This window comes from Dendronephthya gigantea, unplaced genomic scaffold, assembly GCF_004324835.1.
Source record: "Dendronephthya gigantea isolate DGI-Jeju-01 unplaced genomic scaffold, DenGig_1.0 000024F, whole genome shotgun sequence".
Lineage (NCBI taxonomy): Eukaryota > Metazoa > Cnidaria > Anthozoa > Malacalcyonacea > Nephtheidae > Dendronephthya > Dendronephthya gigantea.
This window is the reverse complement of record NW_021163034.1, coordinates 2082302-2154390: the sequence shown is the minus strand read 5'-3', so window position 1 is coordinate 2154390 and position 72089 is coordinate 2082302. Positions and strand designations below refer to the sequence as shown.

Below are 72089 nucleotides of genomic sequence, written 5' to 3'. Positions count from 1 at the left end.
GAAACTAAGTTTCCAGACACGGTATTTTCTGGAAGTGGTTCTACTGACAATACCAAGTACAATGAAGCGAGATTTTCTAGCGATGGTTGGTGTCCAACAGAGTCTGGAGACAAATATCTTAAGATTGACCTTCTAAACGACTATCGCATAACACAAGTTATGATTATGGGGGATAAAGATCAGACAAAGTGGAGTGGATCATATTCATTGAAATACAGTCATGATGAAAGTTTGGTGGATGGCGGTGATGAAGTGCAGGTGTATAAGCTAGAATAAGAAATATATAGATTAATGTTAATATTATAATGAGTGAAGTTATCAAGATTATTTCAAATGCCTAAAAATACACAAGAAAACGAATTGTAGCGTAAAGCAGAGATACCTAGTAGCATATTCATGGCTACTCAATTTTTCCACTGACTTGGGAGGTTTTGCAGAACAATGTAAGGAGCTTTTCGTTCGTGGCTCCACTAACCACCTTTATTGCTAAATCCGACTACAACTTGGAAAGCAATCGAAGGACGTTATCGTAACTGAAGTAATTCATATTTTCCAATATCTTTCTAGATAAATGGAAATCAAAACGCTTATCAAGTATCAGCCACACACGTGGATATTTATAATGTCCGATACATGAAGTTGAAGTCAAACGGAGGAACAAACTTTTGCCTTAGAATAGAAGTGTGTGGTGAAGGTGAGTCGGTAGAATCGCCCAAAATCATCTGAAACAATAAATATCGGACTGGATGATGATTACATTATAGAAAGAAGAAAAAGAAAAGTAAAACATGTATTTATGTTAAATTAATTAGTGTAAAAAAGAAACAGTTATCACAAAAGTTCCGATTTTCACTATTTAAAATGCTTTCTTAGTTTAAATTTATATGTTGTAGAGATCAAGCATGTTCACCTGCTGTAGCATAATGCACACTTGTGACTTGCGTTTTGTTTACTTTTTTTTCATTCAAGTCCAAACGCCAGCTCCTGTACAAATGATTATCGCTGAACCATCGTTCTATTCTGTCAATCTAACGTGGATAATACCAGCGGCTGAAACGTCTTCTTATATAACTGATTTCATCATTTATTTGAATAACGGCACAAAGAGAGAAAGAATATCTCGTGCTAAGTGTGGAAATCATTACGTTCTTCGAAGTCTCAACCCGAACACTCATTATAATGTTGGCATAAAGACACAGGATAGAAATTCCATGACGTCCACAATAGTTTACAAAAGCTTTAAAACTAAAAGAGCTGGTAAGGTATACTAGAGTAGAAACCACGCTATGTTTAGTAAATCTTTTTCCCATTTTTCCCAGAGAGATTGTACGAGTTATTAGGCATGGTGTGCAATCATGATTGGTATGCTATTTAATAGGGCCATAATAAACAAAAATAGTTAGACAGCGTTCCAGTACCACACAGAGTTCAGGTAAATACCTGTCCCTGGTTTCTAAGCCTCATGTAATCCCGTATCCACCACCTCGTTGGCCGGTGAATAAAGCGTTAATTGCCTATTTTCGCGTTGTCAAGGGTTTTTTATCAGACACACTCAGTCAGGAATGTGTCTCGCAGCTGAAACTTCAACCCTTCGAGATGATAGCTATGCCTCCCGTTATTGGGCTGAAATGGTCACCAACTGCTTGAATGATACCGCGCTGTTTCGTTACCTCGATAACAATCTGTTGCACAATATCGAAACGGGAGGGAACGTTGCGTCTGAATATGGTAATACAAACTACAAAAATCGTTTGTTTCTATTTGCTGGTAAAAATCAGGCTGGGAGAGATTATGCAAGCAACACAAAACATCGTATAAAACAAACAGTTGGTGGATCTCTGTTTCTTTACGAAGTGAAAAATTGTGTTCAGCCTAGGCCTAGTGGACAGTATGTTGACGTGAAAAATACTTCATGCAGCGACACAGCAGAACAAAAGTTTACTTTTGGTAAGACGTTTACACTTCAGATTTTTACAGTGGAACTAACATAACAGGTTTTATAACAGGTTTTCTAATCCATTATTGACGTTCTAAATTTTCGTTTTGTCACGTTTTCGTGCCCTCGTTTCCGTGTGACCTAGCTCTTGTTTCTTGCACAATAATGTTAAAAATTGAATTGGAGTTCAGGGATAAAATGAGTAGAATAACTATGAAAGTTATTTTGATGCAATACTAATGTAATATAATGTATTGGTCTGTGCGATTTTAGGTTCAGTAACGCAGTACGGCGACGAAATGAAAGGTGTTCAATGTTCTCCAAAACAACGTATGGTGATCCACAAAGCTCATTACGGTGATTTCAATAAAAGCAGGACATTTGATGTGAATGCAGCCATCGATGCGCAGTGTAGTAGACTAACAAATTGTCAGGTGAAACCTCTTTGTAGTGGAAAAAGTTCCTGTGAACTGACCGTCAACAATAATTTACTGCCATCAAAATATTGCCCTGATATTGCAAAAGAACTTTATGTTGAATACACTTGTGTGGATAATTACGTAGAACCCATAACAACAGGTAATATGAACTCTAATACAGACTGCTCTGGAAAAGGTATAAATTCTGACGATATATTCTATGAAATACTTTTTCTATTTTAGTTACCAACATAAGATTATCAAAGTCACCTAACAAAGGTTTCCTTGAAATAAAGAACGATTCCACTTGGAGAAAAGTTAATGAAGAAATTCCGTTTAAGAACCGGGAAAACATCCTGTGTGAGCGTTTAGGATTCATTGCGACAAGTTGGAACAATGTCAGTACAAAGGAAATTGGAAACAGACAAGTTATTGCAACCGGTGATCTCTGTTATAACAACACAAAATCAAGCAATACCCCCTGTTGTACCCATCTTCTACTTGCTACGGTCGCTCCTGACACCAAGTTGCCATATTTCACATGTGAGTACATATGATCTATACCTCTGCATGTGTTCCAGTTAAACGAAGTTAACCGGCAATCATGGAAGAAAAAGTATAGCGGTATCTGGTTTCCCCCACAAAATTCAATAAACTTACTATACCACTTTATTTATCTCTTATTTAGGCAGTGAGGTATGCGAGAACGCATTGTTACAGAACGAAACTAAGTTTCCAGACACGGTATTTTCTGGAAATGGTTCTACTGACAATACCAAGTACAAAGAAGCGAGATTTTCTAGCGATGGTTGGTGTCCAACCGAGTCTGGAGACAAATATCTTAAGATTGACCTTCAAAACGACTATCGCATAACACAAGTTATGATTATGGGTGATAAAGATCAGACAAAGTGGAGTGGATCATATTCATTGAAATACAGTCATGATGAAAGTTTGGTGGATGGCGGTGATGAAGTGCAGGTGTATAAGCTAGAATAAGAAATATATAGATTAATGTTATTTATAATGAGTGAAGTTATCAATATTATTTCAAATGCCTAAAAATACACAAGAAAACGAATTGTAGCGTAAAGCAGAGATACCTAGTAGCAAATTCATGGCTACTCAATTTTTCCACTGACTTGGGAGGTTTTGCAGAACAATGTAAGGAGCTTTTCGTTCGTGGCTCCACTAACCACCTTTATTGCTAAATCCGACTACAACTTGGAAAGCAATTGAAGGACGTTATCGTAACTGAAGTAATTCATATTTTCCAATATCTTTCTAGTTAAATGGAAATCAAAACGCTTATCAAGTATCAGCGACAGACGTGGATATTTATAATGTCCGATACATGAAGTTGAAGTCAAACGGAGGAACAAACTTTTGCCTTAGAATAGAAGTGTGTGGTGAAGGTGAGTCGGTAGAATCGCCCGAAATCTTCTGAAACAATAAATATCGGACAGGATGATGGATGATGATCACAAAAGTTCCGATTTTCACTATTTAAAATTTTTTTTAGTTTAAATTTATAAGATGTAGAGCTCAAGCTTGTTCACCTGCTGTAGTAGGTATAATGAAACTTGCGACTTGCGTTTTGTTTACTTTTCTTTCATTCCAGTCCAAACGCCAGCTCCCGTACAAAGGATTCTCGCCGAACCATCGTTCTATTCTGCCAATCTAACGTGGACAATACCATTGGCTAAAACGTCTTCTTATATAACTCATTTCATCATTTATTTGAATAACGGCACAGAGAGAGAAAGAATATCCCGTGCTCAATATGGAAATCATTTCATTCTTCGAAGTCTCAACCCGAACACTTATTATAAAGTTGGCATAAAGACACAGGATAGAAATTCCATGACGTCCACAATAGTTTACAAAAGCTTTAAAACTAAAAGAGCTGGTAAGGTATACTAGAATAGAAAGCACGATAAGTTTAGATTGCACGAGTTATTATAATTATAGGCATGGTGTAGCAATCATGATTGGTATGCTATTTAATAGGGCTATAATAAACAAAAATAATTAAACAGCGTTTCAGTACCACACAGAGTTCAGGTAAATACCTGTCCCTGGTTTCTAAGGCTCATGTAATCCCGTATCCACCACCTCGTTGGCCGGTGAATTAAGCGTTAATTGCCTATTTTCGCGTTGTCAAGGGTTTTTTATCAGACACACTCAGTCAGGAATGTGTCTCGCCGCTGAAACTACAGCCTTTCGAGATGATAGCTATGCCTCCCGTTATTGGGCTGAAATGGTCACCAACTGCTTGAATGATACCGCGCTGTTTCGTTACCTCGATAACAATCTGTTGCACAATATCGAAACGGGAGGGAACGTCGCGTCTGAATATGGTAATACAAACTACAAAAATCGTTTGTTTCTATATGCTGGTAAAAATCAGGCTGGGAGAGATTATGCAAACAACACAAAATATCGTATAAAACAAACAGTTGGTGGATCTCTATTTCTTTACGAAGTGAAAAATTGTGTTCAGCCTAGGCCTAGTGGACAGTATGTTGACGTGAAAAATACTTCATGCAGCGACACAGCAGAACAAAAGTTTACTTTTGGTAAGACGTTTACACTTCAGATTTTTACAATGGAACTAACATAACAGGTTTTATAACAGGTTTTCTAATCCATTATAGACGTTCTAAATTTTCATTTGTCACGTTTTCATGCCCTCGTTTCCGTGTGACCTATCTCTTGTTTCTTCCACAATAATGTTAAAAATTGAATTGGAGTTCAGGGATAAAATGAGTAGAATAACTATGACAGTTATTTTGATGCAATACTAATGTAATATAATGTATTGTTCTGTGCGATTTTAGGTTCAGTAACGCAGTACGGCGACGAAATGAAAGGTGTTCAATGTTCTCCAAAACAACGTATGGTGATCCACAAAGCTCATTATGGTGATTTCAATAAAAGCAGGACATTTGATGTGAATGCAGCCCATGATGCGCAGTGTAGTAGACTAACAAATTGTCAGGTGAAACCTCTTTGTAGTGGAAAAAGTTCCTGTGAACTGACCGTCAACAATAATTTACTGCCATCAAAATATTGCCCTGATATTGCAAAAGAACTTTATGTTGAATACACTTGTGTGGATAATTACGTAGAACCCATAACAACAGGTAATATGAACTCTAATACAGACTGCTCTGGAAAAGGTATAAATTCTGACGATATATTCTATGAAATACTTTTTCTATTTTAGTTACCAACATAAGATTATCAAAGTCACCTAACAAAGGTTTCCTTGAAATAAAGAACGATTCCACTTGGAGAAAAGTTAATGAAGAAATTCCGTTTAAGAACCGGGAAAACATCCTATGTGAGCGTTTAGGATTCATTGCGACAAGTTGGAACAATGTCAGTACAAAGGAAATTGGAAACAGACAAGTTATTGCAACCGGTGATCTCTGTTATAACAACACAAAATCAAGCAATACCCCCTGTTGTACCCATCTTCTACTTGCTACGGTCGCTCCTGACACCAAGTTGCCATATTTCACATGTGAGTACATATGATCTATACCTCTGCATGTGTTTCAGTTAAAACGAAGTTAACGGGCAATCATGGAAGAAAAAGTATAGCGGTATCTGGTTTCCCCCCACAAAATTCAATAAACTTACTATACCACTTTATTTATCTCTTATTTAGGCAGTGAGGTATGCGAGAACGCATTGTTACAGAACGAAACTAAGTTTCCAGACACGGTATTTTCTGGAAATGGTTCTACTGACAATACCAAGTACAAAGAAGCGAGATTTTCTAGCGATGGTTGGTGTCCAACCGAGTCTGGAGACAAATATCTTAAGATTGACCTTCAAAACGACTATCGCATAACACAAGTTATGATTATGGGTGATAAAGATCAGACAAAGTGGAGTGGATCATATTCATTGAAATACAGTCATGATGAAAGTTTGGTGGATGGCGGTGATGAAGTGCAGGTGTATAAGCTAGAATAAGAAATATATAGATTAATGTTAATATTATAATGAGTGAAGTTATCAAGATTATTTCAAATGCCTAAAAATACACAAGAAAACGAATTGTAGCGTAAAGCAGAGATACCTAGTAGCATATTCATGGCTACTCAATTTTTCCACTGACTTGGGAGGTTTTGCAGAACAATGTAAGGAGCTTTTCGTTCGTGGCTCCACTAACCACCTTTATTGCTAAATCCTACTACAACTTGGAAAGCAATCGAAGGACGTTATCGTAACTGAAGTAATTCATATTTTTCAATATCTTTCTAGATAAATGGAAATCAAAACGCTTGTCAAGTATCAGCGACAGACGTGGATATTTATAATGTCCAATACATGAAGTTGAAGTCAAACGGAGGAACAAACTTTTGCCTTAGAATAGAAGTGTGTGGTGAAGGTGAGTCGGTAGAATCGCCCGAAATCTTCTGAAACAATAAATATCGGACAGGATGATGAATGATGATCACAAAAGTTCCGATTTTCACTATTTAAAATGTTTTTTTAGTTTAAATTTATAAGATGTAGAGCTCAAGCTTGTTCACCTGCTGTAGTAGGTATAATGAAACTTGCGACTTGCGTCTTGTTTACTTTTCTTTCATTCCAGTCCAAACGCCAGCTCCCGTACAAAGGATTCTCGCCGAACCATCGTTCTATTCTGTCAATCTAACGTGGACAATACCATTGGCTAAAACGTCTTCTTATATAACTCATTTTATCATTTATTTGAATAACGGCACAGAGAGAGAAAGAATATCCCGTGCTCAATATGGAAATCATTTCATTCTTCGAAGTCTCAACCCGAACACTTATTATAAAGTTGGCATAAAGACACAGGATGGAAATTCCATGACGTCCACAATAGTTTATAAAAGCTTTAAAACTAAAAGAGCTGGTAAGGTATACTAGAATAGAAAGCACGATAAGTTTAGATTGCACGAGTTATTATAATTATAGGCATGGTGTAGCAATCATGATTGGTATGCTATTTAATAGGGCCATAATAAACAAAAATAGTCAAACAGCGTTTCAGTACCACTCAGAGTTCAGGTAAATACCTGTCCCTGGTTTCTAAGCCGCTGGTAATCCCGTATCCACCACCTCGTTGGCCGGTGAATTAAGCGTTAATTGCCTATTTTCGCGTTGTCAAGGGTTTTTTATCAGACACACTCAGTCAGGAATGTGTCTCGCTGCTGAAACTACAGCCTTTCGAGATGATAGCTATGCCTCCCGTTATTGGGCTGAAATGGTCACCAACTGCTTGAATGATACTGCGCTGTTTCGTTACCTCGATAACAATCTGTTGCACAATATCGAGACGGGAGGGAACGTCGCGTCTGAATATGGTAATACAAACTACAAAAATCGTTTGTTTCTATATGCTGGTAAAAATCAGGCTGGGAGAGATTATGCAAACAACACAAAACATCGTATAAAACAAACAGTTGGTGGATCTCTATTTCTTTACGAAGTGAAAAATTGTGTTCAGCCTAGGCCTAGTGGACAGTATGTTGACGTGAAAAATACTTCATGCGGCGACACAGCAGAACAAAAGTTTACTTTTGGTAAGACGTTTACACTTCAGATTTTTACAGTGGAACTAACATAACAGGTTTTATAACAGGTTTTCTAATCCATTATTGACGTTCTAAATTTTCGTTTGTCACGTTTTCGTGCCCTCGTTTCCGTGTGACCTAGCTCTTGTTTCTTGCACAATAATGTTAAGAATTGAATTGGAGTTCAGGGATAAAATGAGTAGAATAACTATGACAGTTATTTTGATGCAATACTAATGTAATATAATGTTTTGGTCTGTGCGATTTTAGGTTCAGTAACGCAGTACGGCGACGAAATGAAAGGTGTTCAATGTTCTCCAAAACAACGTATGGTGATCCACAAAGCTCATTATGGTAATTTCAATAAAAGCAGGACATTTGATGTGAATGCAGCCATTGATGCGCAGTGTAGTAGACTAACAAATTGTCAGGTGAAACTTCTTTGTAGTGGAAAAAGTTCCTGTGAACTGACCGTCAACAATAATTTACTGCCATCAAAATATTGCTCTGATATTGCAAAAGAACTTTATGTTGAATACACTTGTGTGGATAATTACGTAGAACCCATAACAACAGGTAATATGAACTTTAATACAGACTGCTCTGGGAAAGGTATAAATTCTGGTGATATATTCTATGACAGGAAATATTGTTTCTATTTTAGCTTCCAACATAAGATTATCCAAGTCACCTAACAAAGGTTTCCTTGAAATAAAAAACGGTTCCACTTGGAGAAAAGTTAATGAAGAAATTCCGTTTAAGAACCGGGAAAACATCCTGTGTGAGCGTTTAGGATTCATTGGGACAAGTTGGAACAATGTCAGTACAAAGGAAATTGGAAACAGACAAGTTATTGCAACCGGTGATCTCTGTTATAACAACACAAAATCAAGCAATACCCCCTGTTGTACCCATCTTCTACTTGCTACGGTCGCTCCTGACATCAAGTTGCCATATTTCACATGTGAGTACATATGATCTATACCTCTGCATGTGTTCCAGTTAAAACGAAGTTAACGGGCAATCGTGGAAGAAAAAGTATAGCGGTATCTGGCTGCCCCCCACAAAATTCAATATACTTACTATACCACTTTAATTTATGTCTTATTTAGGCAGTGAGATATGCGAGAACCCATTGTTACAGAACGAAACTAAGTTTTCAGACACTGTATTTTCTGGAAGTGGTTCTGCTGACAATACCAAGTACAAAGAAGCGAGATTTTCTAGCAATGGTTGGTGTCCAACCGAGTCTGGAAACAAATATCTTAAGATTGACCTTCAAAACGACTATCACATAACACGCGTAATGATTATGGGTGATAAAGATCAGACAAAGTCGAGTGGATCATATTCATTGAAATACAGTCATGATGAAAGTTTGGTAGACGGTGGTAGTGGTTTACAGGTTAGTAGCTACGTGAGTGTCCTTGATGCGTGATCAATATTCTGCTGTAATGAAACTTAGTTTATATAAAGACTGCAATTATAATTTATTTGCAAAATTACTGGCTCAAACGCGGATAAAAATTTCTTGCTTTTAGGCGATATTTTTTAATCTGGCCTATGAAATAAGAAAGTGCGTTTCTTCCTAAATCCTCTTTTAGATAACAGGAAACATGTACAGCTTTCAAGCATCGACCACGGACGTTGATATTTATAATGCGAGATATATCAAGATACAATCAACTGGAAATACAGACTTTTGTCTCAGAATAGAACTCTGCGGAGAAGGTGCGGTTTGTCAGTTTTTAAATTTGTCAGTTCAATGTTTCTTCGAACTGAATTAATTCCATCTTTCTCCCAGTGCAATCTCTGGCTCCTGTTGAAAACGTTTTTGCTAAACCATCAAATTTCTCTGTTCATCTGTCATGGACAATACCATCGCCTGTGGCATCCACTTTCATCACACATTTTATCATTTACCTAAACGGTACCGAGGTAAAAAAAATATCGCGCGCATATTATGCAAATCAATACATTCTTCGAGAGCTCACACCAAACACTAATTATGTTGTTGGCATAAAGACACAGGATGGTCAACTAAAGAATACTCAGACAATAGTTTACCATAAGTTCAAGACCAAAGAAGCTGGTATGCATAATGTAGAGAGGCTTCTGATTTTTTCTTAATAATTCAAATTCAAATAATTGTTTTTATTCTTTACTATCATAGTTCCAAGTGGAGCTCCAGGCAGTGTTATGATTAAATCTCGTAGTAAAAACTCGCTCGAAATTTCTTGGAGAGCTCCTGATAAGATATTTTGGAACGGTGAATTGGTGGGATATCAGATTTGTTTTTCTAGAAAGGAAAATGATGAAAGTCCGAAATGTTCAAACATAAAGGTTTTGTCTACCTTAACATACGTTATTTCTAATCTTATTCCTTCAAAAAAATACTTTGTGACAGTCTCGGCTGGTACAAAAATTGGTTTTGGAAACACAAGCTCAGAAATAAGTGAAATAACAGATGGAGGTAAAGAAAATAAAAAGGACTTTTTAAAAAGCGTACAGCATGGCCGAACGACATAAAAAATTGTTAATTTTTTACTCCAAAGTGAAATTAACATGTGTTATTTTCCATCGTAATTATCGCTACTCTGGTTTTAGTAAATGAAAGTAATCACCACACAAAGATTAACTTTCACGACCCGGGTCGTGAAAGTTAATCTTTGTGTGGTGATTACTTTCATTTACTAAAACCAGAGTAGCGATATCGATAATTACGATGGATTATATACCTGGTTGCCGTGAACTCATAAACTTCAATGTGTTATTTTATGATGTAGAGCCTGTGAACCCTGTTGTGATGTCCCACTTTGATCTTGGTTTAACGATACCTAAGGCAGCGCCCTACATAAGGTGCGTGTACATTTTAGGCGTAACATTTTGTCAAAGCAAGTGTGTGTGAACATCAGTCATGTTTTCTCCATTCAGAGAAGTACTGATTATTGTTCAAAGAGCAACGTCAAGTAGTCAAACACCTAGTGAAGACATAAAAACAAGTAAACTGAGACCGTACCAATCAGACACTCAAGATCTTTATATCACTGCTTATTTGAGAGCAGACGTTCTCCCTTTGTCGTTCGTGATCGGTGATGGCAAAAAATACAGCTATGAAAACGTAACATACGTTAATCAACCTCTTCAACCAAACACAAGTTACAACGTGTTCCTGAGATTCTTTGAAAGCCAGGTAAATGAATGAATGTGATATAGCATGTATAAATAATAAATTTGTTTTCATTGGATCCTAAAGTTAACTACATGTCTTTCGTCTAGAATTCCTACTACTCCACAGGGTGGAGCAAAAGTATAAAGACGAAGGTGACCCCAGGTGAAAAATTATGAATATACAAGTTTGTTGAAATATTTCATTGCCGCTGTGAGTTTACGTGTATAATTCTAGATGCTTTAAGGGGTCTTAATTTCGAGTAGAATTATACATAGCAAAAAATCATTTTCTTATTGAGAAAATATATCTTATTTTAAGAATTTTTTTCTTATGTAAAGAAAATTTTTCTTAGACTGATAATTTTTTCTAATTCCAGGATATAAAATCTCGTTTAGAAAAGTAATTTCTCAAAATAAGAAAGTGGTCAGCCCACAGATTTACAGATTTTAACACAAGAAATTGTATTCTTATGAATTGGAAATTTTTTTCTTAAACTGAGAAAATAATTTCTTTACATAAGAAAGATTATCTTAACTTCTGAAATTGTGAATATGAGAAAAATAATTTTGAGCAATATCCCAAATATTTCTTAAAATAGGAAAGCTTGCCTTATCTGATCCTCGTTTCAAGAAAATAATTTTTTGGAATAAGAAGATTATTTTGAAAACAAGAGCTAAATGGGGTATAGTAAAAAAATACTATACAATAGAATTATCATTATTTACAATGAACGAATTTTCGCCTCCCTTCATAAAGCAATATCCCAAATATTTCCTAAAATAAGAAAGCTTGCCTTATCTGATCCTCGTTTCAAGAAAATAATTTCTTGGAATAAGAAGATTATTTTGAAAACAAGAGCTAAAATGTGTATAGTAAAAAATTACTATACAATAGAATTATTATTATTTACAATAAACGAATTTCCGCCTCCCTTCATGAATTATATCTAGCTAAGTCCTATGTACAACAATTTTTACAATATAGAAGCTGTTTAGAAACAAATGTCATCCAGAGAGAAATGTGTCACATTTTGCCTTTCAATAGGTGCGCTTGGTTATTGCACTAGAAAAATCACCTTAATTCACTACTCATGTACAATAATATTTGATATACTAAAAGTAAGTTTTACAATGCAAAAGTCAAATATTGATATTTTGAATTTTAATTATCATGGAAAGGAGCATTGATTGCGACCTAACTTCGTGTGCGCGACATATCGCGCGTGATCGCGCGGTTCAATGAAAAAACGCTAAAGCATTGTGGGTAAGAAGCGCGTCTTTTCAAATTTTCGTCGCTGTTGTGTAACGCGTCTTCACTGATCGCCGATATTTTATCGATTTTTTTCAATTCATACGTTTTAATATGGATCAAGAAACGACAAGTTTGCTCGAAGAAATCGCTAGAGTGGTCAAAGAATGCGAGCAGATATTGGAAGGTATTAATTTTGTTGAGTATTGATACAATTTAATAGTAAACCGAACATACTCTAAATTCGTTACGAACTAAACTCAAAATTCGGCTACTGGTAAGGGGTGGCATCCATACACAACTTGCCACGAGGAACGACGTCAATTTGACGTTGGTGGGTGTGTGGGTTTTTTACTTTGACGTTTTTCCTGTGGCAGTTTGACACTTTTTACAGAATATTTATACAGTATGTGGAACATATAACCATTTTTTTATATCGTACAAAATTATTTTATTAAAATACGCGCTTTAAAACGCAAACCTGTACAAACCTTTCACCAGACAGTAAATCAGGTCTTTAGGTTTATTTTTATTGCCCTCGATTGCTTCTCGATTCAAACAACGTATTATCCCTTGAGATATACTTTATTTTGGTTCGAAATTTATGTCAGAGCTATAGTTCTTGTAAGTAAACATAATTACAAAATTTGGACAAGTTTCATAAATTAGAATAATAAAGGCCTTTTTCAAAGTTGAATTTTTCGTGCGAACATATAAAAGGAACATGTATATCTAAATATTGCAATCCATATAAATTTTGTAAAGTGTAAATATTCGTAATGAAGATAATTTGTGGGTAAAAATAGATTACTGTTATCATGTACAGGGTGTCTAAAAAAAACGCAACCACTCAAATATGCAAGAACATTAATACAGCTCTAAAGCTCAATTCTGTAGATAAGTACCTCTCTGCCTCTGGGAATTGAAAATGGCTCTTAATCCTTCATTTAAAATGCTAAAAGTCATTTTAGCTGAACTGTGGTGCAAACCCGAACAATATTACTATTCTGGCATATTTAAGTGTTGCGTTTTTTTTAAACATCCTGTATAAGAATGCTTAATGAGTCTTAAAGAGGTTTATCATCTCATTATGTACTGTTTGAATTGCATTCGACGCGACCAAAATGCGACGTATGAACTGGGCCTTAAACATTTATACACTTTTGGGTCCCAAAAGGGTGCTTAGGCATTTAAACTCTGACAATTCAAATCTTTCTGGATAATTTAAACAGTTTTTGGGACACCCTGTATACTGCATGTACATACAGTATAATTATCATATTTTCCTTATAATGAGGCATTCAAGATGGTTATCTATGGTTTTGAATTCGGCACACATGAAGTGATGCAATACGACGCATGAAACGGTCCTTAGAGTCCAAACGAGAACAGGAAACAAATGGTTAGACAAAAGGTGAAAACAAAGGGAACAAAGAGCTACGCATGACTGTGTTTTTGTTTACCATATCAAATCCGACCACCTTGAACATGAAATAAATTACCTCAGTTTGTCGAAGCTGCGCTGCTGCAGAGAAGCACCATGTTTTATATGCAAACAATTTGGTATATGGCGGTTCAATAAAGAACCTACTTTGCTTGACAGTATTGTGTACTAAAGGCATATACTAAAGGCTTGCGGTAAATACAACATAGGAAAAGACTACCTAGTTTTGCTGGTAAGTGAAGACGGTAACTATACCGACAATATAATCTTTTATATTTGCAGTTCTTTGTATTATCGCTCACTTTGATAATATTGGCTCAATCAATACGGACTTGAACCAGCGGCCGCAGGGCAGCGACAGGGGCCTAGTATAGGACAATGCAATGTCAATGAGATTTAAAAAGGTATAAAAATGAATATCTGTAGAAGTTTTTCGGGAGTTTTACGTGAAACGGACAACGTATTTATATTCAATATGGCGGATGCCGGGTGATTTCGTTCGAATATGGTTTCCTTCTGTGTGATGGCGCTCGCATGAGACTTTGTTTCGTGGCCTTGCAATTTGGACAGAGGTATAAATACACAATTAATATACTTTTCTACTTGTGTAGTTGCATACACAAATTGTCCAATTACATGAAATGTTTAACAAATAAATAACATTGAATCGTTATCTGTTCAGTTACAGATAGATACATGCACGGATGACGTCTTTGTGATAAGAACAAATTAAAAGCGACCACTCGCACTTACATAATAAAATCGAGAAAATTCCGAAGTTAAACAGGCAAATAGTTTCCACAACACTAGGAAAATTGTCAAAGTAGAAATTTTGCAGATATCACGCGTATATGATCTGGGATTGACGATATGCTATTGGCTCGCTTAAGACACGTGCTAAAATGTGATTGGCTGACAAAATAAAACACGAGATTACTGATCAAATTCGTTAAAATTATCTGTGAGGTCATTCCGTGAGTCTGTCCTCTTATAAATGATTGCTCTCGACCAATGAAAATGTTTGAATTTTAACGTTATTATATAAAATATGATAGCGCTCGCCTTAAAAACAACCCATTAATATGTCACCGAGTGCTAAATTGCATAAGGCATCTTAACTGCTTTTTAATATCAATTTTTTTGCTGGTTTGGTTGTTTCACTCCGGCATTTTGTTTAAATTCCGTCCACCGAAGCCACAACAAAACGACTCAGGGAATCCATTTTAAAAGCACTGTTTTCATCGTTATTTATCCTAAATAACAGCAACTCCAATAATATCACAAACTAGAAGAGTAGCAAACCGAACTCAGAATAATCCCTTTCAAAAAATTAGTCCAATAAGGGGAAAATGATTTCCTGAACTTTATTTCTATTAATATTTAGTATTTTTTGTTGCATGAGAGAGGTATATATAATTTAACAAGCACAAACTATATAGAAAATTTGTCAGAGCTAATGATATATATGCATGGAAATATTCTGGTAGTCTTTTAGCGCCGCAAAATTCGCCATGTGAGTGAATTTACATAATATTCGTTTTCAGAATTTGATGCATCGCGAATAGTCGATGAAAGAGTTTCCCGCGGATATAACATCGCTAGTACGTATTTTGCACCGAATGGAATGAATGAAAATATTATAAAGTTAGATATATAGCTCGTAACTTTTTATCAAGAAAAATATTTGCAATCAATAATAAATTTGCAAGGGATCATATTTATCAGTGTATTCAATATTCGAATATAATACACATTTTCAATATTTTCAATTACGGTATTAAGATTGATGAATAAGATTGTTTATTTTTCTTCAGATAATATAATACTGGCATAAAATTAAAAAGCAAGACTCGAAACGTTAAAGAACCGGGGTGGACGATAAACGTTATAGAAGCCATATTTGCTAATACGTTCATCGTGCACCAGTTAAGAAAATATTATAACTAAAAATATCTTTTTCTTGAGGTTCACCACAGTGATGAGGCAAAACAGCTTAAAGCTAACAGCTTCCATCAAAAAATAAACTAGAGGGCACTGAGAGACTGCATACCTCCGCCCATGTTACTGAGCCATAATACACATCCTAATTATGCGCCCCATTACGCATTCAGTGTTTTTTTTTTAATTGACCGCCGGGAAAAGCAAGACAAAACTTTTGTTCATTTCTCGTTCAATTTTTAACTAAATTCAACCAAATTTTAATCACTTCTTCCTTTGCCGATGGGAAATGCAATCCTAAAATTTTGTACGAATATGTTCGGTATTTTTTGAGTTATCGTGCTCACAGACAAACACGCGCACACACATACGCACACAAACCCAGATGATTACATAACCTCCTGGCGGAGGTGATTACATAACCTCCTGGCGGAGGTAATTACGTACGGTATATTGAAATTATAATTATATTGATAATAGCACAGAATACCTAACAGAAGTAAAACTCTATACTATTTTTTCGTAAGTGTGATTCGTCATGATTCGTCACTTAGCAAGTGCATTTTTTTGAGGTAGTCACCCCCTTGCCAATACTAAAAATGGGCTCATTTTAGACATTGGCAGGGGGGTGACTACCTCAAAAAAATGCACTTGCTAAGTGACGAATCATGACGAATCACACTTACGAAAAAAGTACAGGAGTTCCACTTCTGTTAGGTATTTGTGATAATAGTGTAACATAAATTACATAATGCTATTATTAATGATTTTCTCAGGCATAATAGTCCCGGAAGTACATTTGTCTGAGCTGTTTAATTGTTTGAACTTTACTGCGCAAATGCGATATTCAATTCATTCAGAATGATGTATATATATAGAATAACGTAGCCTATTACATGCAAAAAATAGCGAGTAGAGAGACGCTAAGGTTTCCCCGGCAATCAGATTGTTAGGTTGTGTAGACAAAAGGCATAGTGTAAAGTATGGAATCGAGGTCGATATGCATGGCTTGGTTATTAAAACTGATAACATTGTCTGCACTTTGCATAAAGTAGATTTCAACATCAATTATGCTTTTAGTCTCTACTCTCTTGGATTTGTGGATATTTCAACTTTCCTTTTCACGACTACACAAGTTGAGTTGACGATATCGATCACTTGTGAGAGAAAAAAGATGAAATGTGAATCAACGAATTCGATAACTTTGTTGCTTCTATAAATACCTATGACTATAGAAATCCAAGTATTGTGATTATCCAAGTAATCCTATACCGGCTTGAATAGTGATTAGAATTAAAGTATTTTTTTTCATACAGAAAAATGCGGAAGTATACGACTTATTGAGCGATGCGTGTCAGTTAGGAAGACTGGTCAAAATGTTGTGGTTATTTTATCGATGGCTGCTTTTCTTTTATATATCAGTAATAACGATTCAAGGTAAGATATTTAGGTTTTATTGTAGAGTATAAGAGAAGCTCCAGTCCACAGTATAACGTAAATGAACTGTTAAAATGCTCGCATGACAAAAATCTTTGTGTAAAGGCCGGTGCACACTGGAGTTATGTGCTTGGCAAAAGTGATTCGTTGCCATTGGCGAAAGCCTTGCTCTCCTGTGCTGGCGTGGTCATTCGTAACAAAGGTCGCCGGAAAAGTGACCCGCACCAGGGCTGTTATAAGTTATCTTATAACCGCCATGCCCGCACACGAGAGCAACTTGCTTACACGAATGACTTTTTGCTAAGCACAAAGGCTGACATAGCTCTATTGTGCGGCGGCCTTGAATCCCATGCATGTAAATAACTGAAATAAGAAATCAACAAACCGCTTTCGCTCCTTTGGTCATGTCAATGTTTGGAATCCTGACGCCTGCAATGCTTCGACGTTGTCTATGACTATGGCGCCTAAAATCATGGACTGCTGGCATGCATCGTTTGTAAATAAACGGGGGGATTTTGAACCGTCCTTATCTAAATCGTACAACATCAATGCTCAAAACAGACAACTAGACCTAAACAATGAAATCTAACATAACCAAATATATGTATGCTTTTTTATCGTTTCATTGTAAAGGAAAGCTATTGTCAATATATGATTATTTAAAAAATAGAAGACATTTTCCGTGTTTCTATACAGTTTTAGTATACACCCGACTATTGTCTATTACAAATCCTACATTCTGATTGGCTACTCAACCATCGTCTATTCGTGATAGTGCACGTTTGGGAAAAATTCGCTCGCGCGACCGTATAAAATTGAATTAATTAAATTATTTTTCGGTGTAATTTTGCGGTGTATCGATTATTTCCTCGAAATTAATATATCTAGGTACAGGGTGTATACTAAAACAATTAGACAACTCGCCTTCGTTGCCTATGAGCGGATAGTCAACTCAGGCTTCGCCTTCGTTGACTATTCGCTCATAGACAACTCGGACTCGTTGTCTAATTGTTATATAGAAACACGCGTGGAAGTTTGGGAGAACGAGAAATAATCAGTGGGAAAACAAGCCCGTAGGGCGTGTTTTTCCACGTTATTTCGAGTTCTCCCAAACTCCCACAAGTGTTTCTATAATTGTATAGAAACACGGGAAAAATGTTTTCTATTTCTTTTATAATATAACTCAATAAAAGGATTTTGTACAAATATTATAATTCGATTGAATTACAAATTCTCATTACATCGCTTCGCTTGTCAAGTTCGGCGGGAAAATTCCCGTGTTTCTATACAGTTATAGAAACACGCTTCCCGACCAATCAGCACGCGCGTACTATAAATGTTATATTATAAATCAAAATATTATGCCAATGCATACGCCATCCGTTTAGCGGGCGGGTAAAAACCCCTGGTAAAAACTCCGTAGAGATGAGAACATTGAACACTACTCGCGTTCAACTACTGCACTATTTAATTCAGGATTATTTCATGTCTTTCAGATTCCAGGGCATGATATACAGTATTAGGTTAAGCCATTTCTAAGCATTGTTTACACTTTTGTCACCTCGAGTGTATTTCATGCACTTCAATAGTTAGCAAATTTTCATTGTATTTATTGCTTCTGAAAGAGGATGAAAATTACTCACATTCAACTACTGCACTGCCACTGTTTAATTCACGATTCATTTTTTTCTTGCAGATTCCTGGGAATTTTTTTTCAGGCAGACTGAAACCTCAGAGTGTATTGCACCTGAAGATAGTTCTTTTAGGAGTGATATTTATGCGAAACGTTATTGGGCTAAAATGGTTGACAACTGCTTGAAGAGTAGTGCACAGTTCCGTTATATCGAAAAGACTGAATTGATACACAATGTCGACAAGGGAGGTTCGCTTTTATGTATACCAGGGTCTGGCACATATGGTAATAATCTGCTCGTTTATGATGGGGTTAGCGCTGGTGGAAAAACATTTGAAAGTAAGAAAGATCATAATATTAAACAAAAAGCGTCAGGATCTCTCTTTTTTTCCGAAAGAAAGTATTGTGTTCAGTCTAATGGTCTGGGCGCTACAGTGACGGTAGTAACGGAAGCTAATTGCAAAAACGCAAGAAATTTCACATTTGGTAAGTTAAATATAAAGGAATAACTACATGCAATGCATAGTTACGTAGCTATATCTGAATTTATCAGTATCAGTATTTGGAGTGTAGACACGCATGTGGGCAAACTGCTACGTATTCAATGCATGTTTTTATGCATTTTAAACTTATTCATTATTGCCATTATTGACAGGTTCAGTGACTGAGTTTGGTAGCAAAATGAAAGATGTTCATTGTTCTTCTAAACAACGTATGGTGATCCACAAAGCTCATTATGGTGATTTCAATAATAGCGGGAGCTTTAATACCAATGCAACTGTTGATATCAAATGTAGTCAACGAGCACGTTTTCAAGTGAAATCTCTTTGTGGTGGAAACAGATCTTGTGAACTGATCGTTGACAACAATTTACTCTCCTCACAATATTGTTCTGACACAACAAGAGAACTTTATATCGAGTACACTTGTGTGGATAACTATATGAATCCCATAACAACAGGTCAGTAATGCATTGTATAGCAGGGAAGACTTTTAAATGTAAAATCGAGCGCCTATGATTGTATATATATGCCACAATGCTTTCAATTTGGAAGGTGATGGATATTTTCCAAATTTAAATGTATAAATTTTTCGTATTTTGCGCAAATCGATATAGTCTATTACTGTACAAGGCTTTTCAGAAACACACAGTATACTGCATAAAGAATTTTTTATGGTTTTAGCTCCCAACATAAGATTATCAAAGTCACCGAACGAAGGTTTCGTTGAAATAAAGGATGGTTCCACTTGGAGAAAAGTGAAAGAGGAAATTTGGAACGTCACTTGTCAAAAATCGCTGTGTCAGCACTTAGGATTTAATGGGACACTGGGGAATGTTACTAAAACAAGGGGAATTAAGAAAGGTCAGGAAATTGCAAGTGGTAACCTTTGTTATGATGCATCTCTGAACAACAGTATCCATCTTTATCCCTCTACAACAACGTCAAGCGTTGATTTGCCATATGTAACATGTGAGTAGGATTTTGGTGAGACTTTTTTAGTTGATTTGCCGATCACTTTTTAAAACACTGTTCCTTCACTTCCTTGTCTTAGGCAACATATGTATGAATCCATTATTACAAAACAAATCTAATCTCCCCGACACGATATTTTCTGGAGGTGGTTCTGCTGACAGTACCAAGTACAAAGAAGCGAGGTTTTCTAGCGATGGTTGGTGTCCAACAGAGTCTGGAGACAAATATCTTAAGATTGATCTTCAAAACGAATATCATATAACACGAGTTGTGGTTATAGGTGATAAAAATCAAACAAAGTGGAGTAGATCATATTCATTGAAATACAGTCATGATGAAAGTTTGGTACACGGTAGTAGTGGTTTACAGGTTAGTACGTCAGTATATCTCTGATACGTGATCAATATACCACCGTAAAATTGGGAAATATATAAATTAATGCCATTGTCAAGATTAATACCAACCGCTTTAAAATACATAAACAAACGAATCGTTGTAGCAACAATGTCCTCCACTTTTTGGACTGACTATAGGAACAGATGAGGGAAATATATTGCAGTATAACCTAGAATTTATAGAATATACTAACTACTGTTATTTTTACGGTATCAAAGGAACTGCAACAAGATAAGAAAACAATGGTGTAACGTAATCTTAACTAAAGTGATTCATTTTTTTCAAAACTTCTTCTATAGATAAATGGTAATCAAAACGGTTATCAAGCATCGGCGACAGACATCGACATTTATAATGCCAGATACATAAAGTTGGAGCCGAACGGAGGAACAAAATTTTGCCTTAGAATAGAAGTGTGTGGTGAAGGTGAGTTGGTAGAATCTTTAATCGCCGGAAACCTTTTAATTTACCTTTTGATGTTAGCAAGAGAAAAAAGAGATGAGGTGGAGAAGGTTTTGAAAATACGGCACAAAAAAAACCTATAGTATAAAGCGAATAAACGTTTTGGTATTCTCGTTCCAGTCCAAACGCCTGCTCCCGTACAAAGGATTGTTGCCGAACCATCGTTCTATTCTGTTAATCTAACGTGGACAATACCAGTGGCTAAAAACTCTTCTTATATTACACATTTCATAATTTACTTGAACGGCACTGAAAGAGAAAGAATATCTCGTGTACAACATGGAAATAATTTCATTCTTCGAGGTCTGAAACCTAACACTTATTATAAAGTTGGCATAATGACCCAGGATGGATATTCAAAAAAGTCCATAGCGATCTACAAAAGTTATAAAACTAAAAGAGCAGGTAAGAATAAAGACGCCAAGTCTCAACCTTGTTGGGCTTATAACTATTGAGTGAGCCACTCTACCTGTTGCTTTTACTCCTACTTCTACGCTTTAGTACGTTTGTAGTAAATTTAGATTGTTGATTTGGAAACTGACAGCATGTCTCCATTTTGCCCTATCACGTCATCTTGATTTGGTTTTGCACGCTAATAATAAGGGCTTAATATACTGTCCTTTCTACTTAACACTGCTATTTTGAAGGTTGTATTACAGCAATGACAATATTTGCACAAGTGTATAATAACACCGGAAATACGGTAGTAATTCAACATATTTGCAACTAACCGCACTTCTAAAAATTACGTTCCAATTTTCCCTGTCGACACTAAAAGTGAGTTAAAATAAAATTTTTCAATCATGATTTAAAAGGTGTTTTTGGTTTTCTTATCCACCCTCAAGAATGAACATCTTAAGTTCGTATATGATCTGTATGAAAGGGAATGTTAAAAGACTCATTTTTATTCTTCCGTTGTCAAGGGTTTTTTCTTAGACACACTCAGTCAGGAAAATGTCTGGCAGCTAAAACTCCAACCTTTCGAGATGATAGCTATGGAACCCGTTATTGGATTGAAATGGTCACCAACTGCTTAAGTGATCTTGCGCTGTTCCGTTATCTGGATAACGAAGTATTGCATAATATCGAGACAGGAGGGAACGTCATGTCTGATAATCCTCATTTCAATAAACGTTTGCTTATATATGACGGAAAAAATCAGGCTGGGAGAGATTTTGCAAACAGCACAAAACATCGTGTAAAACAAACAAATGGTGGATCTCTATATCTTTACAATGTGGGTAAATGTATTAAGCCTAGTGTGCAGTATGTTGACGTGAAAGATACTTCATGCACCGAAGAAGCAGCACAAAAAATTACTTTCGGTAAGCAAAATTACTTTGCAATTGAACTTATACATTGGGTCGTTTTTTTCCTGTTATAAGTGCTATATACATTCTGTAGTCTATAAGTTGTAATCAGAAGGGGAATCCTTTAAACCGACTGCTCACTATTATCTTGCTGTTTAGTTTATTTAAAAATCTTTTGCCGGCCTTCTAAAATAGCACCGTGTAAACTAGCGCAGGTTGCGGGGGGGGGGGAGAAGATTAAAGAGAGGGGACTAAAACCGTGCAGTGCCTTTTTAGGGATTTCTCCGTTGCGTGGGGAGGTGACAAAAGGGGCCTTTTGTCCTGATTGAGAAGGAAAGGGGAAATAAAGAGAAAACAGATTGCGGGGAGAGATATAAAGAGAGCGAACTAAGCCAGTGCCTTTTTAGGGATTTCATCATCGGAGGGGGGGGGACAAAAGGGACCTTTTGTCATGATTGAGAGGGAAAGGGGAAATAAAGAGAAAATATTTCATTCACTGGGAAGGCGGCGAAAATCCATCAAAGAAACGGAAGAGGGGCTAGGGGTTTATAACCTGGGGTCCCAGTTATAAAGTTGAGAAGGCCCTGGCCTAACTAATGGAGTATTCCTTTTAACTTGTACTGTTCGTGCTCTTCATTTTTCCCATTCTCTTGATGTTCATGTAATGATAATTACGAAACACTATGGATAGAGAAAATCTATAGATAGGGAAATACCTAGTGTTTAACTTTATGTCATCTCTGTACAGGGAATATCCTGCTGGGCTGATCATGTTGGACGGAGCCTTTTATTTTTTATCGCCAGGAATATCGCATTATGCATTGCATTACTGGCTTGTGCGACATTGATTTATTGCGAAAAATCAGAGCACGTTCTATGGGCCGAGTGTCTCTTCTGTTTGTTTCCAATATAACATGAATGTGCATTTTTTATAAACGTCTCCATTGTTAGGTTCAGCAACTCAGTACGGCGACAAAATGAACGATGTTCATTGTTCTCCAATACAACGTATGGTGATCCACAAAGCTCATTATGGAGATTTCATTGATACTGCAACATTCAATGCCAATGCAAATATTGATAAGAAATGTAGTCGACAAGCAAGTTGTGAAGTGAAATCCCTTTGTGGTGGAAACAGATCTTGTGAACTGACCATTGACAATAATTTACTCTCGTCACAATATTGTCCTGATACTACAAAAGAACTTTATATCGAGTACACTTGTGTGGATAGTTATACGAATCCCATAACAATAGGTATGATTTTATATTACTATAAAATGCCCAATGATAGAGAAAATGAAATTTTGTGATGCCATGTATAAAAATCGTTCTAGTAGAAGTCAACTTTAGGACTGTTTTTGACGTCGCTCAGGTTTCTTTGATTTGTTCGAAGTCGACTGATTCGGATCCACTTGATCCTGATCATTTAATCGAAAAATTTCGCTTCATTGTGAACAGCGTTCTGCTAAAAATATTACTCGCGCGAAATTCCTCGCAATTTCAGATGGAGGAAGTTGGGATCTCTGATACAGAAGCAAAATGTTCGGAAAATAACGCTAATTTGAAATGATGTACATTGTTCTACAGTTTTAGCTCCCAACATGAGATTATCAAAGTCACCGAACGAAGGTTTCATTGAAATAAATGATGGTTCCGCTTGGAGAAAAGTGATAGAAGAAACCTGGGACATCAGTGTTGAAAAATCGTTGTGTCAGCACTTGGGATTTAAAGGGACAGTGGGGAGCATTGTTAAGACTGAGGGAATCGAGCGAGGTCGTGAAATTGCAAGTGGTGACTTATGTTATGACGTACCTCGAAACGAGAGATGTTGTGTCCACCTTTATCCCTTTACAACAACGACAACAGTTAAGGCGCCATATGTGAAATGTGAGTACAGTATATAGGATCTAATTAACATAATTCTAATATTCATTCGGCTTAAACACAAATCACAGGATAATCACGTGTCAGATCAAAAAACCGTTCTCGTTTTAGGCAAAATATGTGAGAATGAATTATTACAGAACCACACCAAGTTTCCAGACGCGATATTTTCTGGAAGTGGTTCTGCTGACAATACCAAGTACAAAAAAGCGAGGTTTTCTAGCGATGGTTGGTGTCCAACAAAGTCTGGAGACAAATATCTTAAGATTGATCTTCAAAACGAATATCACATAACGCGAGTTATGGTTATGGGTAATAAAAATCAGACAAAGTGGAGTGGATCATATTCATTGAAATACAGTCATGATGAAAGTTTGGTGGATGGCAGTGATGAAGTACAGGTGTATAAGATTAAGAAATATATATAGATTAATGCAATATCAAAATTTGTGAAGTTATCGAGATTAATTCAACTGCATGCCTAAAAATACACAAGAAAACGAATTGTAGTGTAAAGCAGAGATACCTAGTAGCATATTCATGCCTACTCAATTTTTCTACTGACTAGGAACATACGCGGGAAATTAAACTGAAATGTTGGGAGCTTTTGGAGACCAATATAAGGAGCTCTGCGTCGTGGCTTCACTAACTATCTTTATTGCTAAATCCGACTACGACTTGGAAAGCAATCGAAGGACGTTATCGTAACAGAAGTAACTCATATTTTCCAATATCTTTCTAGATAAATGGAAATCAAAACGCTTATCAAGTATCAGCCACACACGTGGATATTTATAATGTCCGATACATGAAGTTGAAGTCAAACGGAGGAACAAACTTTTGCCTTAGAATAGAAGTGTGTGGTGAAGGTGAGTCGGTAGAATCGCCCGAAATCTTCTGAAACAATAAATATCGGACAGGATGATGATTACATTATAGAAAGAAGAAAAAGAATTGTAAAACATATATTTATGTTATATTAGTTATTGTAAAAAAGAAACAGTTATCACAAAAGTTCCGATTTTCATTATTTAAAATGTTTTCTTAGTTTAAATTTATAAGATGTAGAGATCAAGCATGTTCACCTGCTTTAGTATAATGCAAACTTGTGACTTGCGTTTTGTTTACTTGTTTTTCATTCAAGTCCAAACGCTAGCTCCCGTACAAAGGATTATCGCTGAACCATCGTTCTATTCTGTCAATCTAACGTGGACAATACCAGCGGCTGAAACGTCTTCTTATATAACTCATTTCATCATTTATTTGAATAACGGCACAGAGAGAGAAAAAATATCTCGTGCTCAGAATGGAAATCATTTCGTTCTTCGAAGTCTCAACCCGAACACTCATTATAATGTTGGCATAAAGACACAGGATGGAAATTCCATGACGTCCACAATAGTTTACAAAAGCTTTAAAACTAAAAGAGCTGGTAAAGTATACTAGAATAGAAAGCACGCTAAGTTTAGTAAATCTTTTTCCCATTTTTCCCAGAGAGATTGTACGAGTTATTAGGCATGGTGTGCAATCATGATTGGTATGCTATTTAATAGGCCCATAATAAACAAAAATAGTTAAACAGCGTTCCAGTACCACACAGAGTTCAGGTAATACCTGTCCCTTGTTTCTAAGCCTCTGGTAATCCCATATCCACCGCCTCATTGGCCAGTGAATTAAGCGTTAATTGCCTATTTTCGCGTTGTCAAGGGTTTTTTATCAGACACACTCAGTCAGGAATGTGTGTCGCAGCTGAAAGTTCAACCTTTCGAGATGATAGCTATGCTTCCCGTTATTGGGCTGAAATGGTCACCAACTGCTTGAATGATACTGCGCTGTTTCGTTACCTCGATAACAATCTGTTGCACAATATCGAAACGGGAGGGAACGTTGCGTCTGAATATGGTAATACAAACTACAAAAATCGTTTGTTTCTATTTGCTGGTAAAAATCAGGCTGGGAGAGATTATGCAAACAACACAAAACATCGTATAAAACAAACAGTTGGTGGATCTCTATTTCTTTACGAAGTGAAAAATTGTGTTCAGCCTAGGTTTAGTGGACAGTATGTTGACGTGAAAAATACTTCATGCAGCGACACAGCAGAACAAAAGTTTACTTTTGGTAAGACGTTTACACTTCAGATTTTTACAGTGGAACTAACATAACAGGTTTTATAGCAGGTTTTCTAATCCATTATAGACGTTCTAAATTTTCATTTGTCACGTTTTCATGCCCTCGTTTCCGTTTGACCTATCTCTTGTTTCTTCCACAATAATGTTAAAAATTGAATTGGAGTTCAGGGATAAAATGAGTAGAATAACTATAACAGTTATTTTGATGCAATACTGATGTAATATAATGTATTGGTCTGTGCGATTTTAGGTTCAGTAACGCAGTACGGCGACGAAATGAAAGGTGTTCAATGTTCTCCAAAACAACGTATGGTGATCCACAGAGCTCATTATGGTGATTTCAATAAAAGCAGGACATTTGATGTGAATGCAGCCATTGATGCGCAGTGTAGTAGACTAACAAACTGTCTGGTGAAACCTCTTTGTAGTGGAAAAAGTTCCTGTGAACTGACCGTCAACAATAATTTACTGCCATCAAAATATTGCCCTGACATTCTAAAAGAACTTTATGTTGAATTCACTTGTGTGGATAATTACGTAGAACCCATAACAAGAGGTAATATGAACTCTAATACAGACTGTTCAGGGAAAGGTATAAATTCTGGTGATATATTCTATGACAGGAAATACTGTTTCTATTTTAGCTTCCAAAATAAGATTATCAAAGTCACCTAACAAAGGTTTCCTTGAAATAAAGAACGATTCGACTTGGAGAAAAGTTAATGAAGAAATTCCGTTTAAGAACCGGGAAAACATCCTGTGTGAGCGTTTAGGATTCATTGGGACAAGTTGGAACAATGTCAGTACAAAGGAAATTGGAAACAGACAAGTTATTGCAACCGGTGATCTCTGTTATAACAACACAAAATCAAGCAATACCCCCTGTTGTACCTATCTTCTACTTGCTACGGTCGCTCCAAACATCAAGTTGCCATATTTCACATGTGAGTACGTATGATCTATACCTCTGCATATGTTCCAGTAAAAACGAAGTTAACGAGCAATCATGGAAGAAAAAGTATAGCGGTATCTGGCTTCCCCCCTCAAAATTCAATATACTTACTATACCACTTTAATTTATTATTATAATATAATTATTTAGGTAGTGAGATATGCGACAACCCATTGTTACAGAACGAAACTAAATTTCCAGACGCGGTATTTTCTGGAAGTGGTTCTACTGACAATACCAATTATAAAGAAGCGAGATTTTCTAGCGATGGTTGGTGTCCAACCGAGTCTGGAGACAAATATCTTAAGATTGACCTTCAAAACGAATATCACATAACACGAGTTATGATTATGGGTGATAAAGATCAGACAAGGTGGAGTGGATCATATTCATTGAAATACAGCCATGATGAAAGTTTGGTAGACGGTGGTAGTGGTTTACAGGTTAGTACGTGAATATCCTTGATGCGTGATCAATATTCTGCTGTAGGTATTCAACCTTAGTTTAAAGACTGCAATTATAATTTCTTTGCAAAAATACTGGCTCGAACCCGGATAAAAATTTCTTTCTTTTAGGCGATATTTTTTAAAATTATCCCATGAAATAAGAAAGTGTGATTCTCCCGAAATCCTCTTTTAGATAACAGGAAACCTGTACAGCTTTCAAGCATCGACTACGGACGTTGATATTTATAATGTGAGATACATCAAGATACAATCAACTGGAAACACCGACTTTTGTCTTAGAATAGAACTCTGCGGAGAAGGTGCGGCTATTTTACAAATTATATTTGTCATTTAAATTTGTCAGTTCAAAGTTTCATCGAACTGAATTAACTCCGTCTTTCTCCCAGTGCAATCTCTGGCTCCTGTTCAAAACGTTGTTGCTAAACCATCAAATTTCTCTGTTCATCTGTCATGGACAACACCATCGCCTGAGGCATCAACTTTTATCACACATTTTATCATTTACCTAAACGGTACCGAGGTCAAAAGAATATCGCGCGCATATTATAAAAATCAATACATTCTTCGAGACCTCACACCAAACACTAATTATGTTGTTGGCATAAAGACACAGGATGGTCAACTAAAGAATACTCAGACAGTAGTTTACCACAAGTTCAAGACCAAAGAAGCTGGTATGCATAATATGGGAAGGCTTCTGATTGTTTTCTAAATAATTCAAATGCAAATAATTGTTTTTATTCTTTACTATCATAGTTCCAAGTGGAGCTCCACGCAATGTTATGATTAAATCTCGTAGTAAAAACTCGCTCGAAATTTCTTGGAGAGCTCCTGATAAGATATTTTGGAACGGTGAATTGGTGGGATATCAGATTTGTTTTTCCACGAAGCAAAATGATGAAAGTCCGAAATGTTCAAACACAAAAGTTTTATCCGCCTTATCATACGTTATTTCTAATCTTATTCCTTCAACAAAATACTTTGTGACAGTCTCGGCTGGTACAAAAATTGGTTTTGGAAACACAAGCTCAGAAATAAGTGAAATAACAAATGGAGGTAAAGAAAATAAAAAGGACTTTTTAAAGAAGCGTACAGCATGGCCGAACAACATAAAAAATTGTTAATTTTTTACTCCAAAGTGAAATTAACATGTGTTATTTTATGATGTAGAGCCTGTGAACCCTGTTGTGATGTCCCACTTTGATCTTGGTTTAACGATACCTAAAGCAGCGCCCTATATAAGGTACGTGTATATTTCAGGCGTAACATTTTGTCGAAGCAAGTGTGTGTGGACATCAGTCATGTTTTCTCCATTCAGAGAAGTACTGATTATTGTTCAAAGAGCAACGTCAAGTAGTCAAACATTAAGTGAAGACATAAAAACGAGTAAACTGAGACCGTACCAATCAGACACTCAAGATCTTTATATCACTGCTTATTTGAGAGCAGACGTTCTCCCTTTGTCGTTTGTGATCGGTGACGGCAAAAAATACAACTATGAAAACGTAACATACGTTAATCAACCTCTTCAACCAAACACAAGTTACAACGTGTTCCTGAGATTCTTTGAAAGCCAGGTAAATGAATGAATGTGAATAGCATGTATAAATAATAAATTTGTTTTCATTGGATCCTAGAGTTAACTACATGTCTTTCGTCTAGAATTCCTACTACTCTACAGGGTGGAGCAAAAGTATAAAGACGAAGGTGACCCCAGGTGAAAAATTATGAATATACAAGTTTGTTGAAATATTTCATTGCCGCTGTGAGTTTACGTGTATAATTCTAGATGCTTTAAGGGGTCTTAATTTCGAGTAGAATTATACACAGCAAAAATCATTTTCTTATTGAGAAAATATATCTTATTTTAAGAATTTTTTTCTTATGTAAAGAAAATTTTTCTTAGACTGATAATTTTTTCTAATTCCAGGATATAAAATCTCGTTTAGAAAAGTAATTTCTTAAAATAAGAAAGTGGTCAGCCTACAGATTTACAGATTTTAACAAAAAAAAATGTATTCTTATGAATTGGAATTTTTTTCTTAAGCTGAGAAAATAATTTCCTCATATAAGAAAGATTATCTTAACTTCTGAAATTCTCAATATGAGAAAAATAATTTTGAGCAATATCCCAATTATTTCTTAAAATAGGAGAGCTTGCCTTATCTGATCCTCGTTTCAAGAAAATAATTTCTTGGAATAAGAAGATTATTTTGAAAACAAGAGCTAAATGGGGTATAGTAAAAAATTACTATACAATAGAATTATTATTATTTACAATGAACGAATTTCCGCCTCCTTTCATGAATTATATCTAGCTAAGTCCTATGTACAAACAATTTTTACAATATAGAAGCTCTTTAGAAACAAATGTCATCCTGAAAGAAATGTGTCACATTTTGCCTTTCAATAGGTATGCTTGGTTATTGCACTAAAAAATCATCTTAATTCACTACTCATGTACAATAATGTTTGATATACTAAAAGTAAGTTTTACAATGCAAAAGTCAAATATTGATATTTTGAATTTTGGAAAGGAGCATTGATTGCGTCTAACCTATGGTCTAACTTCGTGTGCGCGACATATCGCGCGTGATCGCGCGGTTCAATGAAAGAACGGTAAAGGCATTGTGGGTAAAAAGCGCGTCCTTTTCAAATTTTCTTCGCTGTTGTGTAACGCGTCTTACTGATCGCTGATATTTTATCGATTACTTTCAATTCATACGTTTTAATATGGATCAAGAAACGACAAGTTTGCTCGAACAAATCGCTAGTGTGGTCAAAGAATGCGAGCAGATATTGGAAAGTATTAATTTTGTTGAGTATTGATACAATTTAATAATAAACCGAACGTACTTTAAATTCGTTACGAACTAAACTAAAAATTCTGCTACTGGTAAGGGGTCGCATCCATACTCAACTTGCCACGAGAAACGTCAATTTGAATTAAATCCTCTTTTAGATAACAGGAAACCTGTACAGCTTTCAAGCATCAACTACGGACGTTGATATTTATAATGTGAGATATATCAAGTTACAATCAACTGGAAACACAGACTTTTGTTTTAGAATAGAACTCTGCGGAGAAGGTGCGGTTTGTCAGTTTTTAAATTTGTCAGTTCAATGTTTCATCGATATGGATCAAGAAACGACAAGTTTGCTCAAACAAATCGCTACTGTGGTCAAAGAATACGAGCAGATATTGGAAAGTATTAATTTTGTTGAGTATTGATACAATTTAATAGTAAACCGAACATACTCTAAATTCGTTAGGAACTAAACTCAAAATTCTGCTACTGGTAAGGGGTGGCATCCATACTCAACTTGCCACGAGAAACGTCAATTTGACGTTTGTGGGTGTGTGGGTTTTTTGCTTTGACGTTTTGCCTGTGGCAGTTTAACACTTTTTACAGAATAATTATTCAGTATGTGGAACATATAACCATTTTTTATTTTATCAAAATACGCGCTTTAAAACGCAAACCTGTACAAACCTTTCACCAGACGGTAAATCAGGTCTTTAGGTTTATTTTTATTGCCCTCGATTGCTTCTCGATTCAAACAACGTAATATTCCTTGAGATACGTGTAGCTATCTACTGTTAACGTATCTTTTAGCTGTGCTTCTACTGGTTATCATCTGCTGCATGTTAGGCAAAAAATATATACAATATCAATTTCCCTTTACCACAACACCGTTTTTAGTTCCTGCAACAATACTGAGTGTCCCTGGAATAGCAAACTAAAAATACCAGAATATTTCACATTTATTCACCAGGGGGCGGTTGTTCGAAAGGTGTTTGGCTTAAACGGTGGTTTTAATGGTCAAATGTTGGTCCTATGTAAAGTTTCAAACATGTTTGATGCTCATAATTATACAAACATCTATATAAAGTTGCAACCTGCAAGCATCGAATATGGCCGGAAAACGGTATACTCAACCATGGTCAAATGTGCCGGAAAACGGTAGACTCGACCATGGTCGAATATATTTCGAGTATTTATTACGACAGATATCGTTGGAAATTAGAATAAAAATATAATTCTTTAAGAAGTAAAAGATAGTATTCAAGATAAGATACACTGCATATACTTGACGTCAGCAAAAAATACAAATTGCTAATAATATGTTGCTTGTAAATTTGAGCGAACTAAAAAATATTCGAAATTGCCGGAAAAATTATTGGTGGGGCAGGTGGGGCTAAAGCCCAGCGAGCAATCCTGCTCCGCGGTCTCTGTTTGAGTTATCGTGCATGAAAGTAAGGGGAATGAGAATTTTTGTTTGCTAAGAAAAGAGACGAAAAAATATTCTTAAATTATAGAGAACAATACAATAGAATAATGAAACAATAGGATAAACCAATCGACCACTTTTGTTTGCTCGGATTCAAACCCTAATTAATAAAACTTTTTGTTTAATTCTCGCGTTCTTTGTATATATTTTTGGAAAGAAAATGTTACGGATCGCTTCGGGATACATTTAAGTTTGCACCCTTTCTGATGACTAGGCATGGACGTAGTTTTGTTTTGTTCATGCAATAAATGACAAAATAATTATATCCTCAATGCTATATAACGCTGTACGTGTTTACATAGCTAAGACCATGCAGTGTTTGACAGGTCCGTGTATGCATGTATATGGGCAGATAGAAATATACTTATGAAACATAGTTATGGTTGAAACTAACAGGGATTGGCGTGAAATTACGGGGGAGAGGGTTAAATAACTTAAACGACAATTTTAGCTAGGATAAGAAAAATCCTAGATGGGCTAGTATATACTTACGTCTTAGCATAATTACTTAATTGGAAATGAGAATTCCGCTGTTGCCAAATGCGAACGGGATTAATCTTGATGTAGATTTCCTCAGTGATAGCCAAAGAAACGATTTCAGATAGCGACATTTGTAGCCTAACTGTTAGACCCTAACTGTTGGATCCAAGTGTAAGCATTTAATGTGTTGTCAATAATATTGAATATTGCTATTAGCTTGCATTTAATATAGATATTATTGCGAAATTGCGGGTAATTGTTCATATAAGGAGTTATCTAGCTAAAAAAAATAATGATGCTCAAATTTGTAATCGCTTTAAAAAATAGAACTCACTTCGACTAAAGCAAATAAAGTTGTATTTAATGGTACAGTGTGGGAAACGGCAACAAATGTTCTGACTAATTGTCTTCTGTTATCATAATTATTTCTTGCGACTTTCGAAAGAAAGATGCGTATTTTAACAATTTGCTTGCTTTTATGTCCAAGGTTTCTTGAAAGAGTCCACGTCGATCGAGAGGCTTTGATTTAAGATATCGCCCATCGCGGGTTATATATAGAAATTTAATTAGTTTGTTTAGGCTTTTTGTGAGCTTACATGTCATATTCTGAATTTGATCTGTCATTTGGGTTATTTATATTAAAGAAAGCTGTCGCCAGCACGCAGCAATATGTAATATATATATGTATCGATGAAGGTTTTTGTCGAGGGTCTAAAGTCTAAATTACGACTGGACATAATATTCAAAGTTAGGTATAATCGTTTTGATAAAACAAAAACACGTCGTTTTATTTATTCTGTTAAGCAAGAAAATCTTCTTTTATCTAAGTGTATTTGCCATGCTTTCAAAAAGTATTGCATGCTTCCATATAATTCCTATATTTACACTGTATGAACTTCCCTTCGAAAAGACCTTCAACGTCGAATTGCAATGCAACAATGTTTCGAAAAAGCTTTCATATATAAGCATTCAGAATTGTTTTTCTAAAACACAATCTATGCACACAACATTGTGTTTTGCCGATCGTCTCCTTAATTAGAAGCTCACTCAAACTTAGTGGGAGGTATTAATCTTCTTATGTTTCCATGACGATATTTCCACTCGATTATTTGCTTAATTTTCAGTGTTTTACCCAAAATCTTTCCTTTGACTTTGAATATGAAAAACTTTCTAATTGTTTAGTATAGTAACAAAGTTTATTTTGTATGTCGATTGTCGACACACTCAATGGGTGTAAGTGCATGAGCTTTTGAATGTATAGGCGTTAGCCAGCAGTGCATATCTAATCTGTGCTAATTAACCACTAAGCACCATAGTATAATAATTCGACATTAGTAAGCGCTGGTTCGGCCTGAATGAACGACATACAGTTGAATACCAAAGTTTAGTTCGCTATATACTTCAACATTTATTAGCCGCAGAGAATATTCTTGACGAGTATCAAAATCCTTCAAGCAGAGGGCATTTAAATTTGCTATATGAGATCCGGCTTCAAGAAAAGCAAAGTTAAATCTGCTGTGGTATGAATGATGAATCTGCTGCTGTGGTTGATATAAAGACTAGTTTATTACGTTGTTAGCGAGTTGAAATTACGGATTTTTCATCGTTGAAATACCGCAAGGTAAATTCCAAGTGCTTTGATAAGTATATATATCTTCACTCATATACAAACACTTTAGGAATCAATATCAAACCATTTATACAACTCTACAGTCTCTACTATATATACAAAAGCGCAAATGCTAACAAACAACTGCTTATTACTGGAATATGTGGAAAACACAAGGAATTCAGACACGGCGCGAAATCGAATGCAAATAAACAAACTACGAGTATATGTTAAAAAACTCAAAACGGCATAGCATGCATACAGCAGTGACATTACGATTAGTATGTCCTCGTTTGTGGAACTCAAGAACATACACGGTGATCAGGAAATGGCATTTTTAGGTTTTATAGCGTGTGTTGCGCGGCGGATTTTATCACTGGTCACATAATATGAAGTATTAGGGTTGCATAACTTGCATTTCTGCATTTAACAATTAATAACATAATAATATTATGTGTTTTATTTATAATATAGCTACGGTATATTATTATTTTTATGAGCGAAATAAACATTGTATAAAAAATCTAACTGATAGCTCGGCTATTGATGTAATCTCAGTCAATCTTTTGCTGAATGTATACATGTTAAATTGAATTTAAAAACGTGTTTTTGTGCACAAAAAGCTGCTTTTTGCCAGTTAGACTTGTCTCAATTCTACGCTCTGCGAAGGAGAATTGAGATCCTGGGTATGAGTCTCAGGAAAAACCTCAGACGAGGAACAAATTTTGATTATCAAGGGCGGACTGGCAAGTGTGGCTTATCAGGCGATCGGCCAAATAGTAAGGTGAACATTTATTTGGCACATTTACTCTTTAATTACTTTTTTTACAGGTTCTTTTTCTTTTGTTCATGCATGGCTGGTTTTGGTTTAATTCTCAATATATTGGGTTTCATTTTGGTGTTGTGCCTCTGTCAAGGTATGAAACTACATTTGTGTTACTCGATTGACCTTTCTTATTATGACTTCAAGCGCGGGAAGCCCGTGTTTCAAGAAGTTTGATTGGCACCGCAAAACTGACGAGCCAATCACATTTCGTGTAACATAAGGCTTCCTCGTTTGACGTAATTATGAAAAAGATCTATTTCCATAAAATCGATATAAAGAAATAATTATAAACATGATAACAATATAAACCCCGACTTATCGACAAATATAGTACTGTCCAGAAATAACCTAACAAAAACCGCGGTTAACCTAGGTCGAACCTCGGTTTTATGGCCAAACTTCTAGATTAACGATTAGATTTTATTGCTTCAAAACGTTTTTAAGGAGCCCTGATCTACCATTATAGAGACCTTAAGGCATGTAGGATCTGGGAACGTAACGACGACACGGCTGAAACACTACTTCAAATAAAAGCTATGGTGACGAGTTTTGGCATAAAAAATATTTATTAATCGTCTGAATTTAATGAGATATATACAAGACGTGGAAAACATTAACATTCGTTTTACGTGAAAATCGGAGATCTGCAGTTGTAAACAAAACGCTAAAATCTTTCTATAGTAATACAAAATTGTAGAAATACCGCTACATCATGTTTGTGCCAGACTTGTTGGAACAGCCTTGTAACTAGTCTTTTGATTCAACAAGTGCCTTGATTCGTCACTTGACGGAGGGGCTTCCACAGTTGTCGTTTATATTGCAAGTAAGTATAGCTCAGGAACAAACTGTTCAAGGTACTATTTTTCAAATAAAAAACCAGACTTGTTTTGGAAGTGGAGTTCCCCTTTAAACCGATTAGTAGGAATACCAAGTATATAGGGACAGATATCTTTAATACTATAATATCTTCTACGCGATAATTCGCGTTTTCAAAAGAGATTCGTCAGGCAGAACAGAATATATGACTATTCACCTCCCCCCACCAACTAACACTTTAGCTTCGCCTCTGCTTGTATGGCATGCATGATATCCTTTATTTTTTATAGTAAAGTTAATCATGCGATGGCTGCGAGTACAATTTGGATTATAGTCGAGTGGTATTTGAAAATTCTGCCGGAGCGAGTCCACAATAGGGACCTTATGCATGTAGGACGGGAACACGACATCGGCAGCTATCAATACAATGCTTCATTGAAAAGAAATTAATTATTAAATACCTATCAGGGCGGATCTAGGGGTTGTCAAATGAGTCACGCGACTAAGTCAAAAAATACACAAGTCCAGGTCGAAATATTTAAACTTCAGTCAGCGAAAATAGTCATTCGATAAATTAACAGTCCAGTTAAAAATTATGAAGCTTCATGCAGTTGCTGGTCACTGACTTTTGAGCCCTCGGCAAATGAGTCATAATAGCGGATACCCGCTTGAATTTTGCCTCATCGACTTCTGATTCTAGGCATTTGATTGGCTTAGAATGAGTTTGACTCATCTTTGCGGGGGTCTGACTCATCTGCGCAATTTAAGCGTTTCCGATTGGCTGGTGGAGGGCTAATACTGGTGCTTTATTGGCTTGCCTTATCTTTGCGGGGGTCTGACTCATTCGCCAAATTTAAGCTTTCCCATTGGCTGGTGAAAGAAAAATATTGATTTCTTATTGGTATGCTTTATTACGAATTCGTATATTTATTTTACAAAATGGCATTTCATCGCAATGATTTAAGGTTCCTGCAAGGCCCAATACAGATCTTTGTTAGGATGTTCACGCTACAAATAGCGAATATGTCGAATAGCTTTCAGTTGTGGTCTTGTCGAGTAATATGGATAATTCCGTTACCTCGTGTGCTCATCAACATGAGAAATCTACTGAGATAAAGTAAAGATTCATGTCGATGTTCATATAAACAATACTCCTGTAAGTTCGTATAAACTATAGTTACAGAATTGGAGAAACAACTATTTCGAAAATTGTTACTGAGACAACCAATGCAATTTGGGAGGCTATGAAAGAAAAAGACTTTTTGCGTGTGCCAATGGACAGCCAAGAATGGCAGCAAATTTCAAATAGATTCGAAAAACGCTGGAATTTCCCTAATTGTTTAGGTTGTATCGACGGAAAGCATGTCATCATGCAAGCACCTGCTAAGAGTGGTTCTCTTTTTCTTAATTATAAAAAAACGTTTTCTATTGTACTTCTAGCAGTTTGCAATGCAAACTATCAATTTTTAATGGTCGATATCGGTGAAGCAGGCCGACAGAGCGACGGTGGAGTGTTTTCAAACAGCAATCTAGGACATTCTATTTTAAACAATCTTCTTCCAGTACCAAGACCAAGACGAATAGACAGCACGAACACTTTGTATCCTTATGTTTTTCTGGCAGACGATGCCTTTCCATTACGTCCGAACTTACTCAAACCCTACGCAAGTACAACTTTGGAGATTCGAAAGCTTGTAGCTAACTATCGCATATCAAGGGCAAGACGAATCATTGAGAATACTTTTGGAATACTAGCAGCAAGATTCAGAGTATTTAGACGACCAATCCATGCCAAGGTTGAGTCAGTAGTTTCAATAACCAAAGCTTGTGTGGCAATGCATAATTATCTGATGGCAAGTAAAAGTTTTGACAGCCAATACTGCCCTCATGGTTTTGTGGATTATGAAATCAATGGAGCCCCCAAGGAGGGGGAATGGAGAAATATGGTGATAGGTGGTACTGGTCTAGGTGAAATTACAAGAATTGGTTCGAATAATTACTCGGAAGAAGCTAAGGTGGTGAGAGACAATTTTTGTAAATATTTCAATTCAAGTGAAGGGGAAATCCCTTGGCAGTGGCAGGCTTATGCAGTAGAAGTAAATAGGAAATAAGATTACCAAAATTTATGTCTGTAATTTACAGTTACTTTTTCTGTGATTTTAAATTACACAAATTTAAATAACTTGTTTTCAAATTGGTTCCTTAGTGTTTGTAACAGTAACAAAGTAAAGTTGCTAACATTTAACACAAATAAAAAGTATATCTCATTGTTTTTAAGCAATCTGCAGTATCTTAATCATCCTCCATCTCTTGCAAAAGAAGTTGCTGAATTTTAATCTTCATTTCAAGGTTTTTCTTGGGTGGGAATTTTCTTAAAACATCAGTAATACTTTTGCAAAACAAATCATTAGAATCTTCACTATTTTTTTCAGCTTTTTTATCATTTATTGCATTTATTAAATACTGATCAACTGGATCAATCTCTTGTGACTTCTTTTTCTTATGAGGAACTATTGTCGCCAAGGGCTCTGAATCAATAGAGTTTTGATTCAAAAAAGCATTTTCACCGAGAGAGATCACTTCTGATGATGATGATGTTGAAGGGGATGGAGCTTGTTTGTTAACTGATGGGAGTACGACATTGCTTTCAGTAGTACGGTTACTTAAAATGTCATGAAGAAAAGACAGTTGATTATAGTATCTGCAACGAGGTGGTTTAGTGGCTCCAGAACCAGATCTATTAGTATCACATTCTCGATCCAAGCATTTCTTGTAACTGTCAGAGAGATTCTTCCATTTGTTTTTTGCATAATTTGCTGAAATAATAAGAATATCAGCCTTCATTTCCAATTCAAGGCTTGATTTTCCATGATTTAATGAGGCATATTTCCCAATTGTCTTTCGAAAACAGGTTTACAAATTGCCTAGAGCTAAAACTAAATCAAGTTTAGCGTCTATATTTTTTTTCTTGTCATCATATTATAGGAAATTTGCCCAGGTCTCTAAAGATATATGACATGCCTATGTAACCAAAAAAATTTCATAGAAATTTTCACTAAGACATGATCATGTGCTAAGCATTGTTTTTAGTAAAATAAGAATTTTGTTCTTTCTGTGTGGTATTTGGGTGAAATGATGCAAAACAAAATAATTTGAAAAACGTGAATTTTGAGAATCATTCAATGTACCATGATAGAGAATACTCACCATCACATTTAAGCTTTTTTGCTATATTTGTCCAAACTATTTTTTTCTTATCTGCTCTTTTATAATCAGGGCAATTTCTTAACCAGAGTATTGGCATGGACTGGACTTCATTTATAAGTAATTCATTGAAATCATTGTCAGAAAACGTTCTTTCTTGCGTTTCATTTTCGTTTGTTATTTCAACTTCCGTATCTCTTTCATGTAATGTTTGCTCCTGTGACGGGCTAGTTTCAATTCTTTGTTGCTGCGCTTCTAAAAATTGCTGCAGCAAAAGTGATGTGTCTTCGGACAGGAACATGTTGTTTGACGCCATGTTGGAATTGAGGTATTGCTTTGTCAGCAATTTGAACTTATGTAATTTGATTGGCTTCGCTATTTTTATTTCGCAAAGAAGTAGAAATGATTTCAACTTCCAGGCGAAACAAAGCGAAGCGAAAAATTTCGCAGAGAAACGTTCCAGGATAGTGTTGCGCATGCGTTGGTCAATTTCTCGCGAAATTTTTCGCATTTCGCACGTCGTGGAATTAGCCCTTAATGATTTCCAAACAGGATCACGAGTACAATTAAGTTAGCTGATTAATTAAACTAGGGTTTTAATAATTTCAGACAAAGCAAACGTGACATTGAATTGTTCCAGTCCCGTCATACTAAATGAAGGTGACAACTTCACCTGTCTGTGCAGTGGTGAAGGTGGAAACCCTCCTGCTAATGTTATCTGGTATAAAGATGGAGTCAAAATTAGTGATGCTGGAATAGAGAATCAAACGTTAAATATATGGAATGCTGATAGAACAGATAATGGAAATTACACGTGTGCAGCCACCAGCAGCTATCGTTATAACAATTTTAGAGATGAAGAATCTATCGAAGTAATAGTTTATTGTAAGTCGGCATGTTTTTTACTCAATAGGATGCATTGAAATACTGCAAACTTAAACAGTATACGTAATGCATATCAGAAAGTACATTGCAAACTTTAAATTTAGTTACCTTTGCGTGCCTCAAACTCCGCCAAACACGCGAAAGCATAATATGAGCTCAAATGACACAGCTTTCCTTTCATTCTATTAAGCTTTAAACTAACTCCTACACTACGCAATATTGACTCTCAGGTATAGATATGATTAGTAATTAGTGTTTTAATAAATTTCAGACAAACAAAACATAACATTGAATTGTTCCAGTCCCGTCATACTAAATGAAGGTGACAACTTCACCTGTCTGTGCAGTGGTGAAGGTGGAAACCCTCCTGCTAATGTTACCTGGTATAAAGATGGAGTCAAATTCAGTGATGCTGGAATAGAGAATCAAATGTTAAGTATCTGGAATGCTGATAGAACAGATAATGGAAATTATACGTGTGCAGCCAGCAGCTATCGTTATAAAAATTTTACAAATGAAGAATCTATCGAAGTAATAGTTTATTGTAAGTCGGCATGTTTTTTACTCAAGAGTGCATTAAAATACTGCAAACTTAAACAGTAATGCATATCACAAAGTACATAGAGCAAATTTTAAATATAGTTACCTTTGCGTGCCTCAAACTCCGCTAAACACGCGAAAGCATAATATGAGCTCAAATGACACAGCTTTCCTTTCATTCTATTAAGCTTTAAACTAACTCCTATACTAGGCAATATTGACTCTCAGGTATAGATATGGTTAGTAATTAGTGTTTTAATAAATTTCAGACAAACCAAACGTGACATTGAAATGTTCCAGTCCCGTCATACTATACGAAGGTGACAACTTCACCTGTCTATGTAGTGGTGAAGGTGGAAACCCTCCTGCTAATGTTACCTGGTACAAAGATGGAGTCAAAATTAGTGATTTTGGAATAGAGAAACAAACGTTGAATATCTGGAATGCTGACAGAACAGATAATGGAGATTACACGTGTGCAGCCAGAAGCAATCGTCACGAAAATTTTAGAGATGAAGAATCTATCGAAGTAATGGTTTATTGTAAGTCGGCATTTTTTTACTCAAGGGTGCATTGAAATACTGCAATCTAAACAGTAATGCATATCAGAAAGTATATAGCAAATTTTGAATTGAACACTAATAGTAAACCTACACAACGCAATATTGACTCTCAGGTATAGATATGATTAGTAATTAGTGTTTTAATAAATTTCAGACAAACCAAACGTGACATTGAATTGTTCCAGTCCCGTCATACTATACGAAGGTGACAACTTCACCTGTCTGTGTAAAGGTGAAGCCGTGAAGGTGGAAACCCTCCTGCTAATGTTACCTGGTATAAAGATGGAGTCAAAATTAGTGATTTCCGAATAGAAAAACAAACGTTAAATATCTGGAGTGCTGATAGAACAGACACTGCAAATTACACGTGTGCAGCCAGAAACTACTCTTACGGAAATTTTAAAGATGAAGAATCCATCAAAATAATCGTTTATTGTAAGTATAGACATGTTTGATACTCAAAGGTGAAGTTAAACACTGCATGCAAATTTAAAGAGTACAGAATATTTTGTAATTAGAATTAAAAGGCACAGCCAACCCAGTTACGCTTGTTTCTCAAACCCAAAGTGCTTCTTAGAGTTTGCTTTTTAGTTGTATCATTTCAGTAAAACCAAATGTGACAATAAATTGCTCCAGTTCTATAACCGTTAACGAAGGCGACGATGTCACGTGTGAATGTAAATGTGAAGATGGTAACCCTCCAGCAAATTGTACTTGGTTTAAAAATGGCACCCTCGCTGGTAAAGTGGGGAAGGAAGACAGCACGTTGAAGCGCCATAATGTAAAAAAGATTGACAGTGAAAATTACACGTGTGTAGGAGAGAGTCGCCCTACGGCACGCAATAAAAAGTCGATGACAATGACAGTTTATTGTAAGTTTTTAATATTTTGGATAAATATCGAAAGGAAATGCTTGACGATCGGGGTTTGGACTTGCTTTTGACTACAAGGACTTTCCTTCAGTTCCTTCGCTCAGGGGCGCCGGAATATCGATGATAACGGGGGCAGATATACATATATTCGTGTTTGCAGATCGTAAAAACAATCGATTTCAAAAGGAGTAAATAATGCAGAACACAAATATATAAATATATGCCCACGTTATTATCGATATTCCGGCGCCCCTGCCTTCGCTTTTGCTTGAGTTCCAAACTCATAGTTAAATTGTTCTGGAGGAATTGCCGGCCGTACACGATATGATACTTGTTTTTTATAAGATTAAAGCACCAACTAGTCCCTTTCCCGGTTTATATATTCTCATCAGTATGTTTTCTTTTCTTTTCGCAGATGTAACTATTGCGTTCTCTAATAATCCAGTTGTAATCGATGGATCTGTAAGCATAACGTGTACATCAAATGGTCCCCCCTTCCTGAATTGCAGCATATTACATAACGGTACTGAAGTTGCGAATAATATGACGTATACCATATCATCGGTGAACTGGACTCATTCTGGAGCATACAATTGCATTGCAATTAATAATTTGGGACAGCTTTCTGCTTCCAAATTTTTATATGTTAATAGTAAGTATAAAAATTTGGATTTTTTCGCAAACTCTAGCTATTACAGGGCAAATCATTTGCGCGCGTTAACACAAAAAGCCCTGTCTGGAATATCAAATTATGGAGCATAAAATCAGGGTCAGGTTGTTTGAAAATGTAGTTAACGTTACCCATAAGAAGTGCTTGCGTATACTGCCATACAGAAATAATACAGCCGGCCCCCAATTTAGTTTGGTGACTGTAGTTATAGGCGCTCTACAAGCAAGAGTGTTTTAATAAACAGTTTGTTTATTTAACGTTGGATATATACATGCATACATTGTATTCTGACGAACTCATCAATCATCTCGGTAAGCAAGTCATAGCCTCTGCAGGTTGAGATCAGTTAAATTAGACTACGTCTTCTAAAATTCCAGGGTCAATTGCAACAACGAACACGTTGCCAATACGGTCGTCAACAACGCGATCTGTGAAAGTGAACTCTATACTTAACACGATGGTAAACACCAATATGACGAACCCTACGTCCAGGCTGAAGACAAGTGATAGACCAGGTAACTAAATGTATGAAAAAAAATTCCTATAGATCTAGGTGCAAGGTGATAAAAGGTCAACAACCAAATAAAAGTAATTGCAATTATATAAAATCCCCTATACTAATCACACATTCCGCCGAATTTTCAGAAATTTGTTTGTTCAGAAAGCTTTTTTGGTTACTATGCAAACAAAGAGGAGGGTTTAAAACACTTTTGTTGCCATATCAAAAGGTGTAAGCCTGTTTGGAAACTGTTTTGCAATTTCGTTCAATATATGATATAATTCTATTATCATGTACGAACGTGCTGATATAAATATACTATTCGGATAACAATTCTTTGACATTATTGATTTGTATAAGAAAATTTTTCATTTAATTTTAGAGAAAACAGTCTCAAGAGAATGTAATTGCAGTGGCACCGAATGGCATGTGATTGTCATAACATTGGGTTCAGGAATGATCGTTGGAGTTCTTCTCACTGCATTTGCTTTATATTCTCATCGTAAGTGGTTTAGAAACAAAAAACCTAAACTAACTCCTGAAGCACAAGTAACTGCTGACGATCAAGCAACTTATCAAGAACTTGATCTTACAAAAATGAATCGAGAAAATAATTATCAGTCGTTGAGAGGAAATGCGGCAAGGAATTACGCTGTAAGCAACGAGGAGGCGGAGGAGGCCTGTTATGCTGAGTTGAACAAAATCAGAGATGCGGAGAACAACTATCAATCTTTAACGTAAACGGTATCAACAATCCAAATGACACGAAAACGTCGGAAAAGATTTTTCAACTAAAATTCTATTTCTCCATTCAAACAACGTAATATATCCCTTGAGATACACTTTATTTCGGTTCGAAATTTTGGTCAGAGCTGTAGTTCTCGTAAGTAAACATAATTACAAATTTTAGACAAGTTTCATAAATTAGAATAATAAAGCCCTTCTTTATAAGTTGAATTTTTCGCGCGAACATATAAAAGAACATGTAAATTTAAATATTGCAATCCATGTTAATTTTGTAAAGTGAAAATATTGGTAATGAAGATAATTTGTGGGTAAAAAGAATTACTGTCATCGTGTATAAGAATGCTTAATGAATCCTAAAGAGAGGTTTATCATCTCATTATCTACTGTTTGAATTGCATTCGACGCTACCAAAATGCGACGTATGAACTGGGCCTTAAACATTTACACACTTTTGGGTCCCAAAAGGGTGCTTAGGCATTTAAACTCTAACATTTATTCACATTCACACGTTTCCACAATAGATTACAAATATATTTACAATAGTTATAAGTTGAAATAAAACTAAGGAGAAGTTAATATATAAAGGTGTTAATCGTGCGCAGTGGCCAAAGTAGCTACATGCTTTCGAGTTGGTCACTGCCTACATTTAATTACTATTTAAAGTCTTTTTAACAATTCAAGTCTTTCGGGATAATTTAAATAGTTTTTGGGACACCCTGTATACTGCATGTACATACAGTATAATTATCATATTTTCCTTATAATGAGGCATTCAAGATGGTTATCTATGGTTTTGAATTCGGCACACATGAAGTGATGCAATACGACGCATGAAACGGTCTTTAGAGTCCAAACGAGAACAGGAAACAAATGGTCAGACAAAAGGTGAAAACAAAGGGAACAAAGAGCTACGCATGACTGTGTTTTTGTTTACCATATCAAATCCGACCACCTTGAACATGAAATAAATTAACTCAGTTTGTCGAAGCTGCGCTGCTGCAGAGAAGCACCATGTTTTATATGCAAACAATTTGGTATATGGCGGTTCAATAAAGAACCTACTTTGCTTGACAGTATTGTGTACTAAAGGCATATACTAAAGGCTTGCGGTAAATACAACATAGGAAAAGACTACCTAGTTTTGCTGGTAAGTGAAGACGGTAACTATACCGACAATATAATCTTTTATATTTGCAGTTCTTTGTATTATCACTCACTTTGATAATATTGGCTCAATCAATACGGACTTGAACCAGCGGCCGCAGGGCAGCGACAAGGGCCTAGTATAGGACAATGCATGTCAGTGAGATTTAAAAAGGTATAAAAATGAATATCTGTAGAAGTTTTTCGGGAGTTTTACGTGAAACGGACAACGTATTTATATTCAATATGGCGGATGCCGGGTGATTTCGTTCGAATATGGTTTCCTTCTGTGTGATGGCGCTCGCATGAGACATTGTTTCGTGGCCTCGCAATTTGGACTGAGGTATAAATACACAATTAATATACTTTTCTACTAGTGTAGTTGCATACACAAATTGCCCAATTACATGAAATGTTTAACAAATAGATAAAGATACACGGATGACGTCTTTGTGATAAGAACAAATTAAAAGCGACCATGCACTCGCGTGCACTTATATAATAAAATCGAGAAAATTCCGAAATTAAACAGGCAAATAGTTTCCCCAACACTTGGAAAATTCTCAAAGTAGAAATTTTGCAGATATCACGCGTACGTGATCTGGGATTGACGATATGCTATTGACTCGCTTAAGACACGTGCTAAAATGTGATTGGCTGACAAAATAAAACAAGAGATTACTGATCAAATTCGTTAAAATTTTCTGTGAGGTCATTCCGTGAGTCTGTCCTCTTATAAATGATTGCTCTCGACCAATGAAAATGTTTGAATTCTTAACGTTATTATATAAGATATGATAGCGCTCGCCTTAAAAACAACCCATAAATATGTCACCGAGTGCTAAATTGCATAAGGCATCAACTGCTTTTTAATATAATTTTTTTTGCTGGTTTGGTTGTTTCACTCTGGCATTTTGTTTAAATTCCGTCCACCGAAGCCAACAACAAAACGACTAAGGGAATCCATTTTAAAAGCGCTATTATTCATGTTATTTGTCCTATAGAAGAGTAGCAAACCGAACTCAGAATAATCCTTTCAAGAAAATGAGTCCAATAAAGAGAAAATGATTTCCTGAACTTTATTTCTGTTATTATTTAGTATTTTTTGTTGCATGAGAAAGGTATTTAAAATTTAACAAGCCTTTGGCTTTGCATAAATGAATCAAGCAGAATGTTAACGTTTGCCCAATCACCACCTTCGTTATATTAATGTTCGATTCGAAATATATCATTAATAGATAATCAGGCTTCGAAATATATTCTTAAGATAATCGAGATGAATAAATACAGCCTCTAAGCCGTAAGTCTATGTTACAAATAAGCAATAGAAGTGCGTGAAAAATTTGAACAATAGCAGCAGATTCAAATAGCCATGTTATTAACAAGTCCGCTCTTGTCCCCGTATGCTTGAGGTTGGCCGTAGCCATAAGCAGGCGGCATTCCTCCTGGGTAACCATGTTGGGAAGATGACGATTGGTTGCTGAACAAACTGTAGCGCCCGTGGGTTGCATTGGAGCGCCAGCTGTGACAACAATTGGATCCTGCAAAGGTCATATACGTACATGGCTGGTCAGATAATCCAAGAATTGTGATATTATACAGTAGCCGATATTATTATTGGGCAACATATGATCCCAAATCTAAAATCGCCCAAATGTTTACCACATCAGTAACATATATATATATAGAGAGGTCAGTATTAACCGCATGTATAGCTATCAGTTTTTTCAAAGTTTTCTAAATATAACGATGAATGGATTTCAGGTGTTGCTTGAGTGCGCATGCGCGCGTGCGTATATATGTAAAAAAGAGAAAAAAATCCGATATACTGACCACAGGAGCACAGCAGGTTCCCAGGCAACCGAAAATTGATGCGGTTAAGCTGTTGATAGTAAGAATGATGAATACAACAAGACAAACGATGATTATGGCATGAACCGTATCAAGATCATCGCATTTCATATTCCCTGTAGAAAGTAAAAAGAGCGATTTATAGTCAAATTACTAATATTTCATAAATGTCTATTTTCAAATGGTAAAAACTTTATCGGCTCTTGCCGCCTGCCAGATGCAAAATCCCTTTTCTCTTTCTATCAGACTTTAGATCTACAACTCTTCTATGATTTAAAACGTCATTTCCTTACACGATTCACTGTCTGTCTCACCAGGACTTTTATTGTATATACAAGTGCAGGTATTCCCAGCAGTTGAACAGTTATTGTAATTGAGGACTTCATTTAACAGAACAGTAAAAATGACCAGTGTTATCGAACCGCCCAGAGAAACAATCACTGCGAGGATATTGAAGAACAAGGCGAAGCCCATCTAAAATTCAAATAAGTAAAACGTTTTATCATTATAATTGATAAAAAATAAACCAGGAATCTTGGGAGTTGCTATGGCATAGCTCGAAAATTAATTATTACACGATGGTATTGTGTAAACCGCTATTCTTATACACAAATACAGGTGTATGTAAAATCACTGATATTTGCTAAGACATGGTGACGCATTTAATTCAATTTTATGACTGTAATCTGGTTGCGAAATAAGCACAATTTGGTTGTGTGGAGATGGTGTGAAAACATTTCATTGTCTCAACATGCACAAGCCTCTGAAAACATGAAAAAGATGGATCTGAAAGGCTTCTAGCTGAGTTCCTACAGTACAATTATAATAACGCTTGTTTGCTTTAAAACTAAAAACCATGCACTATCCGGTGGATAGCGCTATCCGCGGCTTTCATACAACCGGCCCCTGGTTATTATCTGCTGCATGCATTCATGTTAAGCAAAAATTATATACAATTTCCCCTCACCACAACACCGTTTTTAGTTGCTCCTGCTACAATAGTGAGTATCCCTGGAACAGCGTACTAAAAATACGAGAATATTTCACATTAATTTATACACCACAGGGAGCGGTTGTTCAAAAGACGTTTGACTTAAACGGTGGATAACCGGTGGATAACCGCCGGCAATACTATTTCACAATAATACAAATATCGAAAAAAAATTCGGGCAAAAAAATCCGAAAAACTGATCCCTTGGTCCAATTTTATCTCAGGAATCGATTTATGGGGTCAAATTTACCCTAGGGGGAGGGCGTCATGGAGTTTTGTCGCCTTCTCTAACCGCATGACAACATTCCGAGCACGCAGTAAGCACGCGCTTAGCAACAATTATCGCTGAGAACTTATAAAATGCTATTTCTCCGATTCTTTTGCACATCCTACCCTAAAAATTACTCAGAATTATAACAGAATGATAATATGTAAAATGCAAACGTCTTAAAGACAACAGAGAACAAAAAAACCGAGAAAATACGGAATTTCTAAAGTATATTTGCTATGGGTTGCTATGGGTGAGTAATTTGAGATAACAAAGCAAACTATTATTTTGTCTCATGTTTCGACTTATAATACAAGTGCAGCTTATCACTATATGCTAGTTTGAGTTTACGATTTATATAGTCTTTTCAAGCTACATTTATTATATTTTATTATTATTATATACATAAAATACTCCCAATAGGGCTTTTCAGTATGTACTAACAAGGCTAAAAATAGGTATATTTCTATCTACAATTACGTTATTGACTATGCTATGTTTATAAAATATGTTTACAATTAAGAGAAATCCTAGTTATATAGTTATACTAAGATTTTAATACTTTAACTAAGATAGGTTTCCGTTAACGTTATTTGTTAACATATTTTTCTTTAAGTGCTTCTTAAATGTTTTAAAAGGTAGTTTTTTAAAATCTTTATCTAAAATGTTCCAGATTTTTATTGCTCTATAGCAAAAACTTCTTTGACCTGATGTTGTTTTGCATGGGGGAATGTCAAGGTCGTCTTTATTCCGGGTGTTCTTGTTGTGAACTGCATTTCGTTTTAAAAACTGGTCACATAAGTACGGCGGTGCAAGTTCGTTCATGCATTTATAAGCCATTAGTGTATCTCTGTACTGTAAATGTTCCTTGACTGGGAGCCAACCGATCGCCTGTAGTACTGGTGTTATGTGGTCGTATTTCCTTGTATTTGTTATGATCCTACAAGCAAAATTTTGTACTTTTTCGAGTTTTTTTATGTTTGTTGCCGATGTATTCGACCACACCGTAGAGCAGTAATACAATCTGCTCATCACTAGGGCATTGACAATCGTGTGGAGGGTTTCGCTATCGAAGCTGTCCTTTACTCTATTTATTTGGTACAGTTTTGCCATTGAAGATGATATGACGTGTCGTATATGATGATCATAACTTAAATAACTGTCCATGAATAGCCCTAGGTCTTTGGCGTAAGAGGAAGGTGTGATCTCTTTTCCTAGGAACGAGATAACCAGTCCTTCAGTAAGGTTTCCGATTAACTGTCGAGTGCCTATTAGCATTAATTTTGTCTTTTCAGGGTTAATTAACAGCTTATTTGCGAAACACCATGTTGCAATCCTCTTAAGATCCTCTTCTATGTTACTTTTTGCATCGATTATATTCGTGATTGGAAAGGACATGAATATTTTCGAATCATCCACAAATGATTCTAACTTAGCTGTTTTTGGTGCTGTTGGAAGGTCGTTTATATAGATGCAAAATAACAGAGGTGACAATATTGCCCCTTGTGGGACGCCATGAGTGATTGAAAGAGTTTCTGATACTGAGAGCCAATGCGTACGTATTGCTTTCTGTCTGAAAGGTAGCTTCTAAACCAATTTAGAGCCTTACGAGATACTCCAATATTGCTTAGTTTTTGAAGCAATATTGTGTGGTCGATGCTATCGAAGGCTTTGGACAGATCTAACAGAATAAGGGCAGATAGCTCTTTGTTATCCATTGCGTTCAGGAAAAAATCGTTTACTAATATATTGAGGGTTTCCGTTGAATGGTACTTTCTGTTTCCACTCTGGTGTGCCGTAAGGTGGCCGGTCCGGTTTAAAAAACTCGTGAATTGATTTAAGGCCGCTTTCTCACATACCTTCGAGATTACATTGAGCATTGAGAGGGGACGGTTGTTGGAGGCTATTTCGTGATCCCCTTCTTTTAATATTGGTATGATTTCTGCTATTTTCCAGGCTTCTGGAAACGTATTAGTTGTAAATGAACTGTTGATGATATCCGTCAGGGGGCCTAAGATTACTTGGAGGCAGTCTTTAATAGTTCTCATACTGATTTTGTCGGGACCTGGTGATTTATTTGATGGCATAGATGTTAGTATGCGTTCAATTTCCGCACAGGTAACAGGTATGAAGTGGAATGACTCTTCGATCGGACATTGTAGGTTCTTGATTTCACAGGCAGACATGGAAGATATATTGATGTTATTATCTAAGGCCAGTTGCGTAGCTGTTTCGGCGGCTGTTATCCCTACTGACTGGAAAAAACTGTTAAAATCGTTGGCAACCTCTTCCTGGTTTTTGCTGTATATTGGGGTTGTTTTGTCTCTAGACGGAATGCGGCTATGAATTACTTTCCAAAGTGACCCAGGTTTGTCTTTATGTGTATTAACTTCAGTGCGGACGTAGTCTTTCTCTGCGACTTTTAAGGTGGATTTGATTGATTTTTGGACTGTTTTAAAGTTCTTCCAGTCCTCCATTTCTCGTGTCTGTTTGTATCGACGATGTAGCTGGTCTCTGTAGATCATTTGTTTTTTGATGTCAGCAGTAACAAATGGACAGGATCGACGTCGAATCTTGACCTCTTTAATTGGAGCATGGACAGCCAAAGTAGTAGAGAGGACATCATTAAGTTTTCTGAGTTTTGAATTGACATTGGAATCGAAAAAGATAGAAATGAGTTCTTGTGATCTTGTACCAAGATGGGTAATGAACTTTGAACTATCATAGCTTTTATAGCTTCGCGTCAGGATGCTCTGTACTGATGGCTTAGGAAGTTTCATGTTTAACGCGGTGTATACTGGTAGGTGGTCGCTTATGAGTGTGTCCATAACACCACTTTGATGGACAAGGTTGGGTGATGAAGTTATGATTACGTCGATTAGTGATTCACAAGTGTTTGTGATCCTGGTTGGTGAAGTGATCAATTGCTTTAAGTTCATCTCGTACATGAAGTTTTCCAATGCTGTGGTCTCAGCGGTGACCTTCATGGTGTTGCAATTGAGGTCTCCCAAAATAAATATGGGTTTGTCCTGCATGGCGGCTTGCATATAACTTGCTTTTAGGTTGTTTTCTAGGCAGGACGGCGGGCAGTCTGGTGGTCTATATGATACACAGAGCAGGATAGATCTTAACTTTTTAGTCTGAAGTTTGAGCCAAAGCTGCTGGAAGTAATCGGTGGAAACTGATGATATTTCCTTCAGTACGGTGACCTTAATATCACTCCGAATGTACGCAGCTACCCCTCCTCCTCTTTTGTGGAGGCGGTCTTGGCGATAAATTTTATAGCCCTCCAAGTTGATCTCGGCATTTGGTATGGTTGTGTTTAACCAAGTCTCTGATAATGTTATTGCCTCAATCCTTGTCTTTGAAACAAATTCGGCGAATTGGATCCAATGGGAGGTATTTCGTAGAGACCTTATATTTAAGTGTACCAGACGGAAATGGGGGGACTTTGAAATGTTATAATTTTGCGGAGTGTCCCGTTCTATACTAAGGTCTTTCAGGGTCGAGTGTTCATTCCAAGACCTGCCTTCAGTGGTAGGAATGTCGATCATATTGGGATTTCGTAAAAGCTTGTTTTGCTTGGTATTTCGTTTGTTAATTAATTTAACATTGTGATTCGTAATCCTCACAGGTATCGGATAGACTTTATCAGGATTTCGTGAGGGATCGACGTGGCATGCATCGTTATCTAGACCCATGTTCCATTCTGGTCTACAGTACGATTGATGGGTTGGTAGGCTTGGCGGAAGTATTGTTTGTAAATGGGTGATTGGGGACGTTGGCTCAGAGTTGACTGCTGTGGGTGGTGTACATGGAAAGGCGGGAATTGGTTCTGGCCCAATGACTGGTAGGTAAGTGGTTTGTTTAGGCAATGTGATTGGTACGATGGTAACTTCCTTAGGTGTTTTACCTGATATGGTGGTGGGCTGTTTACACGTGTCCGATATTTGGCCGGTGTATGGTTTGTCAATCTCCGGTGAAAAGGAGGCCTGTTTCTGCGATCAGATTTCCGGCGGTTAGCGCTGTTATTAGTGTTGGCTTTTGGTGGGAAAGTCCGCCGGTTGTCCTGTCTACTCGAGCCAAAGGAGGACTTTTGGGATTTTGGGTTTTTTGTAGAAATGTGGGGCCGATTGGTTTGAGTGTAGTTACTGGATACTTTGGTTTCTTTTGGATATGTGTTCTTATGTATATCTCTGTGTTTCGCTTTATATGAACGTAGCTGTTCGTTCAGATGGTAGTGGGTGTATTCTTTGCTTTGTTGTTGTCTATATGACCTGATTTGCATCTTTTGATCTTTAATCGCTCGAGTATTGCCTTTGTTTTTATATGAAAGAGGGGTGGGTTCTTTGTGCATATGGTCGTTATCATTAGCCTGTTTGACATTTGGATTTGTGGGGGCGGTAATTGCCGGATTTTCCTCGGCCTCGTTAGGCTTGCAAGTTGAGGGTATCGTATCTTCGAGTAATATGATGTTAGGAATTTGATCTTTATCCGGATTTAGCTGTCGTTCGCCTGTTCCTTTATTGACCATACGTTTGATTTCAATTAGGTCTCTTTCCATCTGTTTTATTTTTCCTGTTTCCTTTGAGAATTCTTGCATTTGCAATTCAAATTTGTTAATGTTGTGGCCAGGGAATGAACGACCTTCTTGTACGTTTGCTAAAGATTGTAGGGCATCGGTTTTTGATTGTAATATCTCGATATCGAGTCTAATACCGTCGAGATCAGTTGTGATTTGAGTACATGAACACTGATCAGAAAGTTTTTTGGGTGGCTCGCTACTTGCTCCGCTCTCGTCATTCAAGCGTGGTAGGCCAAGGCCAAGCGTTGCTTCGCCCATTAGGATGTTACAAAACTGCTTTTTGATTCTATTGGCTTCTCTGCCACTGAGTTGGAGCTTCTTCTGTTTTCTCCACCACATTATTGTCGTTTGGCCATTGCTGTAGGATTTTCGCTCGTCTCCCGGTGATTTCCAAGTACCGTTAAGATCAATATTCAAATCTACAAATCGTTTGAGAGATTCGAAATCTCCTGACCAGGAGAGTTTCAAGTGGGAGTTTAGTTCACCACAAATGACGTTGTTATCGTTGTTTGATTGTGTAGAATCGATATCTCCATCCGATGGTTGGGAATTACTGTTGGCATTCGAGTTAATCGAAGAGCGCAAAATCTCCTGGCACTCCGCCATGTCGTGTCAAGCTCTATCGTTTGGTGGTATTTTGGGGTCTTTGGCCCAAATACTTGCCGAGATATTTAGTTTTCCTTCTTCCCGACAATATTGTCGGGTTTAACTCGACAATATTAAATACGTACGACATTTAACTTTGCCAGAAAGAAACGCCGGCAGTCCAAATTGCCCTCGCGCCTTCTGTACTAGAAACACAAAAGGTTTAGCCAAGAAGAAATAGAAAATGTTGAGTTTGTGGTTGTAATTCGTTGTTTATTAATTTCTACAGAAATCCCGGATATGCTTTTAAGTAATCTTCCAGTTCCACAATGTGATAAACAAATTGATTTGTACGAGATTAATTTTAACGATCGAATACCACAGAAAAAGCAGTTAAAGGCATTAATTCATCAAACAGAAAAGATAAGAACTTAAATTCAAGTTTTGAAGGAAAAAGTTTTCTATATTCACTTGAAGTTCGTAGCGTAGTGAAATTAACAAAATTCCGTCGTTGAATCGGAATCACACAAGCCTTTTCAACGCGTCTTCCCTAGCCGCGTCAGTCATGAATCGTAAATTCCCTATTACTCGGGCTGTGGTTTATGAATAAGGATGGTAAATTTATACTTGGCAGCTAAAATATTTACGTAGGGACGGTTTGATTGCCAAATCTGCAAGGTCACCAATAGTGTGATGTTATACTGGTGTGTATTTATGCTCTACAACGTGTAAGTGGGTACATACGTAATACGTAAGAAACAAAAAGGGCACCTTCGATTTTAAAATAGTCTTCACAGCTACATTAGCTTCTCCAGAAAGGCATTTTTCATCGCAAAAGGGGCACTTTTGGTCCCATGAAAAATTTTTGTGGGGACGTGCCATTTGTGACCCCTACCTCCGTTCCTATAATTATATACATCCCTGTTTAAAATAATAAGAATTGAAACTATATACGCAACGCGTTGTTTGAATTTTTTCGAATCAATGGAATGTGTTTGGCTCAATCAATGTCCATATTTTAACATATCTGTCTGAACACGCCAAGAAAAGCTTAATTCGTCTTAGTTGTGTTGTTTTATTAAATACAATGACAATCTAAAAATTTCAAAGAAAAGAGTGACGTTTGAATAACTTTCGCTCGAGAAAACGCTTATTTTTTCTATACACTGGCTGATGGTTATTTAATGAAATTCCACGCTGTATTCTGTATAGGAATTAATTAATCATCGTAGCTTTAAGGTTTTCGCGTCAACACGTACTTCCAGACAGATCTTGTCATCCTGACACTATTTGGTGAACAAATTCGTTCTTGTGCGTTAACTGTATGCGGTTGTCAAATACTTACATAAACAGACCACAGACCGGCTGAGGCGGCTACAGGGCCAGACAACTTGCTCGCTAAAATTGCGCCACAGATCACAGTGATGAGAGCAAAACCCAGCAATATACAACCAGTGACTATCGAGCCAACAGCGGTACTTCTTGACATTGCCATGTTGAAAAACTTTGCGCGAAAATCCAGGCGTATATGATTAATATATTATCAGCGAGTTAACGTCCTGCTTCGCTCTTGATGCGTCCTTGTTCCGCGAAATTCACAGCTGGATATAAACGTGCTGGTGCACGAATTTACCGCATGATGGAAATATACAGTAGGAGGCAAAAGTTTGAGTCCAGTCGTTGTAGCATTCCAGTATTAAATCCTGGCAGCGTATTCGAGTAAAGACATGCGTGCTAGTGTTTCAGTACTGTAAACTATATTAATTGCACACTGTTTTGGTCCTAATGATCTAAATTATAACAAAATAAAGTTCTCATTCCTTTACACTGCCCAAGATGGGTGGGAGAAAGGGCATAGTGATGGTGCACAAAGACAAATAGTTGCATTAAGTATTGAAGGATTCTTTCCTCGTAAGATCGCAGAAAAAGTGAAATTAAAAAGGTGGTATGCAACTAACCTTGGAGAGGTTCGAAGAAACTAAATCCTACTCAAGCAAACTTTTAGCTGCTTTGGTCATGCTCGGTTTGGCAATATTGAAAGATTTAATAGGATCCTAATTAAAGAAAAGTATCATCCAATTCTTCAAGGACATGGAATTTCATCTGGCACAAAGATGATCGCACGTCTAACTACATGATAATCACCCTAAGCACAAGCAGATCTTCTATGTGCCAGAAATCTTTTAGAAGCAAACTCATTCTGGTGATCTCGTTGTCATGGCTTTCCACCTCATATTCCAGATCTAAAACCTATGGAGCACTTGTAGAACCGTTTTAACCGGAAGAGGGCGAGGCACAGACCCGCCAGCCAGGCTGACTTGAGGCAAGTGGTCAACGAATGCTGGCAAGGTATTGAACGTGTGACATTAAAAAACCTATGGAATCTATGCGAGCAAGAATAAAGGTCATTTCAAGAGCAAAAAGAGGGAACTAAGCAATGACATGTAAATGCATGTTTGCACATTAAAATACGTAAAAATGAATATCATAACATCTCATAGCTGTTGTAAAGCATGTATTTTTCTGTTTACTTATTTACTTTTTTCTAGTTCACTTATCGGTAAAGTTTTCTGTAGAATATTAATATATGCTGCTAAAACAATGAAATACAGTCACTGGACTCAAACTTTTGCCTCCTACTGTACATGGTCACATGGCCACGTTAGACTTTCTATTAAAATAAATAATCTTCATAGAATTTCATATTGCAAGTGATATACGTAAAACGTACTGATATGATGAGCCATACCATTGCCGTTCATTTTATCCGATGTCAACAAAATCCTCATACATTAAAATCAGAGCCAGCAATAATGAAAATGAAAGCGCATTCTGCTTCCTGTACATTAAGGTGGCTTTGACCAGTTCCCAGAAAACGCTTAAATGCTGACTCTTTTACGTACTCGAGGTCTCTACCATTTTCCGGACAAAACTGTTTACACAAGGTTATCTTAGCAAGTATTTACTCTATGAATACTCAGAAGGTTTCATTTGAAAGCTTAAAGTATGATCTTTCATCTGATGTATTTATTTTTGCAATTCATAACTATCCCCGTCCGGATTGAACATAATCCCAAAATTACATGCGACCGCATCGTTAAAAATTGCGAAGAACAGCCACATGTTTGGCTGAAAATCAGCTAAAATACGTCGTCTGAATGATTTTTACCGGTAAATCGATTTCCGGGGCATCTGGTTTCCTAGGATACACATATCAAAACATACAGCCGAAAGACGCCCGAAAGACGCCCGAAGGAGATTTCCGCCTGACCGAGTGTTTGTGCAAATTCCCACATTTAAGAAAAAATATGTACTTCTGGCGTATGATATTTAGTACAAAAATTGAGCAGGGGCCGGTTGTTCAAAAGCAGGTTAAATTTAACCCTGGGTTAGTGCTAAACCTGGGTTAAAATCCTTAACCCTAGGTTAGCTAAACCTGGGTTAAAACTGTGTTGTTCAAAGCAGGGTTAGCGGTAGGGTTAGTTAACCCAGGTTTAAAATATTTAACCTAAGATTAAATGTATTTTAAGGACTAAATTGGATATAAGAACGTTTTCGATTGGTCAATAAACGAGCGTCAAAACTTTACCCGACGAGGATATATTGTCAGTCGAAAGATTATATGCCGTGAGGGCAGGGTCGAAGGGACGTTGTTTTGAACAGTAATTTCCGTGCATGGAATTTTGGAAAGATTCGAAATGAAAGGCCATTTTCTATGATAAACAATGTCGATGTGAAACAAAATTAAGCAAATTATAAACAATCTATTTTAAAATTTTAGGCATTCTTTTATTATTCAAAATTCAGGAGCAAACATAGCCTTACCACTTGCTGCCAATCAAAAGCAGCATCCGAAACAAATATTTCGATTACGATGTTTCAATTTGTACGGTTGTATTCATTTATCGTGTATTGCATTGAATTGAAGCGAAGATAAATAAATCAATACATCAGCTGAAACCGAACGAAGTCAAACTTAAACAATTATTTGCTGTCGAAATTATTCGTAAAACCTTTCAAAAGTGTTTAATTCATGACGAATTATACGTGTTTACGTGTTTCAGCTCCTTATTCATCCATTTTGAATCGAAGTTAACCCAGGATTAAAAAGTTAACCACCTAGCTAGCAGGGTTAATTTTTTTTATCAATTTTAACCCAGGGTTAACGCTAACCGAGCTTTGTGCAACGTAAATCAACCAAGGTTTAAAATTTAACCCTGGGTTAGGCATTTTTAATCCTGGGTTAGCGTTAACCGGCTTTTGAACAACCGGCCCCAGGATTTTATAAACAAAATGGTGGGCGAACCGTCGCTTTTGGCTGAAAAGAAACGAAGATACAACGCTACAAAGATAAGGCATTGCATCATACTTTCCACAATGCATCTTTATGATTGAGTGAGACATTTGTTTGTTGAAATATCGCGATAACTCGCCTAAAACGCGATGAAAATTTACGAAATTAACACAAAAGTAAGATTATGATATTTACTATTCAGTCGTAGAATTTTCATGTCCCAAGCAGTCACGCTGGTCCAACTTAGCTAAGTTTCTCCCACTCGTGCGGGCTCATGTTGTCAGCGGACAACTTACACAAAATTGAGAGCAGAGCGTAAAACGAAAAGCTTTTAATTTTTTATGCGAAGACCGCTGGAAAACTGAGCCCTCTTTACCGGGAGAAAATTTGCCGAATATGACCAACGTGAGTAGCGTAGCCAGCCTGCCGATTTGTCCCGCTATGCTAATATTTTAATGTTCATTGACTGTGAAAACAATAAATTTTTGAAGAAATGAATAATTATAATAACTCGAAATTTACATAGCGGGACAAAATCGTCAGGCTGGCTACGCCACTGGTCCCAAGTATTCGTTTTGCCCAAGTTTTTAAATTTTGAATTCACCCGTCCTCGGGGACGGATATTACAGGGCGGATCACATAATGAGAAAATTATGAGAGGAAATATGAGAGGAAATTTAGCCATTTGAGTAATACTCAGGAAACCTATTAATTAATTAATAGCGTTTAATTCACTGCGTTTAATAAACGTCGAATGATACTAGCAAACCCCGGGTGAATTTTATTCAAAACGTACCTTTGTCAGAACATATTGTCTATTTTAGGCAGTTGTTATACCGCATTTGATGCTAACCGTATATTAACCCTGATTTTTTTGGGCCGGCCATAACCAAAAGCCAGCAGCTTCCTTTTCGATGATGGGTTGCTGGCAATAACAATTTCACTGCCAGCGGTGACAACAACAAGTGGTTTCTACAATGATAATATACATCATGGTTTGATTACTATGGCATATACACATGCAGCTTTTCATCTCACTCACTCACCTCAGGGAAGAAAGTGACTAGAATAGCCTTTGGTACTTACCCTAGGAATATAGCAGGTGCCCAGGCAGCCAAAGATTGATACTACCGTGAAGGTGTTGATGGTAAGGATGATGAGCGACGAATATAGCTCTGGCATAAATTTTGGTTCCAAATTTATGCCGGAGCTATAGTCTTATACCTTTTTAAACATAATCACACAATTTCGATTGGTTTTAAAAAGAATAATAAAATATATAATCGGTTAAATACTGCAGAATGGATTTTTATTTCCACAACCCCTCTGAGCGATTGGCCAAAATCCATGCATGACGAGATCACCCGAAAGAAGGCACCTCGGCGTTCGCTGTCGGTCGTTGAAGCGCTGCAGGGCCATGAAGAGAGTACATTTAAAACTTGAAAGATGACTACGGTATCAAAACATTTTTTAATGATGATTTTTAAGATAAATATTACAAAATTGGTACGCGTATATTATAAATTCAGTATTTATATAGACTGCATACGTACTGGGTACCTTTGATAGGAATAGCTTATCACATCTTCAAATGAGGAAGGTATACATAATTATATGTTATTAAGAAGTTAAAATGCTCATTCGTTTCTGGGTCAAAAAAGAAGGATTGCAAAATGATTACTTTTGTTATACGGTTACATTGTTAATAGGGTTACATTTTAACGTTTTATTGCGGGATACAAAATATATGCCTGATACAAAATATAAGCTGTCTATGTGATGAATAAACAATTACATGGGATCACGTGAAATTTAGGGCAATAGAAACATATTCAAATGACCATGCTATCAACGAGGACTTTCTTGTCTCCGGATTCTTGGGGTTGGTCGTAGCCATAAGCAGGCGGCGCGCCCCCAGGGTAACCATGTTGTACAGACGATGATTGGTTGCTGGCAACAACAACTGCACTTCCTGTAGGTTGCATTGGGGCGACAACAATAATTGGGTCCTATAAAAATAGTACACATCATGGTTAGCTGGAAGATTGGAGGATTATGATCGTTGGATAGATCCAACAGGTACTCGCGTCTTCTAGCTGTAATCGAACCTAATTCGCTTAAAAAAGCGGCGAGAATAGAGACCCCTTAAGATTGGGTTGACGGACTTAATTTGTGTTCTAATTAACTACGCTCTTTATCTTGGAGCGTGTAACAATTTCGTTGATTCATAAACGCTTTATATATGAAACGTGATATTGAGCTGTGATATGAGAAAGCAAAGGCTAGTGCTGATGTATCTAGAAAAGCAAGAAATTCAGATCGGCAATGTGTGTTTAACGTTCGCCTTATAAAATAGAAAGCCTAACGGCTTCGATACTCACAACAGGAGCACAGCAGGTACCCAGGCAACCAAGGATTGATGCAGTGAAGGTGGTGACAGTCAGAATGATGAAAAATACAAGACAGACGATGATAATATTGCGAAGAGTGTCAAGATCATCGCAATTAATGTTCCCTGTAGAAAGCAAGGAGAAACTATAAAAAATGCTAAGATAAAATAATGTTTTGATTCTGAAATCATCAACAATTGGGACAGTCCCGTCGACTTTTTTCGCCATGAAATTTGTCCTATATAGCCTTCAATATTGTTTTCTGGGAGTTTTAAAACAGGCACGATATAGATGCATTTGATTGTATGATTTTATAACACACATTTTTATTTCACACGTTCTGTACTAAACTCACCAGATTCACCACCATAACTACAAGTGCATGTATCCTCAAAATATGTGCATTCGTCCTCTACGACTTCGTTTAACAGAATTGTAAAAATGATCAATGCTATCGAACCGCCTATGGAAACTATCACTGCGATGATATTGAAGAACAAGGCGAATCCCATCTGAAATAAAAAAATAAGAAATCCATTTCTTTGTCAATATAATTTCAATCGGGAATATTCGGAATTTATAAACTATACTGCTGTCGCTTATCCTGCAGTCGCTGATATAACTTCTAATCACCACGTTAGTCTCTGATATAATAATTGGTATATAATTATATACTGAGGTTGAAAATTCTTTGAAAATTTCGGACTCTGATTAGTCAATCGACACGGATTGTTAACGATGATCACCTGAGCAAATTTTTTCAGAGAAAATAAGGCGTAGAACCAGTACATGGAGTTAAAATTAAAAATCTGCGCTAAAGAACATTGCTTATCTTTATTTTGCATTAATTATTTAGATGAGGTACACCTTCGGCGAATAACTGTTAATAATGATCAAACTGCGATTTTACTATACGTTTGGGGCACGCCATCTTTTCAGGAAACGACCAATAATATTTCATTAGGATTTCAATTTTTGAGGTCGTACTCTCTAAGTGACAAATTCTGAACTAATTAAGCTAAATATATTGGCACGTCAATGCATGAATTTTCTTTTGGCTAATAAGCTGATGCTTGTCCGCAATGTTGGCCACAATAGCGACCTTAAGCAAGTAGGACGCGAACGCGACGACGACGGCTATCAATACAATAGATCATTGAAAAGAAATGAATAATTAAAGACCATGATGGGTTTTAGAAGTCGTCTTCGTTCTGTTTACAACCGGAAAACGTGGTTTTTTACGTCTTGCCTAAACGGGTGCATTTCAGGACCCAGCGAGCCCTATACCTCGAATGAGGCTCGTTAGAATTGTCTTTAAACATAAACACAATGTTCTTAACGCTTTATACTTACTAAATCGATACAATTAATAATATACAACAACAACTTTGCCATAGCATTTATTTAAAAGAGAATTTCAGCCGCGTCGTCGTCGTGTTGCCGTCCTACATGCTTAAGGTCCCTAATTACGGTTCGTAAGAGGTGGACCTATATACTTAAAGGCGTTTAGCTACACGCATGTTACTGATCAAATGTTATCCTGTGTCTAAACCAAAAGGAATAAAGCTTCCCTCTTACCACAATGCTCTTTTTGGTGGCTCCAGCGGCAATAGTGAGTATTCCTGGCACAGCGTACTAAAACGAGAATATTTTATATCGAGTGCCACATTATTATCGTCGGTGGAAACATAGGCAGCCTAAATTTGCGTGATAATTTGAACGCAAGAAATTTTTCAGCTATTTGTCAACATGCTGGTAATGTTCCGCAAATTTAGGACGCCTTTATATGCATGGTGGAATCTGGAATGTAATCAGTTTCTAAGGAGGTTTTTTCTTATCCGGCTATAGTTGATGAGAGTTGTTCGTTGCCATTAAAGCATGGATATTCTTCAATAGTGCCGGCATGAATAATTCATCCCTAGAAAGACCGCAAACGAATGACTTTCTGTGAAGTCTTCATTCAGATGTACACTACAGGACTATCTACAGAAACTCACCATTTATGCGGTTTTCCAATAGGCGACATTTTTCTCGAGTTTTTTTCCTCATTTTTCTTCCGTAGTAGGTTATACTGTGTCTTATAGGAAACTTGAGAAGTGTTTTTGTCCGCGCCCTATTTTAGACAGTCGTTATCCTACATTTGATGCGAAGCTATCTGGGAAGTTCGCCTATTTAACGAATCGGTTTTCCAAGCAATTATACAAAGAATACATAGCTCTGATGCTTAATTATGATTATGCTTATCGAAACGTCCAGAAGAGTTTTTATCCACTTAGTCGTTGTATCACATTCAGTGATGCAATGTTATTAAAACGAGCTGTCACGCTGCCCTTTCAATATAATTTTTTTGAAACATCAGTCACTCAGCTAGTCATGAAGATGTTGAATTCTAATTACTTATAAGCAAGCAACAACGGGGTAGCAATTGTTATTGAGTAAAAGTCGCCGACCGTGTCGTGAATAAAGTTCGTGGTTTTATCAGCTCTAACTAAAATTGCTTGCACGTTTGTTACAAAGAATGTTCATGAAGTTCCTGAAACTACCGCTATAGAATAGTATATTAAGAACTCAAAATCTCGTTATATGAAGCACTATAGAAGGTGATAAATTTCTTATCTATTACACTATACAATTATGATGCTATTGTGCAGACAACACATCAAAACAATCCACAAAAATGCTGAAATAAAAAGGCTGCCTGACATGCAACTACGTTTTAAGGTCGTTTAGAACTGCTTCTGATAAAAATTCTCATTATTCTCGTGTGTGTTGTGGCGTATATTTGTCATACAAATATTTCAGCGCGACAATACTTGAAATTCAACGGAGTAATCATTTCATTATTATTGCATCAACTGTAGCTACTTGAAAATCTCTGAACCGTGGTCGGGAAAATTAGTGTGTTATAACCGCACACTTTATACGGCCAAATCATTTAGTTTATCGATTTTGATGCCCTCTCCACACGATGTATGGGAGAATATGCTCAATATGTTAAATATTTAGCTTCAACTTCGAAACCGTTTTGGCATGTAGTCTTATTTTCATGATGATGGCCTTTGGGTTTAAACGTTCACACGTCTTCTTCCGGGTTTAGATAGTTTATAGATATATCGATAATATATTATACAGCTGATTCAATTAACGTTGTGCTTCCAAAACCATACACGTTAAACTCTGAGTGCTCAAGGGATCATGGTTTTTTGTTAATTTAGGCTTGTTACACTTGGAAATTTGGCTTTAACAAGAATATCCATGACATATAGAAGCCTCACGATGGAAAACATACTGCAAAAGCAATTTTCTGATTTTAAGGGATTAAAAGGTGCGCTCAAAGTTTAAGGTTTCGAAAGGACAACCGATCACAAGCCTGATTGAATTAGCTGTATTGCCTTTCACCAGCTAAACGAAGGGTGATCGTCATATTTAAGACGATTCCGAGAGCGCAATCTGATTATTTCTCGCCCATATTTTTACCCTAGAAGGAACCTTGCGCTGATTTTGTGAACAAAATTTGCAAATTCTGCCTGTAGGCGCGACGGAATTTAAGCAAAGTCGTGATTAATACTTACATAAAGTCAAATACTTACATAAAGCGACCACAAACCAGCCGTGGCAGCTTTTTCGCCTGACAACTTGCTCGCTGAGACTGCACCACAGATCACAGTGATGAGAGCAAAACCCAGCATAATACAACCAGTGACTATCGAGCCAACAGCGGTACATCTTGACATTACCATTTTGAAAAATACTGCTGAAACTTTGTGCAAAAAACTAGGTGTGATAAATCTGATTTCTTGCTTCGAAGCGTGCTGTTCAACGAATTCAGACTAGCATTTTTTAACGCTTGACAGTATTGGTGATGATGTCATACACCACACTTGGCCAGAAATGTTAGCGGTGAGGTGTGTGGGCTCACACGGTTCAGTTTTCAGTTCATTATTCAGATCACTGTCGCTCAATTCGAGAAAGACAATATAGCGATTGTTTTTACTTTATCAACCAACTACATAATCTACAGATACAGCCTGATCAAAAACTAACAGGTTATAAAATATGAATGTAATAGTTAATAGTATAAAAAACCCACTTCTCGATGCTGGAATGACGTCAGAAGCAAGCACGCTAATCCTTTGCTAATCCGCAAGCAGAAGCGCTAGTGTGACCGCAACCTATATACTTATAAAATCTTTGGACAATCGTTGGGAGATTAATGCGCTAAACCGCTCACACTAAGGGAAAATCATTTTTACTTTTCACATGACTCATGGAAAAATATGCTCAATATGCTAAATTATAGATTCAACTTCTATTATAAACTGACATTGTTCGAGACCGTTTTGACGAAAGCGAACATGAGAACACTTGAATTGTGTACACGTAGCTATATAGTCTAATTTTAATGACGATGGCCTTCGGGTTTAAACTTTGAGAAGTTTTCTTCTGTGTTTAGACGGTTTATAGATTGATCGACTATACAGTATATTGTCCTGTCACCAGCTAAACACAGGTTCGTCAGGGTTCCATGAGCACAATATGACAATTTTCTAAGGACGTTTAGTTGTCAAATACTTACATAAAGACTAAAGTGACCACAGTCCGTCCGTGGCAGCTATTTCGCCTGACAACTTGCTGGCTGAGATTGCGCCACAGATCACAGTGATGATGGCAAAACCCACCACATAATACAACCAATGACTATCGAGCTAACAGCGGTACTTCTTGACATTACCATGTTGAAAAATACCGCTGAAACTTTGTGCAAAAAACTAGTTGTGATAAATCTGACTTCCTGCTTTGAAGCGTGCTGTTCAACGAAATCAAACTAGCATATTTTAACGCTTGACAGTATTTAACGACGATGATGATGTTATACACCACACATAGCCAGATATGTAAGCGGTGAAGTGTGTTGGATCATACGGTTCAGTTTTCAGTTCATTATTTAGATTAGTGTCGCTCAATTCGAGAAATACAATATGGAGATTGTTTTTACAACCAATGTAATAATTATATAGATAATAGTATAAAAAACCCATGAGCGTAAAACGATGAGCTTCATCGAGTTAGGTAACACATTTACATGTCTTTTCACGATTCTAAAATGCGATGACGATGTTAATAAAGCTAGAGCATTTACGGGCGAGATATGACATGCACATTTGCCGATACCCGCGCGCGCAACGAGCAGAAACGTGAACTGTAAGGTACCTAATATCATTAATGTGTATATATCAAATTTATTGAACAGTTCAAACGGAGAAAATGCAAACGGGACACGAGATCCCATGCGAGGCATTCCTCCGATAACATATTTACATATACAAAAATAGATAACACACAGAAGAAATATAAGTTATATAGCTGCACGCATCAAAGAATAAGCATATGCCACAAGCTCAAAAATGTACTAGAAATAAGTACACTTTCCCATAGGATGACCATCACAAAATATTCTTTCTCGGGAACATACTTGTGGATCTCGACTTACTTAAATTTTCAGTTGTTAAAGATCGATAAAATTGATGTTTAGAACATGGAAAAACAATATTTCTTAATTTGGGGTTAAAAAGAAAGCAAATTTTAATGATTCCCCTCTCCTTTCTTAAAGGCGACTCCATATTGGATTCCTAAATTAGCGCTAAGTCGTCTCCTCTAATAAGAAGAAAAAAAATTGACCGCCGTTTCCCATTAAACGGATAAAACTATAACAGTTTAGTACGATTATCGAACTCTATTGATTATTACTTCGTTATAAAAGAGGTAGATACATACTATAAAGAAGTTATCACAACGGCTTTTCGATCAGGAATAAAAACAGAAAGATTGCCAAATCATTATCTGAGTGTTTTATTTAGTAACGGTTACATTGTGGGATACAAAATATATGCTTGAACACGCAGAAAGAAACGAATGGAATATATAGGGCAGCTATAAACGCCTATGCATGTGATTGTGATGAACAAGCAATCGCATGAAATCGCGTGAAAATCAAGATAATAGGAACAGATTCAAATAACCATGTTATTAACAAGGCCTTTCTTGTCGCCGTACTCTTGGGGTTGGCCGTGGCCATAAGCAGGCGGCATTCCTCCAGGGTAACCATGTTGGAAAGACGACGATTGATTGCTGGCAACAACAACTGTACCCCCGGGGGGTTGAACGCCGGCGGTGACCACAACAATTGGATCCTGCGAAGGTATTATAATTATGAACATGGTTGGCTAAGAAGTAAGAAACGAAGACCAAACCGTGTCTCTTTGAGTCTTCCAGCAGGAATTGAGCCTACTCTTTTCCGTGCTCGTGGAAGAAGTATAAAATCTAGTTTTGGTGAGAGCACCGCTACTGAATATGGCAAAGCGTAGGACAAGATATTGAGATTTCAGTGATTACAGAAGAGCTTTTTCTTGGGGCCATGCACGTGTTCACAGAGTCGGTCCGTGACGTGCTTGAATAACGAGAAAATGGTTTAAAAACGCATTACGCATCAACCTTTGAGGCGACCTGGGGGCAAGTGAAACGCTACTGACAAGTACCCCTGCATGAAGACCAAGCTGCTCTCATACTCACCGCAGGAGCACAGCAGGTACCCAGGCAACCAAAGATCGACGCGGTGAAGGTGGTGATAGTCAGAATGATAAAAGCGACAAGGCAAACGATGATTAAGATATGAATTGTGTCGAAATCATCGCAGTGCATGTTCCCTGTAGAAAGTAAAGAAAAACCTATTTAGAAAAAAATTACTAAAATCAACATTACCAGAAATTTGCGACATGATAATTTGCATGTATACTAATTTGCATTTAACTTTCAGTATAATGGCCTTCAACTTTTACTATAAAATACATATAGTAAATATACAAAACCTAAAAATGCCGTTGTCCTATAGCCCTTGCCCACTGTTTGCCGACCTCTAGATCGGTAGAGCAGCTGTTTAGAAACGTTTTGGTGACAGGATTTTTTAGCTTGGGCATTTCTGCATTCGGCCAAATTTAAAAATATATTGCTCAAAGTTTTGTCCGTGTGCTGTCCACGAACTTATAAAATCGCTCACATTGATTCGAATATTTCGATTCAGGTAGTTGATGAATTGACGTATAATGTACCCAAAAAAATTGTTTAAACGGCTCGGATTTTTACTGCAATCACTTTAAAAAATATTATCAGTCTTGTCTGGAACTTGAACAATACGAAGGCTATATACACATTTGTTCACAATCATTTGGCCGAACGTAGAAATACCTAAGGAAAGTAATTCGATCATTAAAACGTTGGGAAACGGCTGTTCTATTGATCCAGAGGTCGGCAAACAGTGGGCAAGATCTAGGTCAACGGCATTTTTAGGTTTTGTATATTTACTATATGTATTTTATAGTGAAAGTTGAAGGCCATTATGCTGAAAGTTAAATGCAAATTAGTATACATGCAAATTATCATGTCGCAAATTTCTGGTAATGACAATAGACCCTTTCGATAATTACACCTAATTACGATAATTAAGTCACAGCGTACGCTATCGTTTTAGATTTAGAACCACTTTAAATTAGATAGTCTGGGAGCCTCGTTTTAGTGTTACAGCTTGTTTTCACGTTTATTGCTCAAAATAAAAAAAATCCTCTTGACTCATGAGTGGAATAAGGGTGTTTTGCACGCGGCTAGTCAAAGTGAAACTTTTAAAAGCAAATGTGGTGTCGTAAAAGGGTGAAAGGATTTCAATTGAGACACAGTAGAATCCACAATAATATGATAATTCACATATTTTTCTCTCTAGAATTTTCTCTTAATTTTTTTTCTTCTTGACATCAAAATTTATGAGACGACGAACACTAACATATGATTTTTTAACAATCGTTTTACAGCTTTCTGACCAAGATTGTATTATTTAAAACTCACACGATACGGAGTCTACTTCACCAGATCCGCTGCGATATAAACAGGTGCAGGTATCTCCGTGGTACGTGCAGAGCATATTTCCATCCTTGACTTCATTTAAGAGAATGGTTAAAATGGTCAATGCCGCTGAAGCGCCCAGAGAAACAATCACTGCGATGATATTGAAGAACAAGGCGAAGCCCATCTAAAATGCATTTAGTATTTTTGAAAATAAAAAATCATCATTATATTTATTATAGAAATTTTGACTCTGACTGAGATTGTGAAGTGTACTACAGCATATTGACCACAACTAACTATACACATGGTCATAACTATGCATAGTCTCCTGCGCTAACTCACTTAAGGGCGCTTCGCAATTTTTGTTCTCCGACTTTCCAGTTTCGACAGACGCAAACGAGTCAACAGTTATGAAATGCTCATAGTATATGATATTTAAGGGGTTCTTTTACAATATCTAAGTTACCCATTCGATCACATCTATCAAAAGAAAAAAAATTGTATCTAAAATCGCAACAAAAGTTGCCGGTAAAATTACTTATAGATATAGTCTAAAATATTAATCACTTATTACTTGCAGTCAGCTTGATAAAACTTCAGTATATATCGTATACTGACCCGGCGTACATACAGTACGCTACAATTGCCGATGATATTACAGTGGCCACAATTTTCCTCAGTTATTTTAAGCCGGTTGTATGAAAGCCGGGTAGCGCTATCCACCGGATAGTAGTTTTTTCAATCGCTATAAAATCGCCCGTTGTTTGCTGTGACTTTGATTCAATCTTAGTATTCCTAAATCGAGGATCTCTCTAATCATTGTCGGTTCTAAAGAAGAAATGTTATCGCTTTTCGAGCATTTTTAGAACGGTTGAAAAAATCACTATCCTGTGAATAGCTGGATTGCTGTACCTGGATTTCATACAACCGGCCCCAGGTTGCCACTAAGTCGCAACGAAATACTTTTCCCTTACCACAACACCTCTTTTGGTTGCGCCGGCAACAATGGTCAGTATTCCTGGCACAGCATACTAAAGGCAAAATATTTAACATTTTTAAAATATCACCAGAAAGTTTCCCAAAGGGGTGCATATTCAGTTTAAAACGGCTGGTCAACTTGTAGCCGCGACTAGGTATCCATTTAATAGAGAGTTTGGCGATCTAAAACGGCAACGGCAACGACAACAGTCACAACACTGCAGCGGTAAAAATACATTCACTTTAATATAATATGGCATTCAAGGAAAATACGAGTTAGCATTGACTTCATTTGCCTCTTTAAGTTTCCTCTCTCCCTCTTAAACCGTTATTAAATATTATGAATAAAGTTGATCAACACATCAACTGGTCATCCACCGTCACATTGGGCGGTGAAAATCACAATGCAGTTTCAGCAACTACGACAACGTGCAATTTTTAAAACCACGTAATTCACACTTTCATTTGTCCTCTTTCTTTTGTCGTCCACTGTTGGTGAGCACTTTGCGGTAATGCCTGGTTCCATTAAAGCCCTGCACACGCTGGATGCGATTCACTAACGCGACGCGAATTTTTCATTTTTAGAAACGAATAAAATCAATTCTGAATGAACATTTTCAGAGCTATCGGTACCAGACCAGTCAAAATGTACCATCAATCGGTAATGGACGATTGTCATCGCACTACGTATTTCTCATCGGTGATAATTACTCGTTCACGAAAATTACGATTTAATGGAAACCGGGCTTAATGCATGAGCTAAATCTCTGTGCATGATGACGAAATGTAATAGTTTTAATATGTGACTGGTAAGTGTTACGGCAGTGCTTTGGCGAATTCTACACGACTATATATCAATAGTATACTGCATTACTAAAGTATTTTTACCACATGCTAATTATAGCGGGGGAGGTGGGCGATAAAAACATTAACAGAATGTAAAGAATTAGTGCATGTAATGGAGATCGTGCATGATTATACGAAAATGCCCTGCTCCCCAATATTATCGTTATGCTGGTTATAATAGGGTTATAATGATTGATATATATAGTGTGTATAAAAGTAAACTAAAGTGCCGTTTCCAAGTCTTAAATTAATATTATTCCATATTAAAAGAAAACAAGAAAAGACGCCCAACCGCGACGTGATTAATTTCGTTGTGATGACAGTTGCTACACGTATAGCTATATAATATTACTGGCGTTAAAATTGTTCATGTAACTTCTGAAACCCTTTCTTTCATTTGATATATTAACTACAAACTCAATGGTCATTTATATATAGTTGAAAGTTGAAGGGCCGATTAATTGATTTCCCTTTGAAACAATGCGACTATGATACTAACATATTTAATTTCCGGCCTTTGCAGAGCCCAAATTTCAAAACACAACAACAAGCGCACACAATAAATAGAATTGCTTGGCGTGTATGGCCACCGCTTCTGATTTTTAGACATCGTCCCGATGATACTTCCTCGACAGATATTTAATGTTCGTTTAAAAGAAAAACAACAGCGTTACCTTACATCATGCTCGTTTCTATGTTTATGGGCGTCTTTCACAATTCTTGTTTAATTTCACAAATTCCGGAGAAGGCTTTATGTTATGGCATGCAATGTTATGTTATGTTATATGTATATAGATTAGGACTGCTTTAATTTTCATGAAAATGATGAGAGGGAAAAACTCGATTGCTAAAATTCTTGGTATTTCAGATATGAATTGGTTAAGAAACCTTTATTAGCTGTCATTATACAAATACTTACATAAAGCGACCACAGACCGGCTGAGGCAGCTGCATCGCCTGACAATTTGCTTGCTATAATCGCGCCACAGATCCCAATGACGACAGCAAAACCCAGCAATATACAACCAGTTATTATCGAGCCAACAGCGGTACTTCTTGACATTGCCATGTTGAACTGAGTTTGTTCTACGAATTATAATTTAAGCTATCATTGGCATGATGAAACTACTGGATGCTGATTGGTTAAAGAAAGTAAAGTTATTTCTATAATTATACTGCGGCCGATTGTTTAAAAGCCGGTGGGCTTAACCTTGATTAAGTAATTCTTACACTTTTCTAAACTCTTGTTCATGAAATTGAACATTCTTGATTCTTCTTCCATAAATGTTTCCTGGAGGTTAGTTATACCCATCCAATAGAACTGCAGTGGCGTAGCCAGCCCGACAATTTAGTCATGCTATGCTAATATTTTGGTGTTCATCGACTGTGAAAACAATGAATTTCTAAAGAAATGAATAATGATAATAACATAAAATTTGCATAGCATGACTAAATCGTCAGGCTGGCTACGCCACTGAATAGAAGTTTTATTTCTGCAAATTTTGAAACGAAAAGCGGTGCAGAGGCATATAAAGCAAAACAATGGATGACCTAACGCTTTTAACAACCTTCCTCGACAATGAATTTTTTTTCAAAACCCATATTATGGAATAGTAAAGAAGTTAACATATCCATACTAATTGCTATTTACATACTATAGATATGGAGTGGAAACAATATGGGTATAACATTTTCCAATACAGCGGTTCAATTTCCAAACTAAACAAAGTATTTCTATGCTTACGGTATAAAATTTTAAAACTTTTAAGACGGCACATCTGGATTTCTAAAGGCATCATTTTTATCTGGATTTCTAAAGGGCATCATCTTCTAAAAGGTAGTCCTGCGGAAACTTTGATACAATAGTATTGCCTTTTCCACATTTTTTATTGGCGTTCCGGCTTTTAATCCCACCGGGTTGTCTTATGCTACTGCATGCTACACGATAATCAATGCTACACGTAATCACTGCTACACGAATCACTATGCTATACGAATAATCAATGCTACACGATCACTATGCTACACGTAATCAATCGATTTTGCTACTACAATTAGGAACTCAGAACTTTGACGAAATTTTCAAACTAACTGAAATTGTACTATTATAATCCCTAACATTCTTTTCTATTCGTCTCTACATGCACTCCCTATCGCATGATAACCCATGCATACTTCTTAAATGCAGATTGGAAGTTTAAATTCACAGCTTCATAATTATCGTCTTGATCGTAAGTTTGTAAGGTCATACATGTTATCATCTAATTCATGTAATCGTATAACTTAAAAGCCCATTCGCCAACTTTGCATGATTAGTACTTTTCACGATTCTTTTAACAATGACAGTCCTCAACTATGCAAGGCCTTCGCAAGAAAGCATTGCGATCAATTC

General features: G+C 36.6%; 6 protein-coding genes across 6 annotated transcripts; 3 read left to right on the top strand and 3 right to left on the bottom strand.

Moving 5' to 3' along the window:
* Positions 1 to 10710: 10710 nt before the first annotated feature.
* On the top strand, positions 10711 to 11264 carry LOC114522808. Its single transcript, XM_028543556.1, has 3 exons — positions 10711 to 10775; positions 10851 to 11109; positions 11196 to 11264. Exons 1-3 carry the CDS (start codon positions 10723 to 10725, stop codon positions 11262 to 11264), a joined length of 381 nt encoding a protein of 126 aa, XP_028399357.1. The 5' UTR covers positions 10711 to 10722.
* A 15747-nt stretch (positions 11265 to 27011) lies between these two features.
* On the top strand, positions 27012 to 28457 carry LOC114522807. Its single transcript, XM_028543555.1, has 5 exons — positions 27012 to 27042; positions 27553 to 27845; positions 28042 to 28168; positions 28256 to 28403; positions 28439 to 28457. Exons 1-5 carry the CDS (start codon positions 27012 to 27014, stop codon positions 28455 to 28457), a joined length of 618 nt encoding a protein of 205 aa, XP_028399356.1.
* Positions 28458 to 37836: 9379 nt separating this feature from the next.
* Positions 37837 to 43867, top strand: LOC114522806 (hemicentin-1-like). The gene is made up of 8 exons (XM_028543554.1): positions 37837 to 37861; positions 39707 to 39982; positions 40254 to 40418; positions 40792 to 41064; positions 41240 to 41359; positions 41691 to 41882; positions 43005 to 43142; positions 43509 to 43867. Exons 1-8 carry the CDS (start codon positions 37837 to 37839, stop codon positions 43865 to 43867), a joined length of 1548 nt encoding a protein of 515 aa, XP_028399355.1.
* A 2380-nt stretch (positions 43868 to 46247) lies between these two features.
* On the bottom strand, positions 46248 to 54910 carry LOC114522805. Its single transcript, XM_028543553.1, has 5 exons — positions 54642 to 54910; positions 47835 to 47891; positions 47161 to 47341; positions 46850 to 46983; positions 46248 to 46322 (listed from the first exon to the last, which is right to left on the bottom strand). Exons 1-5 carry the CDS (start codon positions 54789 to 54791, stop codon positions 46248 to 46250), a joined length of 597 nt encoding a protein of 198 aa, XP_028399354.1. The 5' UTR covers positions 54792 to 54910.
* A 4131-nt stretch (positions 54911 to 59041) lies between these two features.
* Positions 59042 to 63836, bottom strand: LOC114522836. The gene is made up of 5 exons (XM_028543591.1): positions 63571 to 63836; positions 61559 to 61615; positions 60336 to 60492; positions 59972 to 60105; positions 59042 to 59599 (listed from the first exon to the last, which is right to left on the bottom strand). The coding sequence occupies exons 1-5, from the start codon at positions 63718 to 63720 to the stop codon at positions 59423 to 59425; spliced, it is 675 nt and encodes a 224-aa protein (XP_028399392.1). The 5' UTR covers positions 63721 to 63836; the 3' UTR covers positions 59042 to 59422.
* A 1978-nt stretch (positions 63837 to 65814) lies between these two features.
* Positions 65815 to 70682, bottom strand: LOC114522837. The gene is made up of 5 exons (XM_028543593.1): positions 70617 to 70682; positions 68848 to 68904; positions 67874 to 68057; positions 66551 to 66684; positions 65815 to 66171 (listed from the first exon to the last, which is right to left on the bottom strand). The coding sequence occupies exons 3-5, from the start codon at positions 68055 to 68057 to the stop codon at positions 65992 to 65994; spliced, it is 498 nt and encodes a 165-aa protein (XP_028399394.1). The 5' UTR covers positions 68848 to 68904; positions 70617 to 70682; the 3' UTR covers positions 65815 to 65991.
* Positions 70683 to 72089: the final 1407 nt, after the last annotated feature.

Bases quoted from the DNA above. Each gene is read 5' to 3' on its own strand.
- LOC114522808 (XM_028543556.1), top strand. From the start codon at position 10,723: ATGTCCCACTTTGATCTTGGTTTAACGATACCTAAGGCAGCGCCCTAC. The intron at 10,776-10,850 runs GTGCGTGTACAT...TTCTCCATTCAG, and splicing joins AAGGCAGCGCCCTACATAAG to AGAAGTACTGATTATTGTTC. The intron at 11,110-11,195 runs GTAAATGAATGA...TCTTTCGTCTAG, and splicing joins TGAGATTCTTTGAAAGCCAG to AATTCCTACTACTCCACAGG.
- LOC114522807 (XM_028543555.1), top strand. From the start codon at position 27,012: ATGAACTCTAATACAGACTGTTCAGGGAAAG. The intron at 27,846-28,041 runs GTTAGTACGTGA...ATCCTCTTTTAG, and splicing joins ACGGTGGTAGTGGTTTACAG to ATAACAGGAAACCTGTACAG. The intron at 28,169-28,255 runs GTGCGGCTATTT...TCTTTCTCCCAG, and splicing joins AATAGAACTCTGCGGAGAAG to TGCAATCTCTGGCTCCTGTT.
- LOC114522806 (XM_028543554.1), top strand. From the start codon at position 37,837: ATGGTGATAGGTGGTACTGGTCTAG. The intron at 40,419-40,791 runs GTATCTGGAATG...AATAAATTTCAG, and splicing joins AATAGAGAATCAAATGTTAA to ACAAACCAAACGTGACATTG. The intron at 41,883-43,004 runs GTGAAAATTACA...CTAAAATTCCAG, and splicing joins TAATGTAAAAAAGATTGACA to GGTCAATTGCAACAACGAAC.
- LOC114522805 (XM_028543553.1), bottom strand. From the start codon at position 54,791: ATGGCAATGTCAAGAAGTACCGCTGTTGGCTCGATAGTCACTGGTTGT. The intron at 47,892-54,641 runs GTAAGTATTTGA...TCGTATTTTTAG, and splicing joins CCGGTCTGTGGTCTGTTTAT to TACGCTGTTCCAGGGATACT. The intron at 47,342-47,834 runs GTGAGGGGAAAT...TTTGAATTTTAG, and splicing joins CAACTAAAAACGGTGTTGTG to ATGGGCTTCGCCTTGTTCTT.
- LOC114522836 (XM_028543591.1), bottom strand. From the start codon at position 63,720: ATGGTAATGTCAAGATGTACCGCTGTTGGCTCGATAGTCACTGGTTGT. The intron at 61,616-63,570 runs GTAAGTATTTGA...TTCTCGTTTTAG, and splicing joins CTGGTTTGTGGTCGCTTTAT to TACGCTGTGCCAGGAATACT. The intron at 59,600-59,971 runs GTGAGTATCGAA...CTATTTTTATAG, and splicing joins GTACCTGCTGTGCTCCTGTT to GACCCAATTATTGTTGTCGC.
- LOC114522837 (XM_028543593.1), bottom strand. From the start codon at position 68,057: ATGGGCTTCGCCTTGTTCTTCAATATCATCGCAGTGATTGTTTCTCTG. The intron at 66,685-67,873 runs GTGAGTTTTAAA...TACTTTCTACAG, and splicing joins TGAAGTAGACTCCGTATCGT to GGAACATGCACTGCGATGAT. The intron at 66,172-66,550 runs GTGAGTATGAGA...ATACCTTCGCAG, and splicing joins GTACCTGCTGTGCTCCTGCG to GATCCAATTGTTGTGGTCAC.